This window comes from Cajanus cajan, chromosome 9 (assembly GCF_000230855.2).
Source record: "Cajanus cajan strain Asha chromosome 9, NIPB_CcT2T_4, whole genome shotgun sequence".
In the NCBI taxonomy this organism is placed as follows: domain Eukaryota; kingdom Viridiplantae; phylum Streptophyta; class Magnoliopsida; order Fabales; family Fabaceae; genus Cajanus; species Cajanus cajan.
Genome location: NC_138525.1, coordinates 53,347,216 through 53,419,304, shown reverse-complemented (window position 1 = coordinate 53,419,304; position 72,089 = coordinate 53,347,216). Strand labels below are relative to the sequence as shown.

At 30.5% G+C, this 72,089-nt stretch overlaps 4 protein-coding genes and 1 long non-coding RNA gene across 7 annotated transcripts; 2 read left to right on the top strand and 3 right to left on the bottom strand.

The window, feature by feature from the left end:
- Positions 1 to 3,840: 3,840 nt before the first annotated feature.
- On the bottom strand, positions 3,841 to 4,521 carry LOC145952175 (uncharacterized). The gene is made up of 2 exons (XM_083064398.1): positions 4,337 to 4,521; positions 3,841 to 4,267 (listed from the first exon to the last, which is right to left on the bottom strand). Exons 1-2 carry the CDS (start codon positions 4,519 to 4,521, stop codon positions 3,841 to 3,843), a joined length of 612 nt encoding a protein of 203 aa, XP_082920524.1.
- A 12,766-nt stretch (positions 4,522 to 17,287) lies between these two features.
- LOC109815636 (low affinity sulfate transporter 3) lies at positions 17,288 to 22,954 on the top strand. Its single transcript, XM_020380400.3, has 12 exons — positions 17,288 to 17,762; positions 17,908 to 17,956; positions 18,114 to 18,321; positions 18,783 to 18,975; positions 19,115 to 19,180; positions 19,263 to 19,493; positions 20,089 to 20,215; positions 20,305 to 20,591; positions 21,023 to 21,216; positions 21,298 to 21,383; positions 21,488 to 21,564; positions 22,482 to 22,954. Exons 1-12 carry the CDS (start codon positions 17,457 to 17,459, stop codon positions 22,623 to 22,625), a joined length of 1,968 nt encoding a protein of 655 aa, XP_020235989.1. The 5' UTR covers positions 17,288 to 17,456; the 3' UTR covers positions 22,626 to 22,954.
- Positions 22,955 to 24,164: 1,210 nt separating this feature from the next.
- On the bottom strand, positions 24,165 to 26,741 carry LOC145951824 (uncharacterized). Its single transcript, XM_083063909.1, has 5 exons — positions 25,281 to 26,741; positions 25,113 to 25,160; positions 24,758 to 24,897; positions 24,580 to 24,659; positions 24,165 to 24,369 (listed from the first exon to the last, which is right to left on the bottom strand). The coding sequence occupies exons 1-5, from the start codon at positions 25,341 to 25,343 to the stop codon at positions 24,335 to 24,337; spliced, it is 366 nt and encodes a 121-aa protein (XP_082920035.1). The 5' UTR covers positions 25,344 to 26,741; the 3' UTR covers positions 24,165 to 24,334.
- Positions 26,742 to 47,320: 20,579 nt separating this feature from the next.
- On the top strand, positions 47,321 to 48,856 carry LOC109795047 (zinc finger CCCH domain protein). 3 transcript variants are annotated; one of them, XM_020354456.3, is made up of 3 exons: positions 47,321 to 47,489; positions 47,905 to 48,046; positions 48,667 to 48,856. In XM_020354456.3, the coding sequence occupies exons 1-2, from the start codon at positions 47,388 to 47,390 to the stop codon at positions 48,037 to 48,039; spliced, it is 237 nt and encodes a 78-aa protein (XP_020210045.1). In that variant the 5' UTR covers positions 47,321 to 47,387; the 3' UTR covers positions 48,040 to 48,046; positions 48,667 to 48,856. The 3 variants fall into 3 exon arrangements, with proteins under 3 accessions (XP_020210045.1, XP_020210044.1, XP_082919623.1); XM_020354455.3 differs by having other exon boundaries at positions 47,322 to 47,489; positions 48,676 to 48,856; XM_083063497.1 differs by lacking the exon at positions 48,667 to 48,856 and having other exon boundaries at positions 47,323 to 47,489; positions 47,905 to 48,315.
- A 10,315-nt stretch (positions 48,857 to 59,171) lies between these two features.
- LOC109793666 (uncharacterized) lies at positions 59,172 to 64,847 on the bottom strand. Its single transcript, XR_014429667.1, has 6 exons — positions 64,351 to 64,847; positions 61,186 to 61,470; positions 61,007 to 61,078; positions 59,688 to 59,827; positions 59,511 to 59,590; positions 59,172 to 59,293 (listed from the first exon to the last, which is right to left on the bottom strand). It is a non-coding gene; the product is annotated as an uncharacterized LOC109793666 (long non-coding RNA).
- Between the last annotated feature and the right edge of the window lie 7,242 nt (positions 64,848 to 72,089).

Here is a 72,089-nt window from a genome sequence, read left to right as displayed (position 1 = left end):
AAAATTTCATCCAAAATTGAAAACCCCGAAAACTCAATTTTCATCCATCTCAGCTCAAATCATCAATCATCAACAATCAAATGAGTTCCTAGACTCATTTTTCAGCCAAAATGCAGCAAAAACTAGCTTCCCTTACCTCGCTGCAAGAATCCGAGCTTCGGGAAGAAGGAAATGGAGACGGAGACGAAGAAGAGCTCGAACGAAAGAGGAAGAAGAGGAAGGAAATCCGCACACTAGCTAGCAACCCAAGTTACTCAGCACCAACACCTTGTAACAGCCAAAAGAAGGATCCAAGGGAAAAGCGTGAATATTGAGAGTGAGAGTGAGCAAAAGAGGGAAGGGAGAAAAAGAGTTACGGGGGTCTCACAACCTCCCCAACAACAAGAGTTTTCGTCCCCGAAAACTGACTTACTTGGGAATAGAAACGAAAATCGCTCTCTGCACTGTTGCTCCACCTCCCAAGTAGCCTCACCAGTAGTTGCATCCCACAACACCTTTACCAGAGCAATGGACTTGCCCCTCAACTCCTTCAGCTTATGATCGACCACAGCTACTGTCAATTCTCAAAAGTCAGGTTCTGCTTTACTTGTACATCATCCAGCTCCACCACATGACTCGGGTCATGCACATACTTCCTCAGTTGGGATACATGAAACACATCGTGTAGGTTCGAAAGACACGGTGGCAAAGCCAACCGGTAAGCAACTGGACCCACACGTTGTATGATCTGATGGGGACCCACAAACCTCGATGTCAACTTCCTTGCCTTCAGCGCTCTACCCACACCAGAAGTCGGAGTCACCTTCAGAAAACACATGTTCCCCTTCAGCAAACTCCAAATGCTTACGCCTTTTGTCAGCATATGATTTTTGCCTGCTTTGAGCAGTCTTCATCCTCTCGTGAATCAACTTCACCTTCTCAGTAGTCTGTAGGATCAGCTCCGGTCCCACAACCACTGATTCACCATCTTGATACCAGCACATAGGAGTCCTATATCTCCTGCCATACAAGGCTTCAAACGGAGCCATCCCAATACTAGCATGAAAACTATTATTATACGTGAACTCCACCAACGGTAGGACCTCCTCCCAGCTACCCAAGTAGTCTAACACACAAGCCCTTAACAGATCCTCAAGGACTAGATTGTCCTCTCCGACTGACCATCCATATGCGAATGATAAGCAGAACTCAGCTTCAGCTTCGTGCCCAGGGCTTGATGTAGACTCTGCTAAAATCTGGAAGTGAACCTCGGATCTCGGTCGAAAATAATATTGGAAGGCACCCCGTGCAACCGTACTATCTCTCTCACATACAATTGTGTCAGCTTCTCCAAGGACCACCTGATGTTGACAGGCAAGAAATGTGCACACTTGGTCAACCGATCAACAATCACCCAGATAGCATCACTATTCCTAGCCGACCTAGGCAACCCGACGATGAAGTCCATAATGATACTATCCCACTTCCATTCTGGAATCTCAATCTACTGCATCAACCCACTCGACTTCTAATGCTCAACCTTCGCCTTCTGACAGGTTAGACAGGCCGCTACATAATCAGCTATCTCTCTCTTCATACCAGACCACCAGAAAGTCTTCTTGAGGTTTTGGTACATCTTAGTCATACCTGGATGTATGCTAAGTCTGCTCTTGTGGCCTTCCTCCAACACAGCTCTCCTCAGCTCAGCATCCTGAGGTAGGCAAATTCTGCCCTTGAACCTCAAGATTCCATCTTCTCCCAGCTCAAAACCAACAGCCTTCTCGGTACCCAACAAACTAAGAAGTCTCACCAACTCCACATCCTGCAACTGCTTGAGTCCAACCTGCCTCAAGAACTCACTAGTTATGGTAATCATTCCATAACTAATGTGATCCTGAGCTAACTCCACATGGAGATTCAGGTCTGTGAACTCCTCAACTAGCTCCAGCTCCCTCACCATCATACTAGACATGTGGATGGATTTCCTACTCAGCGCATCCGCCACAACATTGGCCTAACCAGGATGATACATCAACTAGAAATCATAATCCTTCAGAAACTCCATCCACCGCCTCTGCCTCATGTTCAGCTCCTTCTAATCAAACAAGTACTTCAGACTCTTGTGATCACTGAAGACACTGAACCGAGCACCATACAAATAATGCCTCCATATCTTCAAGGCAAACACTACAGCTACCAACTCCAAGTCATGAGTGAGATAATTCCTCTTATGATTCTTCAGTTGCCTTGAAGCATATGCCACCAGTTTCTTATTTTGCATCAGCACGCACTCCAGACCCTGGTGAGAAACATCACAATACACATTAAAGGGCTCACCAAAATCCGGCAACACCAGCACAGGAGAAGTAGTCAACCTCCTCTTCAGCTCATCAAAGCTCCGCTCATAGGCATCGGTCCAAATGAACGGCTGCTCCTTCCTCGTCAGCTGGGTTAAAGGCGCCACTATCTTGGAGAATCCCTCAATGAACCTCCTATAGTAACCCGCCAAACCCACAAAACTCCTAATATCCGTGACAGTTCTTGGACGCTCCTACTGCAACACCGACTCCACCTTAGCCGGATCAACAACAATCCCCTCAGCTGAGATCACATGTCCCAAGAACTTCACCTCATCCAACCAGAACTCACATTTTGAAAGCTTAGCGTACAGCTGCTTCGCCTTCAAAATTTCCAGCACTAACCTCAAGTGCTCTCCATGCTCTTCCGGGATCCTTGAGTAAATCAAGATGTCATCAATGAACACCACGACGAATTTATCCAAGAACGGCCGGAAGATCCTTTTCATGTAATCCATGAACACTGTAGGGGCGTTGGTCACGCCGAACGGCATCACAACATATTCATAGTGACCATACCTAGTCCTGAAAGCAGTCTTCGGTATGTCACCCTCCTTCACCCTAATCTGGTGATAACCTGACCTCAAGTCCATCTTCGAGAAAACGGATGCTCCCCTCAGTTGATCCATCAAGTCATCTATCCGAGGAAGTGGATATTTGTTCTTAATGGTCAACTTGTTCAACTGCCGGTAATCAACACACAGTCAACTACCTCCATCCTTCTTTTTCAACAACAGCACAAGAGCACCCCACGACGATACACTCGGCCACACAAACTGCTTCTCCAGTAGGTCCTCCAATTGACCCTTCAGCTCAACCAACTCAGCAGGAGCCATCCTATAGGGAGCCACCGAAACTGGCCCTGCACCTGGAACCAAGTCAATGCTAAACTCCATCTCCCTAACAGGAGGCAACCCAAGCACCTCATCCGGGAACACCTCAGCAAAATCCCGCACCACATCAATTTCAGCAATGACCCTCTCGGCCTCAACACTCAACGCAGCAAGCAGAAGACAGCACTCTGCTCCATTTCTCAACAATGATTCAGCTTGGCCAGCTGAAATCAACAGCTCATCCTCCACTGAGAAAAAATCAGCCTCCTATTGGCACAATCTATAAGGATGCGATTGGAAGACAACCAATCCATCCCTAAGATTATGTCAATATCCACCAAAGGCAAACAAATCAGGTTCACCTTATACTTCTTCTCATTCACCACAATCGGACAACCAGCACACAGCTCTAAAGCAACTACCGAAGCAGAAGCGGGCGTCGACACTAACAGTCTCAACCCCAATTCACATACAGACACACCCAACATAGCAGCACAAGCATATGATATAAATGAATGAGAAGCACCAGAATCAAAAAGGATCATCACATCCTTACCAGTAGCTCTACCCTTCCCCTTCACAAGATCTGGGGAAGTAGAAGCTTCAACCCCAGTCAAGGCAAATACTCTACCAGCTGTAGTGGGTCTGTCACCCCTCTGAGCATCACCTCTCTAGGTACCACTCCTCTGTGTATCACCCCTCTCCGGTCTACCTCTAGTAGGACAGTTGGTCGAATCATGACCCATCTGATGACACTTGAAGCACCGGCTCTCCGTGTGTGGACAATCCCTGACAAAATGGGGCCCAACACACCTATAGCATCTCAGAGTGGCACCTCCACCCTGTCTACCTCCACCAGCAGTACCAGAAGGTTGCCTAATGACAGGACCCCCTTGTTGTGGTTGAGGCCTATCATATGGCTTCCTTTGATTCCCTCCTTTCTTGGACCCAGCTGGTCCCTCAGCAGTCTTCACAGCACGGTTACCAACTTCCAACCGCTCCACAACCTTCGCCTTCTCCACTAAGGCCGGAAACTCAGTGATGGCCATAAGCACCACCACTCTCTTCAGATCAAATTTCAGACCCTCAGCAAACTTCCTGCATTTCCAGGCCTCAACTATACCTTGCGAATAAAAACGAGCTAGGTCCTCGAATTTCATCGCTTACTCGGAAATAGTCATCCCTTCTTGGTGTAACCGCATGAACTCAGCTTCTTTGGCGTGCCTCACGCTCTCAAGGAAGTACTTCTCCAGGAACATCCTTCTGAAGCACTCCCAGTCAACAACCACCCCTCTGGCTGTCAGCATGTGATGGGTACCTCTCCACCAATGCTCAGCTTCCCCAACCAGCATGTATACAGCATATGCCAGCCTCCTCTCCTATGAATAACCCAGCACGGTAAAAATCTTCTCCAGCTCACAAATCTAGTGGTCGGCTACCTCTGGATCTGCATCTCCTCTGAACTGTGGAGGATGGCATTTCTAGAACTCAGCTAGGTCCTGGCTCTCCTGTGACCCCGTGGGCCTTGCTGCACCAGCTGCAGCTCTATCAGCCTCCACTCTAGCAAAATAGGCATTTTGCTGTTGCATGGCCATAGTCATCATCTCCATGGCACGGGCTATCTGCTCGTTGGTTCTAGTCATTATCTACAAAAGTAACAGCATCTTTAGTATACAACAACTAAACCAAACAACAAACAATCAACACAACAAAACATCACAACAATCAACACAGCAAACAACACAGCAAAACAACACAACACAGAGCTCAACACAACAAAGCCTAAAGGAACCACCCCCATAGAGGGTCCACTAGACTCGAAATGCTCTGATACCACTAAAGTATAACGACCCGGCTAGTCACTACACACGACAGGCACACTAGAAACACCACACAAAAAGGAACAAGTGTATACATATAGGGTCTAGAATATATACATATACATGATCCAAGTCTGGATAGAGTTAAAGTGTACAAAATATATCAAATGCTACTACACCCAGTAGCTAAAACAACAAAAACATCTAAAAAGATTCAACTCCGTCTGCCAGCTACAGACCTACCGCCAGCCACCAACCTATCCCTGCTCTGCTCCCATACATAGTATGATCATCGCAGTCCAAACATCATGGAGACAACAAAGGGTAAGCTAGTGAAAAGAAAACAACATACATATAAAACAATATGAATGGTAAACAGCTACAACTTATACTACACCACAACAATTCACCAATATCAGCACCGCAAAACGACAATTTCAGCACTACATAGTAGCAATAACAGCACCACTCTAGTGGCTATAACAGCACCGCATAGCGGCAATAACAACATCGCCTTAGCGGCTATAACAGCACCACAATAGTGGCTAATAACAGCACCGACATAGCGGCAAGAACAACACCACAATAGTGGCCATACACAGCATACAACTCAGCATTTCACAGCACATCCAACCAGCTTACAGCACAGCACAACACATCAGTATACAGCACAGCACAACAAATCAACATACAACACAGCTAAGTAGTATTCAACACAACCTACTACTCACAACTCAGCTCATCATTCTAGAGCACAACAGTATTATAAATCAGCATTTAAAATCATCAATAACAATCCAACTCAGCACAACAAGAGACCTCTATTACAGTTTAACATCATTTTTCAGCATTAACATCTATCAGCACTGCATATTCATCAATTACAGCTTAATTAAGCATAAAACAACATTTATCAGCAAATTTCAGCATATAACTCCACATCCTCATACGCGCCCGGCGTACTCATGGTCGCGCCCGGCGTGGCACAACCAGAGAGCACCAGGGGCCAGCGCGCCCGGCGCAAGCGTTCCCGCGCCCGGCGTGCCTCAGCCAGAGAGCCCAAGGCTCTCACGCGCCTGGCGCAATACCCAATTGCGCCCAGCGCTTCCTAGGCAAAGACTCAAGGGGTCTCACGCGCTCGGCGTGGCCTAACCCGCGCCCGGCGTGGCCTAACCCGCGCCTAGCGTGGGGAAGGCAGAGACCTACCAAAGTCTCGCGCTCGGCGCAATTCACATTGCACCCAGCGCCCTCTTGACAGAGACTCCCAAGGAGCCTCCGCGCCCAGTGCAACAATGGTGGCACTCAGCGCAGCACCAGAAAACCCAAAATATGGCACAACTGATATCGCGCCCGGCGCAGTCCAAGTCACGCCCGACGTGGGCCATCGAGAGGCTTCCATTCTCAAGCTCGCCCGGTGCAACCACCTTTGCGCCCGGCGGGCTTGCCTAAATGGAGCCCCCTGGTGGTCACGCTCCCGGCGCAAGGAACAGCGCCCAGCGCGAAGCTCAACAGCAACTTCCCCAAGTTTGAAAATTGCCCACAACCTGCAAAAATCAACAGAAAACCAACATGCAATCCAGCCAAAAGTTTTCATTTTCATCAAAGAGTTCAAAAATGCAAGCTTTTTCAACATGCAACCAAAATCAAGGGAAAACCCCAAAATTTCATCCAAAACCGAAAACCCCGAAAACTCAATTTTCATCCATCTCAGCTCAAATCATCAATCATCAACAATCAAATGAGTTCCTAGACTCATTTTTCAGCCAAAATGCAGCAAAAACTAGCTTTCCTTACCTCGGTGCAAGAATCCGAGCTCCGGGAAGAAGGAAATGGAGACGGAGACGAAGAAGAGCTCGAACGAAAGAGGAAGAAGAGAGGGAAATCCGCACACCAGCTAGCAACCCAAGTTACTCAGCACCAACACCTTGTAACAGCCAAAAGAAGGATACAAGGGAAAAGTGTGAATATTGAGAGTGAGAGTGAGCAAAAGAGGGAAGGGAGAAAAAGAGGTACGGGGTCTCACATATAACTCGATATATGTTTGGTTTAACTTATTTTTTCTTTAAAAAAATATTCTTTTTAGTGTTTTGAAAGAGTTTTATTTTAAATAAATACTTTTTTTCTGTAGTTTTGAATGACTTTTTTTTATAGATAATATTTTTATTACAAATATTTTGATATTTTGTGAATTGATGAGCGGTCCTTTGGCTGGATATCAAACAAAGCATTAAGAAATAACTACAATCATAACTAAATATATTATTTTATTTATAAAAATAGATCAATTAATTTGGTGAGATAAAATCACACGGAATAATAATAATAATAATAATAATAATAATAATAATAATAATAATTATTATTATTATTATTATTATTATTATATATATATATATATATATATATATATATTATGACCGTTTGATATTGTTTTGTTTTAAACTTTGGAGATCATCAAACAACCATTTATATATAGCTAAAAACTTATTTTGGTCCCTTATAATAATTATTTATTTCAATTTAGTCCCACTTTTATTTTTTGTCTGAATTTGGTCCCTAATAAATTAATTGGTCTCAATTTGGTCCCTAATAAATTAATTGGTCTCAATTTGGTCCCTAATAAATTAATTGGTTTCAATTTGGAACTTCCGTCCAAATTATTTAAACGGAGTTAACTGTGTGGCCACGTGGATGCCACGTAGATGCATAGGTGGATGCCACGTGGCATCCACGTGGATGCTAATTTTTTTTTAAAACACCTGGAACTAGAACGGCTCGTTCTGAAACCAGAACGGGCCATTCTGTTTACACTTTTGGTTTGTTAATTTTGCATCCGAAACGGCCCGTTCCAAGTGCAAAATTTACACACTAAAAGTGAAACCAGAACGGGCCGTTCTGGTTCTAGACTGCTAAGCATAAACGATCAATGATTATAGTTCACGGTTGTGAATCATGGAAGGAAAAAGACCCAAGGTACAAAGCATTTCAAACACTGAATTTGGAATATTGTCAATGGAAATTGATAACTTCAATTGCTAAACAGTTAGATTATACAGTGTATTATTAAGGACAATGCAATGTATCACTAAAGACAATGGTAGCAGATTTTATTTCATTTCAAACTGGAGTGAACTACTTACTACCAAATTGACACTATACAGTAAAAGATGAAATGACATAGTATTTTTTCTTGAAGTTATTAACGATGTACCCCAACAACAACAACCTGTTCTTGAAGAGGTAGAACCTGAAGTAAAGGAAAAGGATACACAGGACTAACATTTCACCACAACCATATATGCAGGGACAAATATAAGTTAATCATAGTGGGGGCACTTGCCCCCACTAAATTTTTTTTCATTATTTTTTTATATATAAAATATTAATAATTTTATAAAATATATATTATTAATTATATTTTAATTATGTTGTTATATCTAATATAATAAATATATTAATATTTTTTTTATATATTTTATTTTATTATTTAATTGTTTTTTATTTTGTGGTAAAATTATCTTCATTTTTAATGAAGAAAAAATTTACTTATTTCAAGAGTAAGTCTTGATAGATTTATTCTAATTAATAATTAATGTTTTATATCAAATTTTTAAGAATTTAATTGTTAAATTAAAAAGTTTTTCATGCATAGATCAAATTTATAAAAGATTTTAAAAAATTAAAAATCATATGATACTTCATTAAATTAATTCAAATTAACATCTAAAATATTTTTGTTTTAAATGAATGTAAAAATTTAGAGGACACTAAAAGAAAATAAATTAATAATTTTATTATATTTATCCTATTAATTTTTATCATTTTATTCCTCTAATTTTAAATAAGTTGCAAAAAATTATAAAGTGACACTTAAATATTTTTTCAGACAGAAAGAGAAAGAAAAAGTTATTACTCTATTTATAAGACAATTTTATTTTATAAAAATAAATAATTTAAAAAATTTTACCATAAAAAAATATTTTTCAAAATTATTATATTTTTTAATAAAATTAATAAAGAATATTCTATTCTCAGTCTTGGAACGAGCCGTTTTAAATCTAGAACGGCCTGTTCTGCAACCAGAACGGCCCGTTCTGATTTCAGAACGGGCCGTTCTAGTGTACTAGTGGTGTGTTCATTTTGCATCTAGAATGACTCGTTTCAGATGCAAAATTAATACACCAAGAGTGCATCCAGAATTGCCCGTTCTGGTTTCAGAACGGGCCGTTCTGGTTCCAAGTGTTTTCACAAAATTTGGCGTCCACGTGGTATCCACGTATACATTTACGTGGCATCCACGTGACCAACAGTTAACTCCGTTTAAATAATTTGGACGGAAGTCCCAATTTGAAACCAATTAACTTATGAGGAACCAAATTGAGATCAAAAATAAAAGTAGGACTAAATTGAAACAAATAATTATTATAAGGAACCAAAATAATTTTTTAGCCTTTATATATTATCATGGTGTTTTTGTTGGCAAATTGTTCCTTGGGGCTATGAAATTGTATTGTTTGGGTTAAGAAATATTTTATGTTCTTAACCAAACAATCAGGTGCAGTAAATTTAATCAATATTTGCAGTAAATTTTTGGGTATATGGTTTAATTTCTTACATAAATTCAAATGATTAGTTATTGGCTAGATTTACCAATATATCTTGCTATTAATTGGATTAGCTCTCTGCTATGTCTTATGTTAAAAATTTGTTTTTATCATTTATTTATAAAAATTCACAACTTTGAGTAGATTTACTAATTTAATGTTTGTAAAAAAAACCAAATATCAACAAAAATTTTACTATGTCAATAAATGGATACTATCACTATAAGAAAATTGTCATATAGTGACACACACCATATAATGACACTATATATGACACTAAAAATTACTTTTACCTACATAATAATAATTACAATATATGTTAGTATATTGTTAAAAAGTGTAGATATATGTTATAGTGACACACAAAATATTTTGTTAAATCTCATTAAAAATCAACACTAAAATTATGTATAACTATATGTCAAATAGATATATATTTACATATATTATATTTATAGTGATATTTTTTATATGTCACTGTATATAACATTTTTTGTGGTGGATAAATGAAAAGATGCGGGTTCCTATAATAGTAAAGTGCTACGCTTCAAAAGTAAATGAGTAATAAACAAGACCTTAGTAAAGTGTCAGCTTTCTATTAGCTTCTTTTCCTTGTTTAGGGACGCTTTGACACTTTAGAACTGGAAAATTAAATCACACTTTTTCTTTTCTTCATCAAAAAGAGAGGGAACACTTAAAAAAATTGCTGGTTTCTTACATTTTTAACTTGTCTTTTTAATTGAATCTTCCCCACATTGCGTCCAGAATCAATGGCCATTTAAGAATGCTTTTCTGCAAAACGAGTACACATGCAAGAGAACAAGACCCAACCAATTTGATTTACTTGGAAGATGACTTCCACTAAAGCTACAATCATTCATAAAGCAACGCATCTTTTGAATTTAATTTGTGGCATTGCCATAGCATCCTAAACTCCAAAATGTCAATTCTAGCTCAAGTTGTGAACTACGTCCATCATCAATTCATCATCCTCTAGAGCAAGTCTTGCTATGATTTCTCAAACAGAAGCAGTTCTATAGACTATAGTTATTACGTTTTGAAAAAGTTAATTATGAGACTTAATTCGACCTTAGGAAACCAAATTGAAGGATAATAATTATTTCCCATTTATAATAAAGTTGGATCGTACTACAAGTTGATGTGAAATCTTTGATTCCAACCATGTTAAAACAAGCATAAATATTCCGAAGATGGACTGAATTCTAGATATGACATTTCATTTTTGTATTGGAAATGAGAATAACTACTTTAGCAACTATGACAAGGGATGAGGATCACTAAAGCCACGACACGATTTTGACCTTCACCCACCAAGATTCAGATGGAGCTTTAGAAGTCCAATGAACCTGCCGCCAATGTCGTGAGAATGAAATTCCATCAAATACAAATACTAATAAATTTTTAAAAATTACTAACAACACATTCTCTCAAGTGGAATTCATACAAATCAAATTCTTTTAGACATGTGAGTCTAGTATATATTGCATTTAACAAATCTTATCTTCAAACAATTAAAGTAACTTAATTTTGAACTATAAAAAAAAAGTGTTTTAATTTTATTTTCTTAAATATTTGGTATGTAAAATATTTTTACTTTAACTAAATTACATTTTTGGTTTTTTTATAATATTAAATTCGTAATTTTTGTTTGGGATTTTGAATTCACAATTTTAGTCCTACAATTTGATAAAATTTACAATTTTGATCCCTTCATTGAATGTTCATCCATTAATCATGAAAATTGTAATGTTCGTTGTAAAATAACATTATTTAGGTAGAGCAATAATTAATATTAAATAATATTTAAACTAAATTATACTTTTAGTTTTCATTTTCATGAGAAAAAAATGAGAATTAAAATTAAAATTTAGGATTTAGGATTAGGAATGTTATTAAATGTTGATTGTTATGTGTTATGACTCATCGTGGTTTCTACACTTAACGGTTCAACTACTATTTGTGAAAAATATAATACAATTACCCAAGGTTAACATATAAATAGTTCCTGAAAAATATGTGTAATTATATACGTATAGAATAAAATTAATTGAGTGTAAATGTTCCTTAATAGAACTACAACATATCCTACACACATATATGTATATACAGTAATCTAAAAGCTGAAAATGTCACCTAGATTGTCAGTCAAGCAACACTACAAAATAACTACAAAAGGTATAACCAAACTACACCGCTAATCCCACATAACTCTCAACTCAACCTCTGCCTCAAACTTATCCTTGCCCTACTCTCATAAATATGATCATCATAGTCTACTCACAAGGAAACATGCAAGGGTAAGCGAGTATCCAAAAGAGACAACTTAATAAGTATAGAAGTAAAAACAATTATACTACCAACATAAACAACCTAATTAGATTCATCATTTTATCAACTTGTAACTTTTTAACATAATACAACATGTTCTTCAACCTGAACAATACAACAACACCTCAATTTATCATTCAACAATAAAGCAACCCACCAATAATCATTCACATAACATATAAACAACACAACATAATCAACACATCATATGCACAACACCACGACTATATGCATCATCACACATTAATTAAGAGATCTTTTACAACACAAATGAACAATCTAAGTGACTTGACCCTACTAAACCAACAATAACGCAATATTTTCATTCCAGCTAGCATCAACAACTAATTTTTTGATAAAAGTCCACAACAACATGGTTCTTAGATTTCGCCACTTAAACTAAGAAAGCCTAGTATTCATGCCAGGATAGAAAAATTTGGGTGTGAGCCTACTACACGCTATCATACATAACTAAGTCTTTTATGAGATTAGCTTGCCGATTACATACCCTTCAAATACTACGCCCCTTCCAATACTTAGTTAGGAATTTTGACTTTCAACATGACAAAACACAACTATCAACAATTCAATCATCAATATGCATTATCTCTAATCAATGTATAAAGAATTAGCACTATAGTTCAATAAATAACGTGTAACAAATTCATCTAATCTATACATGTTCAACACTTATGCAAGAAAACAACATATTTTCATTAAACAACACACATTTGATGCCACTCTCCTTATGCCTGGTGACATTGAGGTAGAAAGCCTTTGACTCACCCACACCCAATGTCGATCTACTCATGCGCAATGTGAATAAGGCAAAGAACCCCCATGATAATCATGTTTGGCATGGTTAAGCCTACACTAGATCCCATTTTAGACAGAAAGTCTTTCTCTAACTCATGCTAGATGTCACTAAACTAGCTTACAACATCATCTAAGCAAAGAACTTTTATCTTGATTACACAACGATGTGACCAAGTCAGAAAAATCTCCTCTAACTTTTACCCAACGCTACCAATCTCACGTCCAATGCTAGTGAGACAGAGAGCCTTTAACCTATGTCATGCCCAATGCCATGAAGTTGTGTCTGGCATGATGATGAATTCTTCACTTGGCAGATTCACTAGTTTTCTTCATCCACCTGAAACTTAAAAGATTCCAAGCATGCAATACAACATAAAAATACACACATATTAAATAACTCATATCCATCCTCAGAATCAACATGTAAGACCCAATTTGATCAAATAATCAATTTTCACCTCAACATGCTTCATGAACAACAAAACCCCAACCTGGATATTAAATTCTTAGAATTAGCCAACATAGCCATGATTTTGTCGAAATCAACCAACATACAACCCAATCAATCCAACAAGAACCAAAATTCTAGCTTCCCTTACTTCTAAGTCCACAAGAATTAGAGGAGAAGGAAAAAGATGATGATTTCTAAGCTAGTTCCACACCAACTCCAATTCTCAAATTTCAAAGCTTCCACTAGTGCAAAAATAGGCTTTTACGTCACCTAATTTACGTCGGAAACACGAAAACTCGACGTTATAAAAACGCGGTAGCAGTATCGTAAATATAAAGAGACTAATTTTCGTTGGACCCCCCTTGTCCGACGTAAATTAGCCTCTATATTTCCATGAAAGCGCCCAAGTCTTCATTTGATGGGGGAATCCGCTCCCGGCTCGCGAGGCGTCCCTCTCTGCACATTCCGTTCTGCAAAAGGTGTAGTAATTTCACGTTTTCACTACTGCTGAATTCTTCTTTCATCTCCATCCTTGTAGGGTCCTTCATAAAAATCAAATCTTAATACTTTTGTTCACTCTTACTTTATCATTTGGTTGTTATGTTACCACATTGTCTTGGAACGAATCCCTCTTTGTACCAACATTGCATATCTGCGCCTTTTGGAGCTCCACTCCACCTTTTGCTTGCGGCGCGGCTTTGGCTTCCACGACGACGACGGTACGTTTCCTTTTACCATGTACACTTAATTGCAAGTTCCCTTATTTTTCTTTTCCTTTTCCTTGTCTAACATGTACACTAATTGCATATTGGCGTGGAGCTGGCTCTGCATGTTTCTGCTTTCTGCTGCATCTGGAACGGGCCGTTCTGCTTGCACTCGTTATTTTTTTTTATAATTTTTTTACTACTTTTTATGTCGGACATAGTAATTCCGACGTAAATTTACGTCTCCCGCATTAACGTCGGAGCCTTTTCCGACGTAAAAGGCTCAAAATATGCGACGTAAAAGACCCATTTTGTACTAGTGTTCAAATCACCTCTCACCCACCAAAATCATTCTTAAGGGAAGGTAGAAGTAAATTTGAATACTCAAGGAGGTTAGAATAAGGAGAAAGAACCCTTCACAACATTTCTCTTTAGACTATCTCTCTAAGTTTCTTAAGAAATTAACTTATGAAACTCAAGTCTTAAAATAAACCTTATATAGTATATACCTCCTCCATATAGGCCAAACTTGAATTCTACTATGAGAAACTCCTAAACAACTAAAAACTCATAAGAGTTTTTGAATTACCAGTGTTTCTCAACAAATAAATAACAATCAACACAACAACATATATTTTAATACAATCAACAATAATTAATAAAATGCACAATGTTACATTATGTCATGCACTTAGTTTCAAATCATGACTAATGTTACAATTTTAATGATCAACGGGTGAACATTCAATGAGGGACAAAAATTATAATTTTATAAAATTGTAGGTTTAAAAATAGAAAGACCAAAATTATGAATTTGATATTATAAAGTGACCAAAACTACAATTTAGCCTTTTACTTTCCAAGAATCTAAAGTTGAGGTCGTTAGTTTCTCACGATTAGTTTATCATTTTGAAAATAACTTTCTTAGGGAAACATGATTTTCCAAAAATATTTTTTATATAAATTTTTCATAAAATTGTTCTCATAAGGTAGGTGAAAATTAAATATTCTCAAATTAAAAGAAATGTTTTATTATAATAAAAATACCAGTTTACCTTAATTTACTTAGTTGATGTAGAATAAATTTTTGATTCGCAGATAACATTTATAAAAATTTTAAAAATATTTATGATCAACCAAACATTTATCAATTTCAAGATTTTTTTATTAACAGGAATTAATATTTATAAACATGTCAAAAGGATTTATTATCGACCAAACATTTATATTTTCAGGAAATTTTTATTAACAGCAACTAAGATTCGAATGAAAAAATTGGAAAATATCTTGGGCTTAGGAGGGTCAAATGCATGAGAGATGATTGGAATCATAGATAGTGGGGTGGCTTAAAAAGTTGTGGGCATATCAACCTCATCCATACACGTACTAATTCGTTGGCGGCATTGGCAATGGTACTCTGGCAATCTATATATATCCGCATAATCCATGTTTTTACTGTGTTCTTTATGCACATGATATGATACCATACACATTTATATAGCAAATTGGTGGGATTATGTTTCATCAAAGGCTTTCTTGCTTAAGTTTGGACATGTCCACATATTGATGGCACTAAACAAGTTCATGCTTCATCAGCTGCTTTTTATATATCGCCACATATATATTTAGCTACTGCATCTTGGTAACTGTCTCCGAATTTTTATGCTAAAAACATATATATCAAAAAATTTAAATGCTAAAAAAATATATGTGACACTTTTTTTTTACAATCATATTATTGATAATATTCTTCAATTTTGTTGATTATTAAATTTTATCGAAAAATTTAACCGATGACCTTTAAATAAATCTTCTCACTAAATTGCACTTTTTCCATTTGTTTAGATCTTAACTTAAAATATGCAACAAGGGGAATGCTTTATCTCCTCAGCATTTTTATATGAAATCTATGTAGCACTTTTTTAACATAGTGTTCATGTTGTGACAAATTAACAAAGTTAAGTTTCTTCTCTTGTTTATCACCTGTGAATTGTATACCAATAATCTTTTTAGAATTAATCTCTGATGTCTTTTGTAAAGTTAAGTTAAGTTTCTTCTGTAAAGACTAATAATATTATTATTAAAAAAATCAACAAAGCTATTATATTAAAAAAAAAAATAGTCTTCTCCATAAAGTCAAAATTTTAAATTTACTAATAGAGATCATAAGTGTCAAATATATAATATTGTTTTAGAAATTCACAGTCACTAATTAAAACAACTATTGTTCCATAAGTGAAAAATACAAAGAATAAGACAATATAAATATATAATAATGAAAAAAATAGTAAATGTTTGAAACATTAACCTTACATTTGTATAATAGTAACATTTTAAAATTCTAAATTAACTTATTTTTGTTAAAAAATTATCATTAACTTATTCGAAGTCCGAAATCATAAAGTTTCCTAATATATACATAAATTGAAAGGGTATACATTTAACTTCTTTTATCGTTATATAATATTCTTTTTGACATCTTTTCTATGTTTTTAATATATCAGTCATCTTATCTTATACGTTTTCTTTTTCCTATCTCTTTCAATATTGTAAAAGACATGGTAAGATGTCTTAAAAATAGTATTACCTAACTTTCTATATAAAGAAAATTGTTCCAACAGTTACAAAGCTTAAAATCCCAAATACAGCACACAGCACCTGTGAGTGAATATATGATGACATGATTGTGAATGCCATGTTGAGCCAGCATTAATTGTTTATCTCAAACACACTGAAAATTCTGATTCTTGCACAGAACGGCACTGCTGGAAATAATGGCTAGCACAATATTTATTCGTTTTGAAATTCACATAAAATTCTTATTTCAATTATTGCAGTCTAGTTGATGTAACTAGCTTAATTATCTTAGAGGCTGAAGTACCAACCACATATAATCGACTATATTCCCCTTCCATTACATGCAAAATGAAATGATGCTAGAAATGAAACTTTGGCCAGATCCTGAAAGCCAATTTACCAATATGTAGGAATAGATGCTCTCCTATGAAGCCATATTAAAGGGGTCTATAGACTTATACTCTATATACCATCAACCAACCAGTCACAACTTTTGACACAAGCCAATCAATGTGGTGTCACAACAATCCCTCTTCCATGATAGTTTCTCTTAATCAAGTTTCTTGATTCAGTAATAATACTTTCTCTTAATCAAGTTTCTTGATTCAATAATTATAAGGTGCCTTAAAACACATGTTGACCTGATATTCTTAAAATTGAGTATTATCAATATTAAAATAATATTTAATCAGAAGAAATTATGTTCCATGAACACAAATTAATAATTAATTGTCAACTTTGAAGCATCGAATGTGGACCATGCATGTGGAAGAAAAACAAGAATAGCCTCCTGTCATTGACACCTCTCTGCTACCCTTTCAAGCAATCATCCAAACAAATTGACCCCATGGCAAAAGCAGTGGTGTTGGATGTATTTAACTGACAAGATTGTACAATAAGTACATGTGACCAAAGTTCACCCAAACACTTCAAACAACTATGAATTGAAGGTTTCCAAGTTCCAATATGAGAGAACAAGGGGTCCTTCATCTTGAGGATGCTGCTGGTCAGACAGAGAGGTCCCAGTGGGTGCTTGATTCTCCCAACCCACCCCCTCTTTGGAAGAAGCTATTTGGTTATGTCAAGGAAACCATTTTGCCTCATGGCAACAACTTCTGCTTCTCATCCAAGAAGAAAACTTCTCATGGACATGCAGCGTCATGCTTCAAGAGCTTGTTCCCAATCTTTAGTTGGATAAAAGATTATAAAGCCTCCAAGTTCAAAGATGACCTCTTAGCTGGATTAACTCTTGCCAGCCTCAGCATACCTCAGGTTTTTATTTATTTCACAGAAGTCTTTTTTTCTATTTTTATTTTTATTTTTTCAGTGCAATGCAGGAGAAATTTAAACATTACATAATTTACATTCCCCTAAAGATTGTCCCTTCATTCTTCTATTTTTCTTTTGAACCTTGCAGAGCATAGGATATGCTAATTTAGCAAAAGTTGGTCCTGAATATGGCCTGTGTAAGTATCTGCCTTTTTACACTGTTAATAATATATCACACTAGAAACTGGAATAGCCCTGAACAGGAAAAAGAAAGAAAAAAACTGATTTATTTTTTATCAGCATTTATTTTTTTGAATTTTACCATTTTGTTTTGTTTTGTTTTGATCTATTCAGATACCAGTGTTATTCCTCCTCTTATTTATGCAATGATGGGGAGCTCAAGAGAAATTGCAATTGGACCTGTAGCTGTAGTGTCAATGCTATTATCCTCTCTGGTCCCAAAAGTGGAAGATCCTGTTGCCAATCCTCATGCCTATAGAAATCTTGTCTTTACTGTGACATTCTTCACTGGAATTTTTCAAACTGCATTTGGCGTTTTCAGGTGGTTTCCTCGTCAGTTTGGGAAATTTCTTGTTAATTTTAGTTTTCTCAGTACAAGGGTCTGATTGATTTCTATTTTCTAAAACTGTTAGTTGTTTTCTTTTTTTTTTTTTTTTAAAGAAAAAAGAAACAAAGAAGCAGACATTCACACCAAAGTCCATGCCTCACCACATGTAGCACTACTCTAGTTGACTCATCGATGAGCTAGGACTAGAAAACAGAAGAAGAAAATGAAGAAAAAAAAATAAAATAAAAAATCTCCCGGTTTCTATTTTTTGGTTTTAAAACACTTGTTTTGGAAGCAATTTCAAAACTTAATACATGTTGAATGACAAATTGATTGCTGAATAACATGGAATTGTGTTAGAAAACAATTTTTGAAACCAAAAAAAAAAATGAGAAAGAAATAAAACAGCCCCTAATAAGTAGTTTTTCACTTTTCTTATCCTTCAACACTTGCAGGTTGGGTTTTCTTGTGGATTTTCTTTCACATGCTGCCTTAGTTGGATTCATGGCAGGTGCTGCTATCATTATTGGTCTTCAGCAGCTCAAAGGGTTACTGGGAATTAGTCACTTTACCTCCAAAACAGATGCAGTATCAGTGTTGGCATCTGTTTATAAGTCACTACATAATCAAATTGCTTCCGGAGAAAAAGTGAGTTGGTTTTGCTTTTTCCGATTCATTATCTGATGAAATCTATTTACACAGTTATTCTTAAATTTGAACCAATTAATTTTATAGCTAGCTCTTCTTGTTAATATCTGACATTAATTATTCTTTGTTTATTTGACAGTGGAACCCTCTGAATTTTGTCCTGGGGTGTTCATTCTTGATTTTCATTTTAATTACCCGTTTTATTGTAAGTACTTAAATTTCTGCTATTTACCTTCTTCTTTACCTCTTTGTTTAATTTTAACTTTTTATGATGTATCTCATTTCAGGGAAGAAGAAACAGAAAGCTTTTCTGGTTGCCTGCTATTTCTCCTCTTCTGTCAGTTATACTATCAACTTTGATTGTGTATTTGTCAAGAGCTGATAAGCATGGGGTTAACATAATAAAGCATGTCAAAGGAGGCCTAAATCCAAGTTCACTTCACCAGTTGCAATTCCATGGTCCACATGTTGGACAAGCAGCAAAAATTGGGTTGATTTGTGCAGTTATCGCGCTCACTGTATGTTACTTCATTTTATTTTATTTTTTTTAATTTTGGATGTATTTAGATAAATTTTTCTAGAAGCGCTTCTGATTGATAAAAATAGGAAGAAAAATTGAAATAAGTTTTTCCAAAACTAAAACTAGTTTATGCATAAATGAAAAATAAGATTTTAAAGAAGTTAATAGGAAAAAACTACAAATTAATTTATAAATAGAGATTTTTTTGATAACTTTTTCTAGAAACACTTCTAAAAGAGAAAAATAAGAGGAAAAATTGAAATAAGTTTTTTTATAAGCTAAAAATAATTTATACATAAATTAAAAATAAGATTTTGAAAAAGTTAATAAAAGAGTTTATGCAAATTCACTTATACATGAGTACATAACTAATTTTAATTTATGGAATTTATTTCATTTTTCTTTATACTTTTCTCCCCTAAAAGCATTTTTGAAAAAGTTTATTCAAACATACCCATAAACTAATTTTAGTTTATAGAGAAACTTATTTAATTTTTTCATTCTTAGAAGTTTACTTAATCAGACCCTTCTTCCAAATTACTATTTTTCGCCAAGTCTTGTGACCCTGATGACAATTTAATATTCTGATTCAGGAAGCAATAGCGGTTGGTCGATCTTTTGCTTCCATTAAGGGATATCATCTCGATGGGAACAAAGAAATGTTATCAATGGGATTCATGAACATTGCAGGCTCTTTAACCTCATGCTATGTGGCAACTGGTGATTTTCTTTTGCCAATAAATTATGAAATTAGTTTGCAAAGCTCTGTGTGTCAAAGTTGTTTATAGTATTTTGGTGAACAATTTCAGGTTCTTTCTCAAGGACTGCAGTGAATTTCAGTGCAGGGTGTCAAACAGCAGTGTCAAATATTGTGATGGCTGTTACAGTGTTTTTGTCTTTGGAATTGTTTACAAGGCTCTTATACTACACCCCTGTCCCTATCCTTGCCTCTATCATCCTCTCTGCTCTTCCTGGATTAATTGACTTAAGTGAGGCTCGTTATATCTGGAAGGTTGACAAATTGGACTTTCTTGCTTGTATTGGTGCTTTTCTTGGAGTCTTGTTTGCAACAGTAGAGATTGGTCTTCTTGTTGCAGTAAGTCATTGAACACTTCAAACTTTTTCATCTTTTGCACCAATTGAAATCACCTCTGAAATACACCATTTTTTTTCTCTTGAATGTTAGTTTTATTATTGTTATTATTATTTTACTATAATGTTATTTTTTCATTAGAGAGACATAGAACAAATTGAAAATGGGGCAAATGATTTGTGTCCTGGTAGCACACTAACTAGCAACTTGTGAGATGTATTCTAAAATGAAATTTGGGTGCGGTGTTTTTAGTATTATTCTCAATTCAAAATTTAGCAGAGACGCTTAATGATAACTTTTATCGCATTATTAAGATAATTATTATAAAAGTCATTTCTATTTGGATGACATTATCAATGCTGCATGAGTAGACCATAGTTTAAGAAACCTTTACACAACATATTCAAATTAGATTAATGTTTTTTAATGTGCAGGTGATAATCTCGTTTGCAAAGATACTAATACAATCAATTCGACCTGGAATAGAAGTTCTAGGTAGAGTTCCAAGAACAGAAGCCTTCTGTGATGTGACTCAATATCCCATGGCCATAAGCACTCCAGGCATCATAGTGATTCGCATAAGTTCTGGCTCACTCTGCTTTGCAAATGCTAATTTTGTCAGAGAAAGGCAAGCAATTTACAAATGATTTTCAGATCGAGGGGTTTAGCCCAAATTAGAACCATGTATGAATTTTTTCACTTGTTCCAGAATACTCAAGTGGGTCAGCCAAGATGAAGATGAGCTTAAAGAAACCACCAAGGGTCGAGTCCAAGCTGTAATTCTTGACATGACAAGTGAGTTTCTGTTAAATTTTTCAGATCAAAAGAATTTTAATGCCTAAACATTTATAAATTTGATACTATATATGCCAATGAGCCTTTGCAATTCTCTTTCATAGACCTGATGAATGTTGATACTTCCGGAATTCTAGCTCTTGAGGAACTGCACAAGAGGTTGCTTTCACGTGGTGTAGAAGTAAGGCTACTCTGAATTTGATTATATTCTTTGACATTAATATACACGGGATTAAATATGTTTTTACTAACAGCAAATAAGTGAATGGTGTTGTGTTTACTTTTAGTCCTCAAAAAATAACGGTCTCTTTTTTATTTCTCATTTGTGAAAACTTGTGATGTGTGGTCCAAATTTCTATAAATAAAAGAAGATAATTTTTTTTTAACATAAGACACATTTTTAAAAATGAAACACTAAAATAAGATGATCTTTTGTAGAAAGACTATAGATGAATATTTCATTATGTAAAAGTTTGTTTTTAATTCTTAAATTTTAAAATGTTGGTTTTTGGTTTTCTGTTTATTAAAATGTATAAAAAAAATTCTATTACTAATTTCGTTAATCCAATTTAACAGTGATGCTTAATTAGTTTCATTGTTTTTGAGTCTTTTAAATTAACATACGTGTATAACATGTTTGGTAATTAGATGTTACCGTTAAATTGAATTAACAAAATATGTGACTTGAATAAAATTTGATACATTTTAAAAAAAGGAAGAATCAAAAGCCAATGTTTTAAAAATGAGGGTCTAAAATTGAATTTTTATTTTAAAATGTACTAAAATTACCTTAAAAATATTTTTTTTAACCATTAAAATTTATTAAAAAAATTATAGGTTGATAGATAAAAATATTATCATGCTAATTTACACTTGAAAATGAAAAGAGAAAAATATATGTATGATTGATATATAATGTAATACAAAAGAGAGATAAAAAAAGTAATACATGATAATGAGTACTATTTATGATATTAGAGTATTTATATATAAGTGTTAAAAAAAATCTTGCTCTCCCTCAAGCCAAATATATTTAATCCTACTTTTTTGTATGCATGGTTGCTCAAAACTTTATGCTCTAACACTTGGTTTTTGCAGTTAGCGATGGTGAACCCGAGGTGGTTAGTAATTCACAAGCTTAAGCTGGCACACTTTGTAGAAAAAATTGGAAAAGAGTGGGTTTTCCTTACTGTTGGAGAAGCCGTAGACGCATGTCTCTCTTCCAAAATTGCTAAAGCTTGATTCATATATGATAACATGTGTCTGTGCACTGACTCTATATTGCACAGGGTTTGGGTTTTGTTTAAAATGTTGGTGCATAACATAAACTTACGTGAAACATTTTGTATTACACAAGCTGAACATCTTTACCGAAAAGTGATCATGTCATGCTGTATGCACCTGGGATGGGGGTTCATAACCACCTTTTTATACTATCTCAGTTTTGGACAGGGAGTGGTGTTTTCTTTTGTATGGCCACTTAAATACAATTCAAATAAAGATTTAGATGTAATTCATAATTTTAAAATTACTATATTTGATATATGTAAAATCAGCAAATTTTGGATTTTTGTTGTTGATTCTTGTAAAATATTTTCTTGATTTTCATTTTCTAAAATATGAAATTACTATGTTTTGGTTTCTAATGTTTATTTAGAGTAAATAAATGATATTTATTTTAGACATTTAGAATAAAAAAATTGAAGTGTTATGTACTAACATGGTATTGTATACTCTAATAATTGTTACTTGACTTTTTTTTAAACATATAATTTCATTATAATCAATGAGTAATTGAGCATCACTTGAAAGAAGGGTCCATAAAAAATTATTTAGATTTCTTGTGAAGAAAATTAGAGGGTTTTTTTTCTTATAAAGATCAAGATTAAAATTTCTAATTTTATATGAAAATTAAAAATATATTTAAACTTTTTATTAATATTTTTAACATACCATTAGTGTGTTTGGATTCTTAGATGAGAAATAATCAATTATTTTCAATAATAAAGGCAAAATAACAAATAGTTATTTTTACTTTTTTCATATTATCGTCATGATTTTGGTGATTATCTAAACACACTTATAATTAGGTCAAGTCTTAACACACTTATAATTGGCCAAGTCTTATACTTCTTTGAATTACATGTAGCCCATTGTGAATGATGGGACAAAAATTACAACACTAGTTAAATGAAAGTATGGAACAATGCCAACTTGAGAATAATTGAACAAATTTACAAAAATAAAATAAAATAAAATTGTGATTAATGGGAAAAGAAAAGGACACACCACAAATGCTAATGAGCCAAAAAGTTGTCAATTGCTAAAAGAATTCTATGAATAACCTAATAGATTCATAGTTGCCATAAGAAAGATAAGATTATAAAATAATTGGACCAATACATTTTTCAAGCTTTAAGATGTGACATAGCTTTACAAATTCATCAATAAATTACTCGTACTTGCAAATAATCCGTAGTTTTACGAGTACTGGTGACAATTATGCCTCTGAATTAATTAATTTTTCTAGAAAAAAGTCGTGAACAAAATAATTCATATATAATTACATTACACTTTTTTTTCTTCTACTGTCTAATTAATATTCAAAATATGCTCCAAAAAATTATTTAGTCATCTCATCGACAAAATAATTGAAATATAAACCAAATTTCTTGGTTTAAAGATATAGTGCATGTACTTTTATAAACTGGATCCATGTAAGTTGAATTGGGATAATTAAGTTATATATCCATGCAAGTAATAGTACCAAAATGAGTAAAATACCACAAGAACTATGCAATTTTATATTTGTGCTTAACAGAGGATAAGTTTCATCTAGTGGACCCTTAATGTTAACTAAAGTAAACATACAAACAATCCCGTCTTTGAGAATTTTGTTAAATAATGATAAAGAATCTAAAGAGAGTTGACATGAGAAGACCCCACACTTTTCAATTGAACATGTGATACCTTTGTATTTCTGGATCTGCATCAAGAATAACAGGATTCTCATTAAAAAAAACTTGAAGTTTTTTTGGCTCAAAATATAAGTAATCCTCGTATGTAACAATATAATTTTTTTTTTTCACAATAAAAGTGAATGAACTGCCAGGAATTTGTGTGTATTATTAACAATGGAAAAAAGAGAATTATGATACTAAAGAAAAGTTAAAAGAAAGAAACTGCTTATAATTACCGGTGGATTGTAGAAACAATCTAATGTGGGGGTCAACTGCATGGCCAAAAGTCTTATATATTGGGTCATAGTAAGCATTGCTGAAACTCACAAAAACATGACATAGGAATTAAAATGACATAAGATATTGCAAGGAAGAAAAGTTGAGGATTACATATATATGATTGGAGAACAATACCTCGTATATTCATTTTGCACATGATAAGGATTAGCATCAACATTATTGTCCAGATTTTGCATTCCTGCATTCTCAAGTGCATTGTGTGGTTGTTGGAATGCAGGACTTGCATTAGCACTTTGTCCTAGAGGTGAATTGATCTGCAACAACAAAAAATAAACCAAATAAAAGAACCTCAAAATCCCATCATGGGTTAATATACTTTATGCCACAATTGTATAAGAGACACAACTAAACCCAAAAAGAGAAAAAAAAATTCAATTAAATGTAATTTATTAAAATGACCACAAAGATACGTATTAATTCCATCTACACAACTTATTATGTCTTGAAGATATATGAATACGGGGCTTACCTCTCTGAAATTCCTTACTGCTAAGTTAGAATCTTCTCTGGTCACCTCCTTTTCAAGTTCCATAATTCAAGTTTCATGTGTTAGAACCCCAGGCTCAATATTTTAGTAGTAATTTCATGCTAGCATTAAGGGTTTAAAAAGATAAAAAGTGATTTAGAAATTTTTTACCCTTCCAATTCGCAAGTTTTGTTGAAGAAAAATAGCATTAGATGGACCAACTGAAGAAACCATTTGTGTAGCATTATGGCCGTTGAGAATTGAATTTGAAGGAGCAGCCCTATATATTATAAATGTATAACATGAACATGAAGTCTTTAAGCTTAACTTTTTTATAATTTCAACTCAAGTTATTTTTGTCATCAACTAGATCTTATAAAGAGAACGAGATAAATAAATAAAAAATATGTAGAACAAATTATAAGGAATCAAACTTATACTCACAATTTTAAGTCTTACAACTTAACTTTATGAAATAGGGATAAACTTATGTAGTGAAATAAAAAAAAATATTATATTTAACAACAAAACATAGTTACAATTCTCTATATATAGTTGGTATTATTTTACAATCAATATTAGAGTTTTATCCCAACAATATACATAAATGTATATAACTAAAATCTGCATTAAATATAAATTCATATTAATGAGATAAAATTTCAATTTTGATTGATGAAAAATATTAATTAAATTTAAGGAATTACATATATAAATTTTGTCCCGTCAAGAAATGTAAATAAAAGTATGCATGATTATTAGTTAGAGAGACTAATATTATATTATGATAATTATGACCCCAAATGTATTAAGTTGTTGGGCCACACACATAATATGGACTTTAAATACTACTCATGAATTGATAATGATAAGTCATTCATTTGACAAGGAGAATGATTTGGTCAATGAAAGCAATAACCATTCAATATGCTTTTTAAATAATATTCCTCCTAAACAAACTTAACTGGTTAGATATAGGATAAGTTCAACAAACATTTTTGGTTAACCAAGTTGAATATGTTTCCTTAAATATATTCTAGGTTGCCAAATTAAAGCTAAATTAATTCAAAGTTTCAAACGATTGTACTTGAGAAACTTTGAACTAAACTAAATCATAAATAACCTAAAGTAAATTCTTACATTATAGAGAAAGATTCAACATGTATTGTTTTGTCATGTGATAACCCTATTTGCATTAGATGAGGCTACTTGATATGTTTGTATCCCCCATTAATTGTTTAGATCCAGTTAAATTGAGAATCAATATCATTAAAATGATGGAACAACTATAAAAATGAAACCTTTATAAATAGATCAACAACATACAATCTAAATTATCAAGTTAAACTATTGACTCCTTTGTAAAAAATTTAGACAAAACATATGTGTTATGAGAGAAATTAGTTTCCTGCTATAGTCAACAACTTAATTACGAAGAAAATATAATTTCAAAGTGAAAAACATGGAATTTTGTATGTTAATAAAATTTGTGACTATATTTTGGTTATATAATTACAAAATTTAACTTTATCTGATAATTATTTGATAACACAAGCATTATGATCATAGAATAACTATTTGTTGGATACACACTACATGTATTTTTTACTGAAGACAGTTTTGTTTGAACTAGGCCACTAAAACTATTTTGAACACGTTAGAAAAGTTTTGATTATTTAATAGGAAAAAAATTCAAAGCATCATGTCCTTTCTTATGATTATTTTTATCACCTCAAACAAGAAAGTTGTCATAGTGTTTGAGTTACAGAAATTGACAATAAGCAATAGAGCTAAAGAGAATTGAAGCAATCTTAAAACACACATGGGAAAAAGACATAGAGGAAAAAAATATATTCAAAATTTAAATGATTTTACAAAACAAAATTTTATTGGTAGACTTTAAAAGCATAAGCAATGTTGATGGTTAAACGCTACTCAAAATTAATAACAGGTATTGACTATAATACGACTTTTTACTCTTAAAGACTGGTATAAATTTTTCTAAGCTCTATTTCGTCTCGTAATTATAAAAAAAAATTAATTAATTAATGAAATGTCAGCTTCAAATTGAAGAAAGAAATGGGTTCAAAATAAAAAAGACAACAACTTAAAATCCTTAAGTTATAAGTAAAATGTGTACAAACTTAAACAAGCACTATGAGCATGTTATAGTCATACTGATTTTAGGAAGAGCAAATGCAAACAAACATTGTATCTTGAAATCCAAGTTATAATTATACGTATGCTCATTATTTCTTTATATGTAGATGGTTGCGTGTAAATAGTTAATGATGAGAACATAATATATGATTTCTAGACAAAGATTGATGAAGATATTTGAGATGAATGACTTGATTTTCGTGAAGTAGATAAATATGTAATAATTAACTTCTATAATGTAGTGTATATGATAGAATGAAGCAAAGATTCGGCAACTCATTGATTTGAAAAGAATATCAAGAAGTTGATAGATTGAGAAAAATCTCAAACTTTAATTCAATCAAATTTATTGTCATTATAGACTTTAAGTATATATATATATATATATATATGAAAAATCTTGAGGTGAAAAATTCCTTAATGCAAGAAATAGTAAAATATCAAAAAGGTAAGTCTTTACATAATGAAAGTTATAAAAATATCTGTGAAATTATGATAATAGAAGAAATATGCCAGTTTAGCCCCTTAAACAATAAAATTTGACTAAAATCACATATGATTATAATGTCTTTTTATATGAAAAATGTACCCATTTATCAAAAATAAACATTGTTGACCTTTTTTTAATCAACCTCAGACTAATATAAATGATGCTATAATATTACAAATTAAACTGTATGAATAAAAAGAATATTGCGGTCACGGAAAAATAACTAAAGGAAGTTATAGAAATATTATATGACAACAAGTTTGCAATAACAATGATAGATTACATATCATTACAAAGAATATGTTACAACCCATTTGAGATGTAAAGAAACAATTAACAATGCAATTAATAACATTAATTATTGCAAAACAAAAGATTAATTAGCATACACACATATGAAATATTTAAAATATGTTGATTTACTCCTACATTAATTAGAGATGTGATGAAAATAATGCTTATAAAACTTGAACAGTTCTTAACTTATAAGTTAACTTGTAACATTGAATTAAATTTTAAGCCTAAATTCTAACTTATAGTATCAAAGTCAAGTTATAAGAGATGTTTTTAATATGATTCAATATACTTAGAAAAAGATATGCATAAAAGTACTTAATTATACACTTAATTAGATGTCATTACTAACATAAAGAGTCACAAAGATATAAATTATTAGAAAAGATATGTACGAAAGTACTGAATTATACACTGCATACCACATAGAGTTCCACGCACTCTGAGAGTTTACAAGACCATTTTGAAGAGGTGATAATGCAGATATTTCACTAGTCATGATTTGATTATTTGGAACTCTCATGTCAATTCTTGCTCTTTCCTCCACCTGATTAGGAAGTACAATGAACAATATATATAGAATACAAATTAACATAACTAATATAGAATAATGCATTAGTGGTGTTAGGTCGAAGGTAATTGAAACTCCAAAAAAAAATTTGCTAGACAGCAAAACATTAAGATTTGATTGAAATATTACAAAGTTTGTGTATGAAGTGTGCATTAAAATCTTGTTATAGTAATCCGACCTAATCAAATAATCAAAGTGGTATATTAGATAAAAGGAAAAATATATTATTAAAATTTAATTATATTTAAGAAAACATTATTGTTTCATCAATGTATGTATGTGATCAAGAATAATTATATATATATATATATATATATATGTGTATATATATATATATATATGTATATATAGTTTAATTTCCAAACTTTTTCTCCAGCCCATTCAATTTCACAAACTAAGCTAAATATCGGCCACATGCATATATGTGATATAAAAATGGAAACATATCTACATGTATCATAATTTATGTTTTATGTGATAAATGCAGATTAATGAAGACATATAATCAGGATTTATCATGACATGCAAAGTACATATATACTACTTTTCTTAAATAGAAATATTAAGCTTTAATTTAAAATCAATATTATTTAATTGGCAAACATGTTTATATATATCTCTCATTTACACTGTTTATTTATTTATTTATTTTATTAATCTACCTTCCATCATCATTTACCTCTACCTCTTTGATGATATGAACTCATGGACTTGTTGAACAAATTTTTGACAATCAACTTTTCTTGAATATTGTTTCTTTCTTAGGATAGCAGAGCCAATAAAAGTTGATTTCTGACAATCAACTAAAGTCCCCTAAAATAGTGATTATATACACACCAATATATATATGCAAGGCTGTATTTCAATAATAAATAAAAGCTTACATGGTTCTCCACAGAGATAGGAGCTTCCATCAACTCAGTCGTAACCATTTCCTCGGTGTATGGAAATTGAAAAGTTTCATCAACAAATGATTGAAACTGATGATTCAAATATAATGCATATGTTAAAGTTTAGATACAGAGAATGAAAAAGAAATTTGAGGATAATGATTGTCTCACAATGTAGGGGAAAAAAAAGTGTAAATAAATTTTGATTTCTTACATATACATTTACATGATTTGAATCTTTAAAAAAATCATTAAACTAAGTCTTTTTGTTTTTTTTTCAGCCAAAAAAACTTAAAACTTGTTTAGATACAAGTTAAAAATATTTTTAAAAATTTATCTAATGTAAATAAAGAATTATTTTAGATAAAAAAAATTCTCAAAAATATTTAAATTTATATTCAAATAGGCTCTTAATCCAAATGGAAACTTTCTAACACAATTTATTAATTAGAGTGAATTCATGGTGCATTTGATATTCTAGAAATTTAACGAACTTGTGTTCTCCGACCAATGGTGGGAACAAAATAGGTTTGTGAATCATATTTGAATGACTACTTGTGAGATACATCATGGATGCCATATAGGCTTTAATGCTCACACGAATCGTAGACGTGAGGATAGGTTCATTGGATGGACATACCATTAACGAGATTGGATTAAGAAAAATTATACGATGCCCTTATAAATTTAAGGGTTTTAATACTATTTTTTAAGAACTCATTCTCTCTCTCTTCTTCTTTTCCTTATTGGTGTACCTAAAATTATTCAATTATTGATGAAAAAAACAGTTATGCAAAACCCTGGTGTGTTTGGATGAAGAATTTATATAGGGTAATTCATTTATTTGAAGGATTTCAAATTTTTTGGGATAAAATGTTTTGTTTGGATGAAGAATTTACAAAGAATTTAAAATTCAAGCATTTATGAAATTTCTTAAAATAGTAGAATTTCAAATTCTTCCAAAAATGGGAGAATTTGAAATTCCTCATATTTGTTTTTCTTATTTCACATATATATTTTATCTTATCTTTTCATTCTTTTAATTATTAGATATTCAAAAATATTTTTAAAATTATTAAATATTATCATATTAATTTTTAAAATTATTAAATATTATCTAATATTAATTTTTAAAATTATTACATATTTAAAAATGGATTAATATTTATTTTTATAAAATTTAATTTAAAAATCTCAACATATAAATATATTTTTAAAATCAATTTTACTATGATGGAATCAAATTATCATATTCAACCTAACAATTTAAGATTTAAGAAATTTAAATTCACTTATCCAACCAAAATATTTAAGAATGATAGAAATTAAAATTAAAATAATTAAAATATAAAAAATTTAAAATTCCTTGAATTTATAAAATCTCTCGTCCAAATTTCTTTGGTACCACTTTCTTGGAAAAATGACTTTCTTGGGAAAATGCAAAGTTGATAGATCAATAACTAATAATGGTCGTTCAATTGGCTACTGGGGAATCCTTAGGGATGTTTTAAGAACTTCGATGAATGTCTTCTCCCAAAAGTTGGGTTCACATGACATTGCTATGATAGAAAATATGGGGTATAACTATGATGACGATCCAAATAGTAAGGAAAAGAGAAAATGTACATGTCATGGTAAATCTTCACATAATACACATTGTTGAGTTTTAAACTTGACATGTTACATGAAGATTATCTCAAACCATAAAAACCTTGTAATGGGGCTTTACAAGGTCTGAGTAGAGAGCGACTCATATGTGGTGGTTAATCTCATTAATGTTCTAGTCACCATCATGGCATAGAGTTGGTCAATGCACAAATCTCATACTCAAACTAACACGATAGTCGATTGGTTTACGGGTAAATATTATAACTTACTATTGGGGATTTTATGGATTTTTGAAACCTCCTATCAAATGTGTACTCTAATTGGTGTTAGCCCACCATATAGTTTTCTAATGTAATGGCCTTTGACCCTCCCTTGCATAAAAAAAATAAAATAAAATTCTTAACAACCAAATATGTTTGAAATAAGGAAATTAAACCCAGTTTTAAAAACTTATAAAACAAAATAGTTAATTATGGTGTAACATTATTTTATTTTTATGATAACTAATCGATGGTTATATCTTTAAATAATAAGGTACAAAAAAAAATTGTCATATAATAGTAATACAAACCTTATAATAACATAATATTTATCATTAAAAATTATTTTTACTTATACTATAAAAATAATGTATGTTAATATATTGTTAAAAAATATAAATATAAATTATAGTGATATGATATATATTGTTAAATTTCATTTAAAAAAATATTAAAATTATGTGTAATTATAAGTTAAATAGATTTATATTTACATATATTATATTTATAAAATCATTTTTTTATATGTCATTATGTATAACATTTCTTATAATAATATACTAATTTTGAAGTAAGTTGACCATTAATTTTTTTTTTTTAGCTCGTTAGAATCTTAGATATTCCTTCTTTCTTTAGACAACATTAGCAAATAATTTTTTTGATTTTTAGTCACTAAATTTATTTTTAAATTTCACTTTTAATATTTAAATAAAAATTTGATCGATTTTAGTTCATAAACCTTTTTCTATTAATGTTTTTGGTCCTTTTTGTCAAGTACCACATTAAGTGATAATGTGATATACATGTTGGTAGTCATATCAGTTACCACATTATCAATTAATTTGACATAAAAATCTTGTATAATATTTTATTATATTATGTTAATTTTTTATATTATATTTATATTTTTTTTTATCTTTCCATGAAATTAACACGCACCAGTAGATTTAATTAGGCAGGTAATGAATGAAAGCTTACCTGATTCTCGGTAGAGGTAGCATCTACCATGGACTCATTTGTAGACCATTCCTCAATGAATTGGGACATGGGAGTTTCATCGGGAGATTCAAACTAATTTAAATAAAATTAATATGTTCAAGTTTAGATTCATAAGAAAGGAAAATTTGGTGATAATATAATAGTTACGCAAGACAATAATAATAATAATAATAATAATAATAATAATAATAATAATAATAATAATAAGTAAATAAGTGTGGATTCTCAATAAATATTACCTTTAAATGATTTTAATCTTTAAAAATTTATTAAACTTAATTTTGATATTTTAAAATTTATTTAAAATAATTCTATCACCATTAAGTGATAATATGAATTACAAATATTCATAAATTACAATGAATTTGTAACTATTATATTTTTTATCGATGAGAATTATAATAATAATTCAAGAATTTAAATTTAAATTCTAATACTTATTATTTCAATCTTAATTTATTTTACTCTTCATCCAAACATATGTTAAGTTACTATTCATTACACAAATAGTCACATTCCAACGGTACAATGAGGAAAAGTTGCGAGAGGGAAGCACTCTAATACATGTAAATATATATATATATATATATATATATATATATATATATATATATATATATAATATTTTTTAAATGTGAACAGATTAAATATGCAGCGCATACTAAAATGAATGAACAAACCCTTACCAGATTATCCATTGAAAATGGAGCAGCTATAGTTTCCTGATAAAGGTATGGAATTTAAGAATGTCAACGGCAGAATATTTCAAAGTAGTTGTTTAGGATAAATATAGATGTTTGAGTTCATATCATAAGAAAAATGAATACAAACAATGAAACCATGAAAGGGGAATGTAAAAAAATGCAATTACAAAAATTTCAAAAGTATTAAATGCAAATACCATTTTAGTCTTGTATGCCTAATTTTCACTATTTATCTCCTATAGCCTATAGCTATGCGATCCGTCATTTTCATCCGTTAATTTTTATTTTTTTTAATTTTATAAAATCTGTAATTCCAGTCTCACTACTAAATTTTAGTTATTATCTATTAAAATTGCAACATTAATATTAATTATAATATGACATTAATTAAGTATATGTTATAACTAATATTTATATTAAATTTTATTTAGATTTTTAATTTTTTTTATTTTTACTATTTTTTTTATCACTTTTATAAGAGATAAAAATGAAAAATTTTAGCGTAATTTAGACCGAATATTAATTGTTATATCATTTATTTAACGACATGTCATGGTCAATATTGGTGAAACTCTTAAGAAAGTAGATTTAGAGTCTAATCAAACCTTACAAAATCAATTTTTAAAATGATAATTATTTTTCACTTATATACATTAATTTGATTATATCATTAGTTGATGTGAGATCTCTAACACACCCCTCACATTGAAAACTAGAAATCTCAAGTGTGAAATTTGTAAAATTAAACATATATAAGTAATTTGATAACAGTCTAATAATGGGTGACCTAATAAACCTAACAACATGAATCATTATGATAAACTTTAATATCATCTTAAAAAAATGAATTTTGAGTCTAACTCGCCTTTCAAAATCGATTTATAAGGTGATGATTGTTCCACACTTATATACATTAATTTGGTCATATCATTAGTAGATGTGAGATCTCCAACAAATTATTATTGTGAATTTTTAAAAAATTTGAGAAACTAATTGAAAAATTAAAAATTGAGAGATTAAGATTGTGAATTATATATTAACTTTTGAAAAATGTTTCCAAAACAAAAATAAATCTCAAAATAAATATTTTAAAATTAATATATATATATATATATATATATATATATATATATATGAGGAGGGTTATAATAACACCGGTATAATTTTTACTAAGTATTATACCGTTCAATAACTTTGTATTAAATGTGAATTTTATAAATTCAACTGTTAGATTAAAAGTTTTAATATATATATATATATATATATATATATATATATATATATATATATATATATATATTAATTTTAAAATATTTATATAAAGAATCGGGAGATGTTTTCTCATTTATTTCTATTTTACGGTCGTAATTAAAAAATGCATCAGGTCATTTGGAGTGGTGAGAGATGTTGAGCTTAATGCGCGAATATTTTCTTTGTATCTTTTTTAAAAAAAATTATTTTTTAAAAAAATTAAAAATCAAACACATCGATAATATGTTTTCTATCAAGACTCATTTTTTTTTTCTTTTTTATTTAATTTTCAAATAGTATGAAGCAAACAACTTGTTTTGTAACCAATTGTGAAAGCCACACCATATATTCATACTATTGATTTTGTAAAACTATTTTTATAACTTATATCATTCCTCAATAGTAAATTAAAAACGGTGATTTCTTTTTTGACAAAACCAGCGCACATTTTTTGTTGTTATCATTTTTATGAAAAAATGGTTGCATATTTTATGCGAGCTACATCCTCTGTACTTTGATTTTTAAAAACAAAAATTCATTATTATAATATTTCTAGATTAAAAAAAACGACTTAATTATACGCTTTGCTCCAAACTTACACAATTTTATGATTTTTTTTCTTTGAATTTTTTCCCAGATATTTTGCCTATAATTTACAAAATATTTGTCCACACGTACTTAAACTATCACAATTAAGCCAATTTTGTAGTGTTATTTTTTTTTGAACCGCACAACTAAGTAAGTGGTGGCGAAATTTGTGACATTTTGGTAAAATTTGTGGATTACCATATGGATCGAGACAATCCTTTGATGAAAATGTTATTGTTTAAATTTTTGTATATATACAGTATGGTTGCTCCCAAAATATGTACTCCAATACACTAAGATGTGGATTCCAACATTTAAAATTGATGATGGAGAGTCACAATTGGACTCAACATAGAATATACGTTAAAAATTATTATATTGTCACTTTTAAGGAAAGGATTCAGTGTGGACACAAATAATTTCCTCACACGAAATCAACCAAAATAAAAATATTTACCTATTACGATAGAAATGGATAAAAAGGAATGGAAAACAATCGATACAAAATTCCAATATAAAAGCACTATAATTTAAGTGTGAAAATAGTACCTGAGGAACAAAAGCATTTGTCAAAGCAACTTCAAAGTAGCATTTGAATATGAAGCTCCAAAATGCATTATAAGACTACAGAATGGAAATAAGAAAGGTGCATGACTCCTTTTTTATTTGGTGTTCTTGCATTTATTGTAATTAACTTACCCATTTCCATATAGTTCCATAACCAGAGAAGATTAGTGCTGATTAACATTCAAAAATAATTTGTGAAGGAATTATACGACTTACTCAAAAGATAGAAAACAACAAAATTACTTCTTATTTTGTTTTTATTTATTTTTAATGGAAATTTAGCATATAAAGGAGTCACAAACAAACATGGTGACACCACACCATCCACGATGGTGATAACATGAAAGAAGGTGCAAGGTAAATGCATTCATGAGTTTTTGCATTAATTCATGTGTCTATGATTGATTCATCACGTGGGATCCATCCCTGTTCAATGAAGAATTGACTTTGGAATGTAAAGACAAGATGTAATAAAGCAAAGGCGTTTTTTAGGGCAGACACCACTATACATTGTCACAAAGTGGTTCACACCAAAACACTACTTTTCTGTTGCATTTTACTTTTATGTCTGCCACTTACTCCCTCTTACGTATTTATTTCAAATTGTCCTCATAAATTGAGTTAGATAGTGATTCATTGCATCTTTGTCTTCGAGTAACATCTCAATTTCGGGTGTTTTTGTATAAAAGAAAATGTGGTTAGAAGGAGGATAGAACACTATATGTTACGGTTGGGATTCATCCCAAGTCCCACATCTGTAAAATGAAGGAACATTGACTAGTTTATAAGGATGTCCACCATTCTATATAGTATGAAGCTTTTTGGGAAGGAGCCCAAAAACAAAACCGTGCGAGCCTAGTCCAAAGCGGACAATATCATACTATGGTGGAGCAACAGGTGGACTATCGGGCCCAACAATTACTATAAAGAATAGTTGATGAGTACTTGTTACTAATAATATAATTACTCAAAAAGATAATGATTCATTATTGATCGTTGACTTTTGTCAAGTATGACTTGAAAACTAATTAGAGAATTATTATTTTTATATAAAAGTTTAAATTATAGCAAGATATTATATGTAAGATTAAAGTCAATCATCAACTACTTAAAATTTTTTAGTAAGATTATGAATCGTCTATTTGATCCCCAACACAAATCTACATGAAAAAATATAAAATACTTGAAAACGTTGATTCAATCCCAACAAAGATTCACATATTAGATATTTAGTTTTCTATTAAGACATTAAAATAATTTTTATATTTTCAAAATTTGTGATAACAAATACAAATTTTTTCTATATAAAAGACAAACTTAAAAGAGGATTACACATTTTCTATACTGAATTATAAGGATTTTGATAAATTGTGTGCTTTTGGCCCATAAGTGGCTACGTGATAATTTTGAAGAACGTATTTTATTGATGGTAAAAGATAACACAAGAATTTTTCTTGAAAGAAAAAAATACGTATTTTTAAAAATTTGTTAAAATCTTGTTCATATTGTATAAAAAAAGAACATTATTTTTATTGAAATTATATGTATATTTTTTTCTCGATAATACATATTTAAATTTTGAAATACTTATACAGAAGAACCCATTTATTTTTTATATTGTCCTGAACCCATAAATTGTCATAACCAATCTTATTAACTATTAGGAACGAATGAAATTATCTAGCAGTACCACCTTGCCCAATTTACTAAAGAAATTAACACCCATGGATTAAATATATATTTGTCCTCCAAAAATTGATTTTATTTGATTTTAGTTCTTTAAAAAAAATTCTTGATTTTAGTTTTCTAAATATATATATAATACATATTTTTAATTATTTTTAAATATGGTTAACTTTTAAGGTTAAAATAGACCATCTTAACATCTAAATCACCATAAGTTTTATTGACATGATTTTTTTTTAATTTAAAATATTAACTATTTTAGGCTTAAGTTAAGTTTTAAGATTAAAATTAACTTTACATTTAAATTTTTTACTAAGCTTCATTTCCCAATTTTCGACAATACCATTTTTTCCTAAGTGACTCTCAAAGTCCTCAATGCACTAATTACTCTAAATAATATTTATTCTTCTCCCTCAACATTTGGTGAAAGATTTATCTCACTATTCTTGGCAAGCGGATCAAGCTTCGTTGTAGTAGTTTAGTATCATCCTCAAGGATTGGTGATATTAGTAATTTCTATTTTAATGATTTATAGAAGAACATTGATATGATTGAAAGTTGATTCAATATGGAGTAAAGTAGAACAACGAAATAAAGTTTAAAAGAACAGTTATATAAAGAGTGGATTGGATTCAAGTGTACTTGCTAATCCTTAAATCTTCCTTAGATAAATATGATCTCAATTTCATTACTTCCACATTTGTTAAATAACTCAACCAGATCCCTCAAAATCAAGTCCCTAAGGTGGTTAATCCTAAACATAATTCCTTTATACTTTGAGATTAACACCTTGCATTAAGAACGAAAACTTAAACAAAGATGGCTAACCAAATCAAGTCTATTCCTAAAATAAGAGATGATTAGTTGCGTGATTCAGTTTAGATTTTCAAAAACGTTTTCCAACAGGATTCAAAAACCAAAAATCATACAACGGATGATCAAACTGAAATAAGCATTAGGAGAAAAATCAGGCACCAGTAATGAAAATGAAATGCATATATAATCAAGAAGAAGAGTTAGTAGTTACATCGAAGTCAATCCCAAAAGATCTAGCCACTTATGTTGAGGGACATTACAAAATCAAAGGAGAAGAAATTACAAAGGAAAAGAAGAAGAAACGAAGTTGATCCTTGTTCCTAAGCGATCCAGCCTCGAGATCTCCTCTTTGACCCTATTTTTCTCTATTTGTGTGCTCTTCTCTGCTCTGTTCGTGTCTTTTGTCTCTCTCTTCATTTCCCTTTTATATTGGCCTCCCAAAATAGGGGAAAGATCCAATTTTTAATTTCACCGTTGTAGCTGTGATCCACAACCATGACTGTGGAAGGTCCTTCATGGTTAAGTAATCTTCATGGCTACATTTACCATTTTTACATAAAAGTTTAAATTATAGCAAGATATCACATGTAAGGATAAAGTCAAGCACCAATCATTTTAAAGATTTTTAATAAAATTACGGATCGTCTATTTGATCTTCAACACAAATCTACATGAAAGAATATAAAACACTTGTGAACGTTGATTCAATCCCAGCAAAGATCCACATATTAGACATTTAGTTTTTTTCTAAGACATTAAAGAATCTTGCATATTTTCAAAATTTGTGATAACAAATACAAATTTTTTCTATATAAAGGACAAACTTAAAAGAGGATTACACCTTTTCTATATTGAATTATAAGGGTTCTGATAAATTATGTGTTTTTGTCCCATAAATGGCTACGTGATTATATTGAAGAATGTATTTTGTTGATGATAAAAGATAATACAAGAGTTTTTCTTGAAAGAAAAAAAATATACTTATTTTTAAAATTTTGTTAAAATCTTGTTCATTTTGTATAAAAAAAAAAAAACATTATTTTTATTGAAATTATATGTATATTTTTTCTCTATATAATACATATTTAAATTTTGAAATACTTATACATAAGAAGCCATTTCTTTTTTTATATTGTCCTGAACTCACAAATTGTCACAACCAATCTTATTAACTATTAGGAACGAATCAACTTATCTTGCAGTACCACCTTGTCCAACTTACTAAAGAAATTAACACCCATTAGGACGAAATCAAAGATCTTCCACTCTTATTAATAAGGATTAAATATAACTTTTTCCTCCAAAAAATTAATTTTATTTAATTTTAGTTATCTCAATATATATATATATATAATATCTATTTTTAATTATTTTTAAATACTGTTAACTTTTATTGTTAAAATAAATTATCTTAACATCTAAATCACCATAAATTTTATTGACATGATATTTTTTTAATTTAAAATATTAATTATTTTATGTTTAAGTTAAATTTTAGGATAAAAATTAATTTTACATTTAAATTTTTTTAGTATCCACTCTCATACGCAAGTACAAAGGTTTCAATAATTTCTTTTTACTTGAAAAAAGAGTCTCTCACTAAACTTTAATAAAATCTTCTCACAAATTCAAAAGTTTTTTTTCTCCACCATGTCCATAAACGTTCAGTTTCATACCTTCGTCAACAACCCTCTAAACTTCATTTCCCAATTTTCGAAAATGTCATTTTTTCCTAAGCAACTCTTAAAGTCCTCAACACACTAATTACTCTAAGTAACGTTTATTCTTTTCCCTCCTTGAGCATTAAGGTAGTGTCTTTCATAAATGAAAGACGCTTCGCTTCCATCATTAAGTGTGCGAGTAAAATACAAAAACAAAAAACAAAATAGAACGCTTTTAAAATCTCCTTGTGTTAGCTCGAAAATGAATAGTAAAAAGTTCTAAATGTAAAATTAATTTTTGTCTTAAATCTTAATTTGATTCTAAAATAATTAATTTTTTTAAATTAAAAAGAGTTTCATATTAATAAAACGATTGGTAATTTGAATATTCAGATAACTTACTTTAACAAATTAATTATGTTTATAAAAAGATTAAAAATGAATTTTATATAAATTTAGATGACTAAAATCAAATTGTTTTAGGAATTAAAATTAAATAAAATTAATTTTTAAATAACTAAAAATATATTTAACAAATTTATTAATAAATTTACCATGCACACGAAAGGGTTATCGATTAAGTCAACCTTAATGCTCACTTTCCCGCATAATAAATTTATTATCACTTATTTTTGGATATTTTTATTTTGCAATGTGGAAATTAATAAAAGTAGAGTTGGTAAATATTTGAATTTGTACAAGAGTATAAATTTAAGAAAATATTTTAGCATTGTGGATACAATTTAATTTGTATTTTATTCTTAAACTAATTTAAAGTAATAACAACGGTATAATTGACACTGAAATTAAAATATAAATATTTTATGATTAAAATAAAAATAATAAAATAAACACTACACCAAAATTAATTTTTTGTCGTAATTGTCAGAAAAGTTGGGCTTTGATGCCTATCTCATTCCCTTCTTCTCAATAAATAGTACAAAGATGTTTTCAATTATTTATGATAGAATAAATCTAATTCCTAATTTGTAGGAAGTCTAATTATATGTAATAAATAAATTGATTGCTATTCCTAAAATACATAATATATAATAGGAAACAGTAATCGTAATTGATTCCCTCATTAACATCCCCCCTCAAATTGATGCGGCTGATCAAGAAGCATCAATTTGTGAACTAGAAATTGATGTCGTGGACGAGGAACAGCCTTGGTAAATATGTCTACAAGCTGAAGTTGAGAGGTGACATGAGGAAGGGAGATAACATGATTGTCCAAAGCTTCTCGAATAGAATGACAATCCACTTCAATGTGCTTAGTGCGCTCATGAAAGACTGAATTGGTAGCAATTTGAATGGCACTAGTGTTGTCAGCATGGAGAGGTGTTGCATCTGTTTGAGGGAATCCAAGCTCAGCCAAAAGACCACGAAGCCAAATAATCTCAGAACAAGCTGTTGACATAGCCCGATACTCAGATTCGGTGGAGGACTTAGAGACACGAGACTGCTTTTTACTTTTCCAGGAAATCAATGCAGGCTCAAGGAACATACAATAACCAGTGACGGATCTCCGAGTATCAGGACAACCAGCCCAATCAGCATCACTATATCCCACCAAGGTAGTTGGGCAATCGTTGGGAAAGAAAAGACCACGCATAGAGGTACCTTTCAGATAGCCTATAATGCGACGAACAGCAGCTAAATGATGATGACGTGGAGTGTGCATAAATTGACTCACCTGTTGGACTGCAAAAGCAATGTCAGGGCGGGTAATCGTCAAATAATTAAGACTACCTACCAACTGTCGATATAGTAAAGCATCCGATAGAAGATCACCCTCATCACAATGATATTTAACATTAATCTCAAGAGGAGTATCCACCGGTGTAGTAGAGTGGAGACCGGCGAGAGAAATCAAGTCTTCAACATATTTATGTTGATGGAGAAAGAGACCTGTAGAGTCCATGGAAACCTCGAGACCTAAGAAATAACGAAGAGGACCGAGGTCTTTCATATGAAAAGAAGCCTTGAGCTGCTCTTTAAGATGCTGGATGGATGTATGATCAGAACCCGTAATTACCATATCATCAACATAAATGAGAAGAAGAACAATACCAGTTGTCGTATGGTGAATGAATAAAGAAGAATCATATTGACTTTGAACAAAGGAGAATCCAAGAAGAGTGGATCGAAACTTCTCAAACCATACCCTAGGTGCTTGTCGTAGGCCGTATAAAGAGCGTTTTAGCTTGCACACGTTAGGGGAAGGAGAAAACAAGCCCTGAGGTGGAGTCATGTAAATATCCTCTATGAGGTCACCATGAAGGAAGGCATTCTTCACATCCATTTGATGAAGTGGCCATCTTTGAGAGGCAGCAAGACATAGAATTGTGCGGATGGAAGTCATTTTTTCCACTGGGGCAAATGTCTCGTCATAATCCACCCCATATTGTTGTTTGTTACCCAAGGCGACCAATCGAGCCTTATAACGATTAAGAGTGCCATCAGAATTCAACTTCACAGAATACACCCATTTGCAGCCGATAGGCTTAACACCAGGTGGGCAAGGAATAATGTCCCATGTGAAATTCTCCTGTAAGGCTTGAAGCTCCTCTTGCATTGCTTTCACCCAACGAGCATCCTTAACTGCTTGTGAATAACATGTAGGAATAGATATACCATATAAAGTAGCAGTAAGAGAAATAGCCCCAAAGCCATACCTATCTAGGGGACGAATAATGTGGCGGGATCTACGTTCTGCTAACGAAGCAGGTTCAGGTGGCGAATCAGCATCACGAAGGGGCAGGGTAGGCTGTCGCCGAACATAAACATAACCTGGTTTAAAGCGTTCTATAGGACGAGAACCACTAGAAAAATTTGGAAGGGAAACAAAGCCATTAGAAGTAATAGGAGATTGAAAAAAATATTGATGATCAAAGAAAACCACATTCCGAGATATGCGTAAGCGAGAAGTAGTGGCATCATAACACACAAATCCTTTGTGAGTAGAACTATAACCAAGAAAAGCACATTGGACAGATTGAGCCCCAAGTTTATGACGATCAAGAGGTGGTAAGTGGACAAAACAAACACAGCCAAAAGGATGGAGATTATGGTAATCAGGATGAACCTTAAATAGACGAAAGTAAGGGGAATCAAGCCCAAGAACCTGAGAGGGAAGACGGTTGATCAAAAAAACAGCCGTGGATAAGGCTTCAACCCAAAATTTAGGTGGAACAGAGCCATCAAGAAGTAGGGACCGAGTGACATCAAGCAAATGGCGATTCTTACGTTCTGCAATGCCATTTTGTTGAGGTGTATAGGGACAAGAGCGTTGAGAGATAATCCCATGTTGTTGAAGGTACTTTTGAAATTGATGAGAAAGATACTCCCCGCCAGAGTCACTACGCAAGGTCTTAATCTTGGTGTGAAATTGGGTCTCAACATAAGCTAAAAAGGTCTTAAACATGGTGAAAACCTCAGCTTTGGATCTAAGAAAGTAAACCCAAGTATATCGACTATAGTCATCAATAAACGTCACAAAATATTTGTATTGAGCATGAGATAAAACAGGAGACACACCCCAAACATCACTATGAATAATATCAAAGCATTTATCAGCACGATGAGCAGAAGAGGGAAAAGGTAGAGTTTTGCTTTTGGCAAGTTTACACACAGAACAAGGAAGTGACGAAGAAGAAATAATATTTTTATTGCCTATCAAACCAGATTTTATTAAATGCGACAAAACAATAGAGTTTGGGTGTCCCAATTTTTTATGCCAAGTCACAAATGTGTTTGGAACATTATTACAAACAAAGGATGAAAAACTAGGAGAAGTAAATTGAAGCGGAAACAATCTCCCCACCTTAGGCCCCTTCGCGATCACTGTCTTTGACACCTGATCCTGCACCAAGCAACCAGCCCGAGAAAAATGAACATCACAATTAGTATCCACCAATTGACCAACTGAGATTAAATTGGACGATAAACCAGGAGACATAAGTACATTTCGAAAGAAAGAATTAATGTCTCCAACAGCAGCTATAGAAAGAGTATTACCGTCCGCAATTTGAATTTTTTCGGTGCCATTGTAAGAGTGAACATTGTGCAAATGTTTAGGAGATCCAGTCATATGATTAGAAGCCCCAGAATCAACAAACCAAGGGGAAGAAGTGGCAGTAGACTTACCCGTGATGCCTAATGCAGAAAGAGCAGATAGTACCCCTTGTTGCACCATATCCGTAGTCAAAACACTATTATCGGAGGGTGTAGGAACAGAAGAGGGACATGCTGAACCAGCCGTGGCAGTAAAGGCTTTCAAGGGACGTTTTGCTGGTCTTGTGGGGCACTCGGTGATAATATGACCACGCTGTTTGCAGTAGTTGCAAAATTTTTTAGTGAAATTTCGAGCAATATGACCGAACTGTTTGCAGGAGAAACATTGGATCTGCCGCATGTCACGACTTTTGCTTTGACCTTGAGCAGAATAGGCGATCGTATTATCAGAAATATCAGACATGCAGCCTTGGGTAAGTAGGCGTTGTTCCTCCCTAAGTAATTCACCAACGCAAACTTCTAGAGAAGGAACCGGATGGCGGTTCAACAGTGCAGCACGGGCAGCTTCATATTCTGGGCGAAGTTTCATGAGAAATTGGTCACGTTTACTAACCTCGTAAACAGCTTGAATGGCAGGTAGTGATTCGGTAGGAACCTTAGAATGTAAGATGGCTGAATGCTCTGCCCATAAATTAAGAAAACCAGAGTAATAGTCCTGAATGGACATATCACCCTGTTTATAATTTGCAATGTCAAGCTCTAGCTGAAAGCGTTTTGCAGCATTATCTTGATTGTAAAGTTGCTTCAAGTAATCCCACATGGCTTTGGCAATCGAAAACGAACGAAGATTATTAACCAATTGAGGCTCAATGGAACCAAGAATCCAAGAAATAACTTGTGCATCCTTGGTCTCCCAAGCTGTCAAAGCAGCGTTGTCTGTGGGGACAGTAGAGGACCCGTCAATGTGACCCCACATCCCCTTCCCTTTCACGAACATCTTGAACTGAAACTCCCAGGCAGCATAATTTTTGCCGCTGAAACGGATACAGAAATTCTCCATAGCCATGAAGACACTAACAAGAACGGGAGAAAACAAAGGTGAACCTCGAACCAGAAGCACGAACAAGAAGTGAAACACGAACGAGAAGCACGAGCCCTAAACGGCTGAGAGAAGCACGGACTGAGACACAAACCAGAGGCACGAGCCCTAAACGGACTGAGAGATAATTACAGGCTAGAAAACCGGACTCGTGATACCATGTCAGAAAAGTTGGGCTTTGATGCCTATCTCATTCCCTTCTTCTCAATAAATAGTACAAAGATGTTTTCAATTATTTATGATAGAATAAATCTAATTCCTAATTTGTAGGAAGTCTAATTATATGTAATAAATAAATTGATTGCTATTCCTAAAATACATAATATATAATAGGAAACAGTAATCGTAATTTATTATTTAGCGATCATATAAATGGCCATTATTTTTTTTACCAGCATTTAAATAATGGCTGGTATATCTAATGTCGCTAATACTATTACCGACATTTATATAAAATGCTGGTAAATATCTATTAAATTGTCGGAAAAACTTATTTTTTTAGTGATAATTCCAGTAGCCATTATAAAGGCTATTAAAAGTTATTTTTTTCAATTGTCTCCTTTACTTTAAATAATTTATTCCTATAAATTTTTTTTTCTAAATTCATAACTTATATACTTTTTTATCTCTACTCGATGTGAGATTTGTAAGATGAGAGTTGTCTTTTATTTATATATTTTTTAATTGTCTTGTCTTTTAAGAAATGTGAGATTTATAAGGTGAAAGTTGCTCTCTAATTGTTTTATAGCATTATTGAACTTGGTAACAATGGATGATTTGATACCAATTTAGAATAGTGAATTAGGAGTCAACCCTATAAAATGAACTTGTAAGGTGATAATTATTACTCACTTATATACTATTTAATTATCTTATCTCCGGGACTTAAATTTTTTTTAATAAATAATTGTCGCTAATAATAAATTTTAGTGCAATATAAATACAGTCATTAATATTTTTACATATGGAGACAATTAAATTATTGTCATTAAATAATTGCCATTAATAACAAATTTTGTTGTAGTAAAAGTTAAATTAACTGTAATTTCAATTTTTAAAGTATTATTATTGTGAGATATAATTTTGATCACCGAAGTTTTAATTATAAACTTGAAATTTTTTAAATATCATAATTGAGCAAAATTATTCAATTTATTAATCTTTTATTAAAAATTTAACAATTTTTATTAATGTGATGTTAAATAATGACATATTGATGATGTGTTAGTTAATGTATTGTTTAACACATACAATTTAAACTTAAGTAACTTTTGACCCTTGGAGACCACAATTTTGATGGACGAAAGTGTAATTAAACCATGTTAGTATATGTTTTAAGTACTATTGACTTTTTTTTATGGAAAAAAAGAAATTTTATTAATTAGTCAGCAAAAACATCTACAAGGATTAGGTTACAAATTAAAAATCTCCACATAACAGAGAATGAACAAATGCTAACTAATTTTCAATCATGATTACAGATTTTTAAGTCTAAACTAAATTAGTACGTACTTCCCTCATAGAAAAGGAAAAACTTTGTTGTCATTAGCAAAATTTGTTAAATACTTAATAAAAACTAATGAAAAAACTAAAATTATATAATTATGATATTTAAAAAATCTAACTTATGGAACTCGAAGATTGAAATTGTATACCCATGTTACATGACAAAGTTTGCAAAATCACAAAAGATGGGGAGAAAATATGCAACAAAATTTGTAGAATTCTCGAAATTTGAGAGATAAATATGTGATTAAGCTTAAAAAAAATCTAGGTTATTAATTAATGGTTAAAATACTTTTTTAATTTTTATAATTTCACTTATTTTATCTTTTAGTATTTATTATTTAAAGTATATTTTTTTTAGTTCTCATACTTATTTTTTTCAATCATTTTTAATCCCTATAATAAATTTTTTAGTCTCTATACTGAAATTTTTTTAAAATTATTTTAGTCTTTATCGTTAATTTTTATAACATTATCTCTTTTATGTTGATATGACAGAAGTATTGATTTAATTTTTTATATTTGATATTAAGTTTATTTTGTTAGAGTTACTCTAAATTAAGTTTTTGAATGTTTTATCTCTTTTATATCTTAACTAACAATGTTCATTGTTGAAATATCTTTATTTTTATTTTCACAAAATTAAAGATCTTTATTATGTCAATACAAAACAAACAATATTGAAATAAATTAACAATAAAGACTAAAAAATTACAAAATTACAACTATAGGACTAAAAGGATTTGTAAAGTTATAGGAACTAAAAAATAAATAAAAAATATAATTATAAAAATTTAAAAGTTATAGGAACTAAAAAATAAATAAAAAATATAATTATAAAAATTTAAAATATATATTTTAAATTATAAAAAATAAAAGGTAAAGTAAGTAAAAATATAAATAAAAAACATTTAAATCCTAATTAATTTAAAGACAATAACTTTATTATTAATGAAAAAAATGAGAATTAAAAAGTATTTTTTTATTTAAAGAAGTGATAAAAAGTCAAATTTATCGGGAAAAGAATATAATCCTATTTTACGTTAAAACGGTGAAACGACACATCGTTGAGGGCCGTCCCGTGTAGGTTTGTTTGGTCGGTAACGAAACGATGGGAGCGGAAAGTGAGTCACAGGAAAAGCACGCACAAGAGAAGCCAAAGCCTAGTCTCGCACTCACACAGGAACAATTCCTCTCATGGAAGCGCCACAAGGTCTCTTTATCTCTCACTTTCCCAATTCCATAATTAGGGTTTTTCTTTCTTTCTCTGTTTGTTGAATTTTTGTATTTTGTATTTTTTTAAAACATTTGTTTGGTTGTTATAAGATTGTGCAATAGTTTTAACTCAAGCGATTCCGAAATTTATGAAATTTTATATTATTATCCAATAATTTAACGAGTCGTGGTTATGTATTTTTTCTAGAGGAATGTTTTTTTTGGGGTGAATTTACTTGCTTGAAAATAATTTCTTCAAGTTGAAATCAGAATTTTGATTGATTGAATGGCCTAGTCATTTGTTGCTGGGTATAATATTGCAATCAATTTATTGAATTGCCCAGCGAAGGTCTCAGCCAAAAAGATTGAAGCACTTTTAATCTTTTACAGATTCTAAATGTGTAATTTTTCAGGATGCTGTTGTATCAGCCATGAAAGCTGAAGTATCTAGGAAACGGGAAGAGGATATTGCAGCAGGAACAGTCCAAATGAATGGACGGGAGCTGTTTAAGCATGAGCCATGGGTGTTTGATAACTCACGTTATTGACATTGAGGTTTCTTTTCACTGGCTCATAATTTATTATAACTCTTTATGGTCATCCAACATGTTTTGATGACTTTTATTTTGGGGTCTATCTTAATTTTATAGCAATGTGTTTTTTGAAATATAAGTTTGTGCCTTTGGCAAAGGAAAGGAAACAATCAAAAAAATTGTTTTTATGTGACCAGGGTGGATCTATTTCAGGTTAAAATCTTTGTAAATTATGAGCAAGTGGAACATTACAATTTGTTATTCATCTAATGATGAAATTCTTTTCTGATATTAGCATTTCCATATGGGTGGGCACAGGGTGTTTAGATATCTTTTCTGATATTAACATTACTATTTTATAATTGCAACCTCTCTTCAAGTAAGCTTGAGATGTTTTCGGTAGTTTTATTAGTACAGGGGTACCTGCTATGCACCGTTTGGTGTGAGTGAACTACTTAGAGCATCTGCAATGGGGGTTGCTTATAAGCAACTCCCATTGCAGATGCTCTTATGATTTATGAATGTCTTTAATTGCTGATTGATTGATTGATTTTGTGAGTAGAATCTGTTTAGAGATATAATAGACATTCACATGCCTCCACCTAATAACTTGAGAGTTTAGGCTTACTGGCATTGTTTTAGAGTTTTCAGGACCAAGTGATCAATACTTCAAGACAAGATACCAAGATAGAGGTAGTCATGTCAACACATTGAGTTTAAACTTTAAAGCAACCCTTGTCAAGGTGATATTGTTCCTGTCAATTTGTTTTTTAAAAAATAAACACATGAAAAAGAGGTAAATGAAAATCATTGTGAAGGTTTTACGTGAAAATTTTCACTCAAGTTGCATTGTTTATTTAGAAACTCCTTATTTCTTTATTGTCTTTTTTTTTGTGTAGACTATGGATGACAAAATTCTCTCTTTAAGGTTGTGTTTGAATTGAAGGATGAATTTGGGGGAGTGGAAAACGAAAGATTTAAAGAGAAAGAGAGTGGAAAGTGAGATTGTTTGGATTAAGGGAAAGATAGTGGAAAGTGAGTGGAAAGTTTGTGAGAATTTGTGTAGAAATTGATTGATGTGATAGATAAAAATTAAAAATTTAATAGATGAATATATAATTTACACTTTTACCCTTGGATTAAAAATGAGTAGAATATTATTTATAGTAAATAATAATAATTACAATAAAATTATATTAATAGGTATAATTTATTAAAAAAATAATAAATAATGATAATAATAATAATAAATATTAGAAAAATAATAAGAATCATAATAAATAATAATGATACTAATTATAATAAATAATAATAATATTAATAATAATGATAATAATAATATTTATAATAATAAATAATAATAATAAAATATATTATGATAATTATATTTTCTATTATTTTATTAATGTTTATGATAGTGTTATTATTTTAATTTTATAAACATGTATTACTTTATTTTTTTAATATTTCCACTTTTTGATGTCAATATTCAAATAATAGAATTTTTTAATATAAAAAAAATGTACAATAAATTTTTTGAAAGTTAATTAATAAATTAAAAAATTGATAAATCATTGACATAAATTAGAATGAAATGAAGATACATTTGTTAACTGTACAAGTTAATTTTTACTAATTAAAAAATTAAGAAATTTTTAACATTACAAAGTAGATGGGTAATAATATATTTGTAAAATGAAACAGAAAATACAATTCAGTCATCAATTAAGTAAACAATAATTAAATGACATAAAATAATAGAAATGAAAAATGTTGTAACTAAATAAAACATATTTAAATTACAATAATAAAAAAGAAAATAAGATAACGTAGTTTATTCAAATGAATGCCGAAAGTCATCAAATTTTTGTTCGAGATCATCAAGCCTGTTATGTACTCGATCTAAAACCTCTATTAACATTGATAGTCAAATTATTTAATCCTTCTTGTAACCCTTGAATGTCAGTCCATATTTGGGAAAGCATTTGACCATCATACTGGACTGGGGGTTGTTGTGTGATGTCGGCAGGCTGCTCGTCAGCATGGTCCTCAGGCATTGCATGGTCTTCATCTTCAACATTTTGGCCATGATCATGATTATCCCTGCCATGTAACTAAACACCGTTGACATTCATGACATTTAATTTTTTCAAGGTTTTTTTAGTAAAAAAATGTGGCTACCCTAATTCGACTGCAACATCAATTGATAAGTCTATGCCAGAAACAACCAAAATGCGTGAATTTAAAATGGGGTATGGAAGAGACATCCCATTGTCCTTGCATTTGACCATGTGTTGCATGATATAATGGGACCAGTTGATCAAAATGTTATTCTTTAAGGCCCATAACACAAAAATGTCTTCCTGCAAGAGTTGGGAAAAGTTACTTGATCGGGGAGCCAATATATGGACGTAGACATAATGTAGGAGTCTGTCGTTAATGTTAAGACTTCCTACATTTATGACATTTTGGCCCTGCAGCTCTGGTCTAATCATAGATGTCAATGCTATGTCACGGTCGAACTGCATTTCCTCTGGGATGTCTGGAAATGGTAATTTTTGCCCATGATACTTCAAACCAGCTAGAGTTAACCAATTAGATGGTTTTATTTTTATCTTTGTTTTGTTCACGTCACTATAGAGGAAACCAGCTTTAGATACTCTCAAGTTCGAATAGAAGACCTTAATAAGATCTTCAAAGAAATCACATTTGAGAGCCACAAAATGCTGCAAACCTTGATATTCTATATGATGGTGAAAATACAGCCTTGATGTGGCGAAGTAACTAAAGTCCATAACCTTTGGATGAAGGACTATCTTGTGGTAAAACTCCTTGTCATATTTAATCATCTGATGAGGCTAGCTAAAAAAACGTGTCTGATTTAGAACTTGTTCAATTTGTGATAGTCTAGGACCAGTTGCTCTGTCTGAGGTGGCAGAAGTTTTTTCTTTTGTTTCTTTTGAACTTCTTTTTCTTGAACTGGATGCCATACCTGAAAATTATATATAAAATAACCAATAACAAATATGATGTCAAACATAAGACATATTCCATAAAACATAATTGCAAGTAATAACATTAAAATGTGCCTTTCACCATTAATAAATACTTTTATAACATTATGGTCAAGTTTACAATGTTTAAACCATTAGCAAAACATTACATACAATGCATAAAAAAATACAATAACTACGAATGACAAATCAACCACTTTCACTCATGAACTTTAACAATTGGTTGAGGCGGAGATGTGGGGGTAAGCCAAAAAGTCGCCTAACATGTGATGAATTATTACACAAAAAATCATAACACTGAACCATAACTTGCTCGCCTTGCAGGTTCATAGCAACTAACATGTCCCAAATATTTGATTCAGGATATTGAACTGTTGATGTTCGCCTCAAGATATTAATTTGCTTATTAATTATTTCGTTTCTTCATTCAATGGCGACCACTTGTCGTTCAACAATATAAGATAATCTTTGAGTCAACGCATTACCTTGACCAAGGTAATCTGTAAATGCATCGAGCCTCGTAGTTAGCTTGTCAAATTGTGCATCCATCACATCAATCATTGGGCCTTTTCTTTTTGTGCCTCGAGATGACGATGTTCCAGTAGTACCACCAGATGCAGCAGATGGCACTGACTGAGTACCATCACCAGGACTACAAGAACCAATGTGTGGTGGCGACCGGTATGCTGTATCAAACCCTGCCTGAAAAGGGTCGTCCTGTGGTATGTCATTCACATCATCGTTCAAGTCGACCATTACACTTGGCATACCGATATTTCTACGGGCTTGTCGCGCAGTCCTAGCCATATGACCTGTCACCCGATCAACTCCCTATAATTCTTCCATCAAGTCATAGTACTTAATGGAAGACACTCTCTATTTAGCTGCAGCAGGCTTCGCCTGCAAATAGAAACCATGATTAACACCCATAATTGCTATGTTTCACTAATTCAATAATTCACAAATGTTAAAACATTTCGTGCAGCAGGTCATCCCATACTTCAGGCTCAGCTATAAACCGTTTCGTAGACTCATCCCACGCAAATCCACTAAGTCCACTAAACAAGTCGTGAACCTCTCGCCATCTATCCTTCAGACTTTTTTGTCTATTTTTAACATTATTTTTCGTGATACCAGTTAATCCAGTCTGTCGGAGGGCTTCAACAATATTATTGTATGCTTGGGCAATTGATGGTAGTTGGACAACCCAAGCATACAATAATATTGTTGAAGCCCTCTGACAGATTGGATTAACTGGTATCACGAAAAATAATGTTAAAAATAGACAAAAAAGTTTGAAGGATAGATGGCAGGAGGTTCACGACTTGTTTAGTGGATTTGCGTGGGATGAGTCCACGAAATGGTTTACAACTGAGCCTGAAGTATGAGATGATCTGCTGCAGGTAATTTTTTAACATTTGTGATTTATTGAATTAGTGAAACATAGCAATTATGAGTGTTAATCATGGTTTTTATTTGTAGGCGAAGCATACTACAGCTAAATGGAGAGTGTCTTCCATTAGGTACTATGACTTGATGTAAGAATTATGGGGAGTTGATCGGGTGACAGGCCATATGGCTAGGACTGCGCGACAAGCCCGTAGAAATATTGGTATGCCAAGTGTAACGGTTGACTTGAACGATGATGTGGATGACATACCACAGGATGACCCTTTTCAGGTAGGGTTTGATACAGCATACCGGTCGCCAACACACATTGGTTCTTGTAGTCCTGGTGATGGTACTCATTCAGTGCCATCTGGTGGTACTACTGGAACTTCGTCATCTCGAGGCACAAAAAGAAAAGTCACAATGATTGATGTGATGGATGCACAATTTGACAGGCTAACTACGAGGCTCGATGCATTTACATATTACCTTGGTTAAGGTAATGCGTTGACCCAAAGATTATCTGATATTGTTGAATGACAAGTGATCGCCATTGAATGAATAAACGAAATAATTAATGAGCAAGTTAATATCTTGAGGCGAACATCAACAGTTCAATATTCTGAATCAAATATTTGGGACATGTTAGTCGCTATAAACCTGCAATGCGAGCAAGTTATGGTTCGGTGTTATGATTTTTTATGTAATAATCCATCACATGTTAGGCGACTTTTTGGCTTACCCCACATCTCCGCCTCAACCAATTGTTAAAGTTCATGGGTGAAAGTGGTTGATTTGTCATTCGTAGTTATTGTATTTTTTTATGCATCGTATGTAATGTTTTGCTAATGGTTTAAACATTGTAAACTTGACCATAATGTTATAAAAGTATTTATTAATGGTGAAAGACATATTTTAATGTTATTACTTGCAATTATGTTTTATGGAATATGTCTTATGTTTAACATCATATTTGTTATTGGTTATTTTATATATAATTTTTAGGTATGACATCCGGTTCAAGAAAAAGAAGTTCAAAGGAAACAAAAGGAAAAACTCCTGCCACCTCGGACAGAGCAACTGGTCCCAAACTACCACAAATTGAACAAGTTCTAAATCAGACACGTTTTTTTAACCAGCATGATCAGATGATTAAATATGGCAAGGAGTTTTATCACATGATAGTCCTTCATCCAAAGGTTATGGACTTTAGCTACTTTGCCACATCAGGGCTGTATTTTCACCACCATATAGAATATTAAGGTTTGCAGCATTTTGTGGCTCTCAAATGTGATTTCTTTGAAGATTTTATTAAGGTCTTCTATTCGAACTTGAGAGTATCTGATACTGGTTTCTTCTATAGTGACGTGAACAAAACAAAGATAAAAATAAAATCATCTGATTGGTTAACTCTGGTTGGTTTGAAGTATCAGGGGCAAAAATTACCATTTCCTGACATCCCAGAAGAGATGCAGTTCGACCGTGACATAGCACTGACATTTATGATTAGACCAGAGCTGCAGGGCCGAAATGTCAGAAATGTAGGAAGTCTTAACATTAAAGACAGACTCCTACATTATGTTTACGTCCATATATTGGCTCCCCGATCAAGTAACTTTTCCCAACTCTTGCAGGAAGACATTTTTGTGTTATGAGCCTTAAAGAATAACATTTTGATCAACTGGCCCCATTATATCATGCAACACATGGTCAAATGCAAGGACAATGGGATGCCTCTTCCATACCCCATTTTAATTTCACGCATTTTGGCTGTTTCTAGCATAGACTTATCAATTGATGTTGCAGTCGAATTAGGGTGGCCACATTTTTTTAATAAAAAAACCTTGAAAAAATTAAATGTCGTGAATGTCAACGGGTTTGGTTACATGGCAGGGATAATCATGATCATGGCCAAAATGTTGTAGATGAAGACCATGCATTGCCTGAGGACCATGCTGACAAGCAGCCTGCCGACATCACACAACAACCCCCAGTCTAGTATGATGGTCAAATGCTTTCCCAAATATGGACTGACATTCAAGGGTTACAAGAAGGATTAAATAATTTGACCATCAATGTTAACAGAGGTTTCGATCGAGTACATAACAGGCTTGATGACCTCGAACAAAAATTTGATGATTTTCAGCGTTCATTTGAATAAACTACATTATCTTATTTTCTTTTTTATTATTGTAATTTAAATATGTTTTATTTAGTTGCAACATTTTTCATTTCTATTATTTTATGTCATATTTAATTATTGTTTACTTAATTGATGACTGAATTGTATTTTCTGTTCCATTTTACAAATATGTTATTACCCATCTATTTTGTAATGTTAAAAATTTCTTACTTTTTTAATTGGTAAAAATTAACTTGTACAATTAACAAATGTATCTTCATTTCATTCTAATTTATGTCAATGATTTATCAATTTTTTTAATTTATTAATTAACTTTCAAAAATTTTATTGTACAATTTTTATAAATTAAGAAAATTCTATTATTTAAATATTGACATCAAAAAGTGGAAATATAAAATAAATAAAGTAATACATGTTTAAATATTATTATTTATTATTATAATTATTATCATTATTATCATTATTATTAATATTAATATTATTATTATTTATTATAATTAGTATCATTATTATTTATTATCATTCTTATTATTTTTCTAATATTTATTATTATTATTATCATTATTTATTATTTTTTTTAATAAATTGTACCTATTAATATAATTTTATTGTAATTATTATTATTTATAATAAATAATATTCTACTCATTTTTAATCCAAGGGTAAAAGTGTAAATTACATATTCATCTATTAAATTTTTAATTTTTATTTATCACATCAATTTATTTCTACACAAATTCTCACAAACTTTCTACTCACTTTCTATTATCTTTCCCTTAATTCAAATAACCTCACTTTCCACTCTCTTTTTCTTTAAATCTTTCCTTTTCCACTCTCCCAAATCAATCCTTCAATCCAAACACAACCTAAATTCGAATTTGAGACTAATAGTTGAGCTAAAATAATTCTTTCTTAGTTGACTTACGTGTTCATCCGTGTACTTTCTTTCCGAAATATAAATTATATATATTTTCTAGAGTTTTTATATATTTAGTGTTTAATATTTTGCCTTTTGTTTAAGAAGAAAAACTAGCAATAAACCAGATCAAACACCATCCACGGACATCATCGTCACGCCCTTTACTTAGATATTTTTTAATAAAAGTTTCAGGCTTTGGTTTATTTTTTAAAATTAATTTATAATCTTAAATTTTATCTTTATATATTTTATAAGGATTCAAAACAAGCTTACAGGTTTCATAAATGCAATCATCGCCTAAAATAAATTTGCTTGTTAGTTTTAGTCTTAATTATTGTCTCATGGGAATTCAAAGCATTTATATTGTTTTGATCGAAGGAATTTAGTTAGAAAATAAAATTGATTTATGATAATTGGTTAAGAGAGAGAAATTAGAAAATACTGTAATGGTGTGTTTGGATGAGGAATTTATATAGGGTAATTCATTTATTTGAAGAATTTCAAATTCCTTGAGGTGAAATGCTTTGTTTGGATGATGAATTTACAAAGAATTTGAAATCCAAGCATTTGTGAAATTCCTTAAAATAGTAGAATTTCAAATTCTCCAAAAAATGGGAGAATTTAAAATTCCTCATATTTGTTTTTCTTATTTCACCTATATATTTTATCTTATCTCTTCATTCTTTTAATTATTGGATATTCAAAAATATTTTTAAAATTATTAAATATTATCTTATATTAATTTTTAAAATTATTAAATATTATCTAATATTAATTTTTAAAATTATTAAATATTTAAAAATGGATTAATATTTATTTTTATAAAATTTAATTTAAAAATCTCAACATATAAATATATTTTTAAAATCAATTTTACTATGATGGAATCAAATTATCATATTCAACCTAACAATTTAAAATTTAAAAAATTTGAATTGACTCATCCAAACAAAATATTTTAAGAATGATAGAAATTGAAATCAAAGTAATTCAAATACCAAGAATTTAAAATTCCTTGAATTTGTAAAATTTTTCATCCAAACACACTATTAAGATTAATTTGTCTCTCGTGACTCATTTTCAAAGATCGATTTTTAATTTTGTAACCAAACTCCTTCAATTTGTACAAGCAAACAATGTAAACGCATTGAATTTCAAAGATGACGTTAATTAAAATAAAACTAGCAAAATGATAGATTACATTTAATCAATTTTATTTGGGTGATGTATGCATTTGTGCAAAACCTCGAGGTTTGGTTTGAATTCTTGTAAAATATATAAGAATGAATTTTCGATTAAAAATTGGTTTTGATATTTAAAAGTAAATTAAAACCTAATTTTTTTGTTGAAAAAAAGAAACTAAGAAAAGTGATCCAACTATTTTTTGGCTCTTTTTATCCTTAAAAAGAGGATGGCAAACACTATTTATAATATTGAAAAAAATCAAAATTCCATACGGGCAAGGATAAGACTAAAATAAAATATATAAGTGAGAAAAATCATCTTAAAAGTTAGTTTTGTAGGTTAAATTTGAAATCACATTTTAAGATAGTCACTTATCATTTATTTATGGTTAAATATCTCTTTTCGTCCCTGATAACAATTTTTTGTTTCAATTTAGTCTCACTTTAATTTTAGGTCTCAATTTGGTCCCAATAATTTAAATCATTGCAATTTGGGATTTTTATCTAAATGATTTAATCGGAGTTAACTGGTGGCCATGTGGATGTCACGTAGGTGGATCCTAAAATAGTTGAAGACACCTGGAGCCAGAACGGCCCGTTCTGAAACCAGAACGGCCTGTTCTGAAACTAGAACGGGTCGTTCTGGTTTCAGAACGGGCCGTTCTGGTTCCAGAATTTCGTGCACAAAAAAACTACTGTACAAAGCATTTCAAACACTAGATTTGGTAATATTATTAATGGAGATTGATAACTTCAATTGCTAAACATTTGAACTATACAGTGTATCACTAAGGACAATGGTAAAAAGTTTTATTTCATTGTTAGTCAAACTAGAGTGAAATAATTTCTTTGAACTTTTTTAGTATATGTTATGTTCTGAATTTTTGTTTTCAATTTCTGAACCATATTTCTGTCTTTGAATTTATGATATATTATGAATTTTTATTTTCAAATTTTGAATCATATTGCGACATTTTAGTCAAGATTTTGAACTGGATAAATTCAAATCAAAGAAGGATTTTGGAAGGTCTTATCTTATTTGATTTTTTTTTAGTTTTATTAATAAATGAATATTAATTTATTGTATTTTTTGTTTATTACATTTTTATTAATATAGATATAATAAAAAAATACAATAAAAGCATGAAGTTAGCATTCTGGAACGGCCCGTGCTGAGTTCAGAACGGCCCGTGCTGAGTTCAGAACGGCCCGTGCTGAGTTCAGAACGGCCCGTGCTGAGTTCAGAACGGCCCGTTCTAACATCAGAACGGCCCGTTCTGCTGCACTCATGTTGTGTTAAATTTGCATTTGGAACGACCCGTTCCATTTGCAAAATTAACACATAACCTGTGCATGCAGAACGAGCCGTTTTGGTTTCAGAACGGTCCGTTCTAGTTTCAGGTGTATTCATGCCATTTGACATCCACCTATGCATCTACGTGGCATCCACCTGGCATCCACGTCAGCAGGAGTTAATCCCGTTTAAATCATTTGGACGGAAGTCCCAAATTGTAATGATTTAAATTATTGGGGACCAAATTGAGACCTAAAATTAAAGTGAGACTAAATTGAAACAAAAAATTGTTATCAGGGACGAAAAGAGGTATTTAACCATTATTTATAGATCAAGTTCATTATATTAGATGTGATGTGTGATAGACCAAGTTCAATAGTATTAAGGCGATATATGTAAGGAAATGTATTTAGAAAAATCAAAGTCTCATAAATGTGAGAATGAAAATTATAATAAATAAAAAATAATCTTTATTTTACATGATGGATTTGTAAGATTGATTCATATATAAATTCAACTTTTAAGATATAAAATCTCTTTAAAATATAAATAACATGATGTTTAAGAAGAGAATATAGAAATAAGGAGCTTTTATAAAAAAAAAATTCCTCAGAGTTCATTTTATAACTTGTGGAGGATTTTTTTCAAGAAACCTTCACTACGATTCTTATTTGCCTCTTTTTATGTATTTATTTATTCTTAGAAAAAAAATTCACTTTTTTTTTTGTCAAGCACATAAAATAAAAACGTATTTTTCTTTTCTTTTTTATATAATAGAACATTCACGTACGTAGCACAGACGCCATCTTCGTGTTCACAATCCAAGTTATCACATGCATACTATGATTTCACTTTCTTAGTATCACCATGTTAGTCACAGAAGCCACTATAGGAGGTGGCGGAATGCGTGTGAGAAGAGAGTAAGATGATAATAACAATTTCTGATTCTTCATTGATAGAAGAATACAACTTTTTATAAGAGAAACACACTCAAACATATGTGTAACAAACTCCATTCTAGAACTTACCTAAATGAGATATTATCTATTATTATTAAAAGACAGATAATGGTAAAATAGGTCCATTTCAACATATAAGCTCATGAATAAGGTACCATAAGGGCTATGCAGTTTTATGTTTATTGAACAAGAAAGGTAAGATAGGTCTCATTTAGTGAACTCTTAATGTAAACTAAAGAAAACACATAAACAATCCTTTATTTGAGAATTTGATTTGATTAAACAAAGATAGAGACTCTAAAGAGGGTTGACATGAGAAATTCACGCACTTTTCAATCAAACATGAGATAGCCATGCATTTCTGGATCTGCATCAAGAACAACAAGATTATCGTCAAAAGCTTGCTGATTTTTGGCTCAAAATGTAAGTAAATCCCGCATGTAATATTGTAAATTTTCTTTAGATTTCAATAAAAAGTGAATGAATTACTATAGATTTGGGTGTATTATATATTAACAGGGGAAAAAGAGAAGTATGATTGTGATACTCATTACAGTTCAAAGAAAGAAATTGCATTTAATTACCAATTGATTGTAGAAACAATCTAATGTGAGGGTCAATGACAAGGCCACAAGTCTCAAATAAAGGGTCATAGAGAGCGTTGCTGAAACTCACAAAAACATGACATGTCAGTTAAAATAAAATGAGATATTGCAAGACATAGAAACTAAGAATTATGTAAGTAGATTGGAGAACAATACCTCGAATATTGATTTTGGACACGGTAGGGATTAGTGTTGATATTATTGTCCAAATTTTGCATCCTTGCGTCCCTAAGTGCATTGTTTGGTTGTTGGGATGCATGACTTGTGCCAATTATTTCTCCCGGTGGTGAATTGAGCTACAACAACAAAAAAACAAACCATGTAGAAGAACCTCAAAATCATATCCTGGGCTAATACTTCATACCAATTTTGTTTAATAGACACAATTATGCCCAATTAAAAAGAAATAATGAGAAAAAAAAATCAATTAAATGTAATTAATTAAAATAAGCACAAAGATACGTGTTTTATCTATACAACTTTTTATTAACTTCTAAAGTAGTCAACTAAACCAATTAATATATTAATCAACCAACTATTCTTAACAAATTAACAACCTCTAACAACAGTCTCAACAATAGGAAAATGAAACAACAAAAGTCAAAAGATGCATGGGAGAAATTTTAGAATATTTATTAGGATAGCCAAGTTAGAGGTTAGTAAAAAAATTAAAATTACACTATTATCCAATTAAAAATTATAGTGTATGGTAAGTTTGATAAATTTTCTTATAATCACATTTAAAATTATGCTTATCATTATTTGTAGCGAGTTGAAAGTAAAGTAAAGTAAAGTATATATATATATATATATACGAGGAGGGTTCAAACGATACCGGTGTAACTTTTATTAAGTGTTACACCGCTTAATAACTTTATATTAAATGTGAATTTTCAAAATTCAACCGTTAAATTGAAAGTTCATATCTCTTAGATCATATATGTCAAATTTTGTTAAAATTGAACAACAACTTGAAGGTAATCAAAGTGTTCATATTTTAATATATTTTAAAATGTATATATTACGTCAATTTTATTTTATGAGAATGAATATATATATATATATATATATATATATATATATATTACGTCAATTTGACGGTTGAATTTTGAAAATTCACATTTAATATAAAGTTATTAAGCGATGTAACACTTAGTAAAATTTACACCGGTGTCGTTTGAACCCTCATATATATATATATATATATATATATATATATATATATATATATATATATATATATATATATATATATATATATATATAAATAGACACACTTTTCAAAGAAATTATACTCTAACAATACTAAAGGAATGTCTAAATATTTTGAGATGGGAATATAATTTAATTTTTGCAAACAACTAACTATTCTTATTTTGGTTGTCCTAAAATTTTAAAAAGTCTTTGGGATATTATGGCTACTCCCAATTGTAATATGGTTTCACTCAAACATATGTGAAAATAAAATTATTTACCTTCTGACGTTTACAGGATGAACTCTGTCCAATTTCAAATTGTTGAGTTTTCTTTGGTTGTTCTTGTGGTCCCTGTAGTGCAAGTTTCACTTATAATTTTTTTTTTTATTTTTTTAATCAAAGTATATTTCAAAATAAAATGTCCCTGTGTCTTGCAAATATATGAATATAAGGTTTACCTCTCTAAAGTTCCTTGCTGCTATGTTAGGTTCTTCTCTGGTAACCTCCTTTCAAGTTCCATAATTCATGTTTCATGTGTTAGAACCTCAAACTCATATTTTAATGGTGATTGCATGTTATCTCCAAGGCTTAAAAAGATAAAAAGTGATTTAGAAATTTTTACCCTTCCAATTTGTAAGTCTAATCTTTGATTTTGTTGAGGAAAAGAAGCATTGGATGGACCTGATGAAGAAACCATTGGTGTAGCATTGTGGTTGTTGATAATTGAATTTGAAGGAGGATCCCTGTGCACAATTCAAATATATAAATAACAAGAACATGAAGTCTCGAAGCCTAGTTTTTTATTTATAATTTTAACCCATTTTTCATCAACTAGATCTTATAAAGAGAAAGAAATAAATTAATTAAAAAAATGTAGAATACATTATAAGGAATAAACTTGTACTCACAATTTATGTCTTACAACTTAACTTATTGATCTAGGGATAAACTTAAGTTGTGGAATAAAAAGAATGATTATATTGAGAATCATAAACAAAAATATGTATATCGGGAGAAACTGATATGTATCATATTATGATATCTATATGGATTGATAATGTCGAGTGATTCATTTCATGAGGGTAATGAATTAGTTAACGAAAGAAAAATACTTGTTCAATATGTTTTTTAAATAAATATTTCTCATAAACAAATTTTGATTTTTTTTATTATCAAAATTACAATAACAACATCAAGATTTAAACTTAAAATCATGTGTATATTATTTCAAATTCTACCACTAAATTAATCCTAATAATTCAAACTTAAGTTAGATATAATATAACATTATGATTTTTCCTTAATACATGTTTTATATGGTTAAGTGTTTAAATTCTATGTGGTATTCAATTAATTATATTTATTAATATGAGTTAATTATTTTATTTGTGTGTTGCACGAGTTAATTAATTAATTATGTAGGAATGGAGAGTAGGTGTGGGTGGGTGTTATTGGTGTTTTAAAGTTGATGTTAATGAAAAGGTTAATAAAAAGTAAAGAAAGGGATCAATGAAAAAAAAAAAAAAAAGGAGGTATAACCCAAAAATAATCCTAACCTTCTAAAAGACAAAGAGAACCCCTTTGTTGAAGCTTTCTTTTTTCTTCCTCCTACACCAATCCCACACCTTCCTTCCTTATCCTTCCTCAACCTCCACCTTAAACCCTCACTTTCCTCTATTATTGAGAGAGAGATTGGAGCTTGGAGTAGCGGGAAGCTTCCTCCTCTCATGCATGTCCTTCGTCCTCCCCTCTACTTCATATAAAGTTGGTTGTCATGGTAGTCAAAGGTGGTTCTATAGAGTTTGGCTCCATCATTGAGAAGCTAAGAAGAGTTAGGAATCTTGATTGGAGTGGAATTTTTCCTTCATATTTTTTTTTAATTAGAGATGATCTATGAGATAAGGGAAGCTTGTTCTGATGTATTAGATTATGTGTTAATGGGTTTGAAATTAGGTTTTGTTGTTGAATTGATGAAGGATGGTATGATTATGGGGGTGTTGTATTGAATTGCAAAGGGAAGGGAAAGTTTTTTGTTGAATCTTGCTATGTGATGAACGAGGAGTTTTGATAAATTTTCTCATTGTGGTTTATTGAATTGTTTAATTGCTATAACTGAGAACATGTTGTTATTATTAATGGTTGTCTACGATGTGTAGAAAAGGAGGTTAAAACCTCAAGGGTTTGGGCAAAACTCTTTGGTTTATTAAAGATGACACATACATTTTTGTAGCTTCATTTAAGCGAAACCATTTTTTCACTTAAGCAGGATTGTGACGAAGTTGGAGTTTTTCCTAACTTAAGTGAGAAAATTTGGTTGTCTCGGGGATAGCTTAAGCAAGGAGAAATTTCTCTCTTAATTACCTTGCTTAATCCAGCCAATTTGCTAAAAATGCGTCTAGTTGGCCTAGCTTAAGTGTATTTGAGCCAATGCACTTGTAGTGATATGTTGTTTTGTTAGAATACTTGGACGAATGAATGTATTGGGTTAATCTTACACACATACACGCACGCACGCACGCACACACACACACACACACACACACATATATATATATATATATATATATATATATATATATATATATATATATATATATATATATATATATATTGCTCATGAGGTGAATGTAGACTTGAATGAGTTTTCATAATTGAACGATATTCAATCTTATAGAATGAAATCCCTAAAAGGGGTACTGATGTATATTGTGTTTGATGTGAAAATGAATTTAAATTAATGTTGATGATGTTGGTGGATGAGAGAAAACCTTAGAAAGGTTATTTTCTTGAATGTTTTTCAAGAAGTGTTTAGAGACAAATTTTGCTACAAATGGAAGTGTTGAACCGAGAATTTGATTGTGAGGCATCGTGAGTGGGTCTTTGTTAAGGAGTAATCGGCTCGATAGATCCATTATGAAGGATTGTTTTAATGGAAAAAATATCATTTATGCATGTTTTATTGAAAAAGTATGGAGTTGAGTTGATTCATACTTGTTATAAAGGGTTTGTGAGTTGGCATGTAAGTTGATGGATTGCAAGAGAGGATTCTAACCTAGTACTAGAAGAGTGTGTTGAACTTGGAAGACAGGAGGCAAGCTAATTTCATTTGAGGCTTAGTAAATGCATACCAATGTTGTGGTAAGCTTGTACCTAAGCTTTGTTATACCAAAAAGATGTATAGTTGAAGATCGACTTAGGGGCTATTTTGGTTCTCTTGTATATCATATATATTTTGCAAAGTTGTAATCCCAAAAATGGATCTCTATGTTATTTCATCGTATTAAGGACCTTTTGGTTGTTTGAATGTGTATAAAGTCTAAAGTTTTTTACATATTTATGCAAGTATCTGATATGCACAAGTTTTACTTGTATAGAAAATCTTAAGGTATATGACATGTATGTTTTGAGCTAGAGTATCCATGTAGTGACCTTTTGAGTTGTTACATATAAGATTTCAAGTGTAGACAAACATTTTTCATAAACCAACTTGAGTATGTTTCCTTAAGTATATTCTTATGGTTTCTAACTTAAAGCCAAATCAATCCAAAGTTCCAAACAACCATGTCTACTTAGGAAGCTTTTGAACTACACAAAATCAAATGTAACTCGAAGTAAATTCTAACCTTATAGATGAAGATTCAACAATGATTTCTTTGTCAAGTTGTGTAGTAACCTTATTTGCATTAGTGGGGGCTACTTGATGCGTCTGTATACCCATTGATTGTTCAGGCCTAGTTAAATCAAGAATTAATATCACTAAAATGATGGAGTGATTGTAGAAAAATAAAACTTATATAATTAGAACAACAACATAAATGTAAAACACAATCTTAGTTATCACGTTAAACTACTTATCTCTTTGTCTAAATAATTTAGAAAAACTTGAATTATGAGATAAATTAGTTTTCTTCTATAGTAAACTTAATTAAGATGAAAATATTTTTTCAAAGTTAAAAACATAAGAATTTCTTTGCATGTTAACATTTTATTGTCACATTGTTGGGTATTTCCTATATCAAGGCTTTCACAAGAGCAAATACAAACAAACATCATACCTTGAAATCCAAATCAATAACACATTCCTTATTTATTTACATGTAGAAGATTGTTTGTACATAATTAATGTTGAGAAGATAATACATGATTTCTAGATAAAGATTGATGAAGATATTTTAGATGAATGACTTGGTTTTAGTGAACTAGGAAAATATGTAGTAGTTTCTATGATGTAGTGTATGTGATGAAATAAGGGAACTATTCAACAATTCATTGATTTGAAAAGAATATCAACAAATTAAGAAATTAAGAAAAATTTCAAACCTTGATTCAATCAAATTTGTTGACACAGTAGGCCTTAGGTGTATATATAAGAAAAATCTTGAGGTGACAAAAACTTCAATGCAAGAAATAACATAATATAAAAGGTAAATATTTAAATAGTGAAAATTGTAAAAATATTCTTAAAATTATGATAAAGGAGAAAATTTTCATTTTAGCTTTTCAAACAACAGAATTTGGCTAAAATCACACTTGATTATAAATTTGTTTTCACATAAATAAATGTATCATTTTGTAAAAAAAAGGGACATTTTTGACTTTTTTAACTAATTGTGCATTACATCATGATATAATATTACAAATTAAACTATATGGATAAAGGGAATATTGAGGACATGGAGAAACAACAAAAATAAGCTATATATTAGATATTCATAGAAACAATTAACAATAACATTAAGTATTGCAAAAAAAATAAAATAATAATAACATGCATACATATGAAAGCATTATCAAGATTAGAGTTCAAGTGCCTTCGTATATATTATTACCTTTATATATATATATATATATATATATATATATATATATATATATATATATATAATAAATACCTAATTCATCATGATCAAATAAAGTAGTCAAATTAATTAGTTGTAATTAATAATATCATAAGTTAAAATTTTATTCCAAAAACATACATAGAATTAAATAGTATAGGTGATAATTATATTTAAAGACATTATTCTTGAGTTAAGGAATACTTCTTCTTTTTTTCAATTAATAAGTATGTCTTATAGTGTTAGTTATCCAATAAATGCATTCACTTTCATCAAAAATAAATAGAAGACTCATTAACAAACTCATAATAAATGAAGGATATCAAAGATAATTACCGATTGATACTATCAAAAGTAGACTCATATTTCTTATAATTAGGATTAAATTAAGACTTATTTATTTCTTTTATATAAAAATATATATTGTATTAAATAAAAGTACTTTAGAGAGAAGTGTTAAACTAGTACCTTATTTCTAGAAAATTTTAGATTAATAAATAACTCAGTTTTTTACAATGTTAACTTAATTATGAAGAGATTGTAGCTATAAATTAATTTTTAGAAATTGTTTATGTTAGTGATAGTGGCTATAGACAAACAATTAGAAATAATCTTTGAATGAGAAAACTAAGAAATAAAATTTTGAAAATCATTACACATTACCCTATTAGAACTATATTAATCCTTAAATTTCAAATGATCACTTGTTGTTGCAATTAAATAAATAATCCTCCCAAAATATTTCAAAACTTGCAAGTCTAATGAAGAGTCAATTTTGAGGTTTTCAGTGTCTTAGACGAAGTGAGAAAATGATGCCTCATAATTATCTAAATATTACTTATGACCTTAGTTCGCAAATCTATAAGTGTTAGAGTATCTTTGGATACAAACTTAGAAACATTTTTTAGAGTTCTTTTACTAGAAAATATTCTTTATTTTCAATAAAGAAACTTTTAGAAGTGTTTCAAACTTGTATACAAACAAACTTTAAAACACACAAACAATTAAACAAGTAATTGCTAAAAAAAATGAATAAATGAAGAGTAAATTTGTACGAGACTATGAGTCATCTTTAAAAACTATTACACATGGATCAATTAATAATGGTGATACATCACAAAGAAGCTTGTGATGAACAGGTGGAGGTTCATGATTTAATTTCAATATTATAAGATAGGTCACAAATTAAAAAAAGAAAAAAAATTAAATAAATTAGATATGAAAAACAAGAAAGTTAAAAACAATCCTTATTTTTTATTTTACATAAAAATTTATGGAATTTCAAATCAAGAGAGAAAAAAAAAATAGAAGAAATAAGTCAATAGTATATCACATTTTTTAGAATTAATATTACTTATTTGTTTTCCTAAGATTAAGGCTAGATTTTTTGGCTAGTAGAAAAAATAATTATTGATTAATTATTCACAATTAATTTATTTTTTGTAATACATTTTTATATAATTTAATTATTTTATTTATTTATTTTATATTATATAGAGTAAATAACATTTTTTTTTGTGTTTTCCAACAATGGAGTCTAGGGCAATCGCCCCACTAGCCCATTGCTCAACGCCATCATAGATCTAATGTAAATACCTTAAAACCTTGTGAGGGTCAAATATAATAAGTAATTTCAATTTTGGTAATATCTAACCTATCTCAATTGCATATTAAAAAAGGTGCGTTTAGTCCATATAAGCATTAGTAGTCCTCTACTTATAAGTTAGTTTGTGAGGTTGAATTAAGTCTTAAGTTTAAGTTCTAACACAATATCAAAGTCTAATTATAAAACATGTTTCAATAGGATCCAAGATTTCTTGTAGAGAATTCTTACTCTAAGTGTTATACCTAGAATATACAATAAGGTGATAAATGATTTACTTGATATCTAATTGGACAAAATTTGTAAGTTAAAAAATATGCATAAAGAACTTATGTGGAACTTATAAATGAATGATTCATTTTATCTCCTAGATCAACATAAACTTTTTTTTCTTGTTGTTGGGTAAGATAACTGTCATGTTAGATCAAACAATTTTAGTTTCTTAACTACAAAAGTCACACAATATTTGCACTGATGATATAAAGTAGTGCTAAAGGTGATGATTGTGGTAGAATCATCTTCTATTAACTTAACTTTATTGAATTGGTCAGATTTGAGAGCTCAAAATTACTAAAATAATTGGATTAAAAAGAATTCAGTATCTTACATCATCAATAGTCTTCTAACACTAGGATTTATTACAGAAAAATTAAGTAAAAGAGTAAGAATTTAATGTGTGTCACATTGAAATTAAAAACATGACCTATCTCTTACTTTATAAGTCAATTTTTTCAAATTGAATTAAACTCTAAGACCAAATTCTAACACATCCAAAAATTATAAGCCGGTGAAATTATTTGTTTAAATGTCCTAGTACTAGAAAATTCATCAAAATCTTTAAGAATAGTATTTGCAAATGCTAACATGGAAATTTTTTTTATGCTAATGCAAAGTGGATCCATGCAAAAATAAATTGTATTTATGTCTCTAATTTGACATTACTTATAAGGGTTTACTTTTGAAAATAAATGAATTACCGGCGCCTTTTTAACTTTTCTATTGAATAAAATTGATATTAATATAAGATGTAGAAAATATATGAATATGAGTATATATATATATATATATATATATATACTTTAAAAATGATTTTATTTCATCATCCAAATAAAATCAATTATTATAAGATCACTTTTTCAAATATCATGTGTGAAGCTTAGCTTTCTAACATTGCTTTTAACATTAATTTTTTGAAATAAAAAAATATAAACGTAATGGATCTTAAGTATTAAGAAATTACATTTAAACATATATAAATGGTAGGATTTTCAAATCAAGGCATCACAAATTTGAAATTGTTATAAAAATGCTAGAGCTTGCTTTATGTAAAAGAGTAATAGTTAATTATCGTTAATTGCTTGCCTGGAGAGTTGAACAGAGCCAATAACTTGCTTCCCGTGACGTTTAGGCATTCTGGTTTGGGATTGATAATTATATGTTTGTGTATGCCTGCAATGAGAAAATAATTTAGATTGATATATTGTCATATTCAAAATAATGGTAAGTAAAAATAAAATATTTTGAGCCAATGACTTCATATCTACGAGACATTTGTGACTTAGAGGTAAAAGATTTGTTTGTTAATGCGAAACTAAGGCAAGTGATAATTAAGTTGCAATGCATTTTTATATTCAAAATTTGAATCCCAAAACTTGGTCTTAATAATTGGATTAAATATTAAATTTATTGTGATTTAAGTTATATATTTAAAGTAATTATCATTAAAAACTTAAGTTGAAAGGAAGAATACTCGAAATCAACATGTTTGATGATCATAAGGATTTAGTGACATTGTAGCAATACAAGAATTAGGTTGGTGTGAATATGCTTAGCATAAAATAATACAGAATTTCTTAGCATGTTAGCTTAAACTTGTTGATTTGCTCAATGTGATAAAAAAAAATGTAGCATATTTAATTTAATAAAAGAATTCAACATGTACTAGAATACCTAGAATTAATTTAGTAAATACGAAATTACATTAAAAGTTAAGAATGAAAATTAAAATTCATCCACGAGTACCAAGGTGCGAATTGTTTTTATGTATTAAAGTAGTATATTGTGAAGTAAACCTAAAAATAAAGGTTTATACATGGATTACTTATTTATTTATTAAACACTAACATATTGTATTACATATAAGTAGAGGAATCATACTGTATGTAATTAGAATTGTATTGTGAACCATTAACATCAACGACAGAAAATTGGTTGTGTTGGGACCTACAATTCAGAAAACACACTCAAATAAATGTCATTATTACCAACATTAAGAGCCCACAAACATATAATTATTATAAAAGAGATGCATTAGAGTTAACCATGCTTTCTGAGAGTTAACCATTGTTCAAAAGTACGATAAAGTCATCACCCTAGACTTCTGGTATATTTAATTTAAGAAAACATTAGAGATTTTATTAAGTGTGAAACCCTTATCCAAAAAAATAGATGTGTTAAGATGGACTTCTAATAAACAATATCTTATAAGATGAACTTATAGTATACATATCCTATATATAAATACACCTTTACATGATTTTAGTCTTTAAAAAAATCATTAAACTAAACCTTTTTTGGTTAGCCAACGAAACTTAATCTTAATATTTTAAAAATTGTTTAAAATAATTCTATCATCGTGTGACATACAAAAACTTATCTCGTGCATGGCTTTAAATTATAGTCAAGTTGTAATTATGATTGCAATGGACTTTTAAATTTTCTATAATTACATTGTGATCACAATTGTAATTGCATCTTTTTATTATGCTTCAAAGAATTCAAGTTTTTGAGGTTTTAATAAATACAACCACAATTATATCAACAATTTCATGAAGATGGAATGACTATCAATAAAGTCATATATAGTTAGTGTTAGGAGATGTTTACATGTTGTTATGCAATTGTGCCATATCTATTCAAAAACAGATCTGTATACATTACATTATATGACATGTTAATGAAGTCTGGTAATTATATATCTTATTAGTGTGAGTTTTCTATAAACATTTTTCTTCTCAAGAAACTTGAAAAGTAAGATGATGAGCAACGTGATCCCTCACAAAAGAAGCAACTTCCAAACAAATTTTAAATCATCTATCTCATTTGAATATCTCATATCATGTTTCACTAATAAAAACTTAACACAGTGAATTAAAAATAAAAACTACACATTTTTTTACTTTTATTTTTACATATATTTGACAATTATGTTGTTACCTTTATTTTATTTTAAAAAAATTATCAATTATCTTTTCCTTATATACTAATAAAAACTATTTATTATCTTTTTTTTAAGCGTTAAATAATCTACATATTGCACTTCAAGAGTCTCATTCAAAGAAATAAGCAAAACAAGATTTGAGTGTGAATACAAATTATTTAAAGATAAAATTTAGATACAATTTATTATTTGTAGTTGGTATTGTTCTTCAATCAAAATTGGAGGTATATCTTAATAATATGTATATGCATTTAATGCAGATATTATAAATATACATTATGCATTTTATCAAAATAAACATCCAATTTTAATTACAGAAAAACACTAACCACATTTAAAAAATTGGAGAAAAGTTTTTTCCTTTAATTAACTTCCTAGCTAGATGAAAACAATGATGTTTCTTGTAAGCCACAACAACTGTGCAGGCTATCCTTAAATTCTCAAGATAAAGGCAACGTAAATGCTTCGTATATTTATTTAATTATTGGCACGGTGATATGAATTGTAGAGCCACATATTTATATAGAATAGTGATAATCATGCAATTGATTATATCTTTCTCTACCAAGAATTGTGAATGCAATTTATAAAAATGAATTAATGAAAATATTTTGTCCAAAATAATTTTTTTTATCTACTTTAAAAAGTTCTACATGATTATATGATCTAGTTTTTTTTTTCGTTGATTACGTAGTGCGTAAAAAATGAAACGGGTGATTTAAATCTCTTGTATTCTGGAGTGAATCCTATATGTATTTGGCATTCCATTAACCAATTTGTATTCTCCAATTAGGAGCGGGAACCAAATAGATTTATGAATCATATATGAACCAGAATGGAATTCAATGGAAGAGAAATAGTTATTTATTTCTTCATTTTTTTTTTATTTTAAAAAATTATACTATAAAAATTAAAATAATAAATAAATTTATGTTAAAAATATATTAGAAAAAATATTTTTTAATTAATATAAAATATATTTTTTATATAATTCATTTATTTTTCTGTTTTTTTTCTATTCATCTAAACAAATCAACATAAATTGTTTGACCTTCTTCCTACTTATTTCTAGAGTTATTAAAGTGGGTTATGACTCATGAGTTAACTTGACCTACCTTGAAAATGGATCAAATTGGATAAATAAATAAAAACAAGAACTCCGTAATTAGTCAAAAAATTCAACTCAGTCCACTTTTAACCTGATCCACCTGTGGTGAATCGAATTGTTTACCTAATTCACTTACACTTTTCATTAGTTAATCAACTCAATCACTAAAGATTCACTTAACCATTTATTGTTATATATGTATTTTTTTTTTATTTTAAAAAAAGTATCATTTCTTTGTATAGATAAAGATAAATTTGATGTTAAATAATATAAAATTGCTAAAGATTTATCTATTCAATTTTCAAATGAAGTTTAATATTGATGGACAATCACTTTAATGACAATAATTTTTTATTTTATTTTTTTGTTTTGTATTTAAAGTTGTACACTTTTTTAATTAAGTTTAATATTGTATGCATAATACTTAATTTGATAATTTTTATTTTAGATTGGATGATATTTTAAATTGAATTTTATTTTAAATTGAGATTTAAAAAAAAAATTAGGTGGGTTGGTCATGCTAAAAAATTTGAAGTACTAACTTAAATGGATTGGGTCACGCCAATATACTTATAAAGTGGGTTGAACCGAAT

Coding starts and splice junctions, on each gene's coding strand:
- LOC145951824 (XM_083063909.1), bottom strand. CDS start 25,343: ATGGTTTCTTCAGTTGGTCCATCTAATGCTATTTTTCTTCAACAAAAC. Junction 25,161..25,280: donor AAAACTTGCGAATTGGAAGG/GTAAAAAATTTC, acceptor GAACTTGAAAAG/GAGGTGACCAGAGAAGATTC. Junction 24,370..24,579: donor ATTGTTTCTACAATCCACCG/GTAATTATAAGC, acceptor TTCTTGATGCAG/ATCCAGAAATACAAAGGTAT.
- LOC145952175 (XM_083064398.1), bottom strand. CDS start 4,521: ATGCTGGTTGGGGAAGCTGAGCATTGGTGGAGAGGTACCCATCACATG. Junction 4,268..4,336: donor GAAGGGATGACTATTTCCGA/GTAAGCGATGAA, acceptor CTGGAAATGCAG/GAAGTTTGCTGAGGGTCTGA.
- LOC109815636 (XM_020380400.3), top strand. CDS start 17,457: ATGAGAGAACAAGGGGTCCTTCATCTTGAGGATGCTGCTGGTCAGACA. Junction 20,216..20,304: donor CTCATGCTATGTGGCAACTG/GTGATTTTCTTT, acceptor GAACAATTTCAG/GTTCTTTCTCAAGGACTGCA. Junction 21,384..21,487: donor TGTAATTCTTGACATGACAA/GTGAGTTTCTGT, acceptor TCTCTTTCATAG/ACCTGATGAATGTTGATACT.
- LOC109795047 (XM_020354456.3), top strand. CDS start 47,388: ATGGGAGCGGAAAGTGAGTCACAGGAAAAGCACGCACAAGAGAAGCCA. Junction 47,490..47,904: donor TCTCATGGAAGCGCCACAAG/GTCTCTTTATCT, acceptor GTAATTTTTCAG/GATGCTGTTGTATCAGCCAT.